Here is a 72,089-nt window from a genome sequence, read left to right on the forward strand (position 1 = left end):
TCCTGAAGATACGCTCCCCACCTACGTACAAGCACACACAAAAAAAGACTCATAAAATATCATTGGATAAAAGGGGTCATCCAAGACCAGACTTCTTCCATACGTACAGTGATATCAGTCACCCTTAGCTTGGAATGTCATGGAATTAGCCAGGGGTGTCCAAATACAGTATAGGGCTACATTCACAAGACATTTTTGCATCTGTTATAATAATTTATATGCCTTGTTGGTTTCTAGTGGGTGTATTTGAGGGCGAGGAGACTGATGTGGGTGGGTAACTCCAGGCTTGAAAGATTGTCATCGAATAGGAGTCGTGAGACGATGGCAGCATTGTTTATTGACATAACTGACTGAAGACCCTGCCCCATGCTGCATCCTATTAGCTGTGACATCAAGGCTTTAGAGTATGCTCAAAAGTTCAAATCTGGTGAACCTTGACAGGCAATGGAGAATAATTTGATAGCAGTGGTAGGAAATGTGTTTTTGACAGATGCCAAAATGCACTTGTGAATGTATAATCTGATTTTTCTGCTTCAAAACATCTAACTGTCCAGTGATGCAGACCTGTTAGTCCGCCCCCTGAGCTCTATGAACTCGTGATCGTCAATGACCTCCTTCAATACTGCTCAATCATCTCATGCAGCACTTGCACAATACCAACACTACCCCCATATCTACATGCTGAGATTTAGAGCAGCAGTAGAAAATGGGCTAGAATTGAGAAGATTCAAGCTTCAAGGTTTCTTTATTGTCATTGCACAGGGTACAATGCAATTGGGTAACAAAATAAGCAACGCTATTCAGTGTTTGTTAGTTCTTTTGACATCCTTGATATAGCAATAAAAACAGCATCAGAGTGTCCAAAGTGACCACCACAAAACCAAATCCGACAATAACACAGGATGTGCAAGTGTTAGTCACCAAGCAAGCAACACATTTTTTAGCCACAATTACCAGAGACAAACCTACTTAGGCCCAAAGTCAGTGAAAGCATTAGAGGTGTTATGGAAAGTGTCTTTTAGAAAATAACTTGTTGTCGGTCTTCACTGTCAGACAGCAAAGAAAAGGGTTGATCAAACAGCCACATTTGAACCCTTTTCTTAACTGTCCAGCTGTGAAGACTGACAACAAGTTGTTTGCTGATTAGCTGGTTAGCGGTGGTTCCGACTCCAGTGAGCAGCGGGTTACTCACAGCTAGAGCAGGCGCAGGGTACGTCAATGGTGAGCTCCATGAGGGGGCTGGATTCAGGCCAGCTGGGTCCAAATCCCCGATGCCTGTGGTTGGGCCAGAACTGTGAGGGCAAGGCCGGCTGCATATCAGCAAGCTTTTCATTCCAAACCCTTCTCTATCTCTTTCCTTTCTTCTCCTCTCTATTATCCACTGTTCCTCATCTCTTTCTTCACAATCTTTTTACTACTTTCCCCCCCAAACGTATCCTTCCTGTTTCTTTCCTCCATCTGCTGCTTCTCTCCATCTCTCAGCTTTCTGATCTTCACAAACACACTCTATCTCTCTCTCTCTCTCTCTCTCGCTCTCTCTCTCAGGAGACAGTAGTCATGTGTCCCTGATTCTTGTGTCCTCATGACACCAATTACATGCTGTATCCTGGAGTCACACAACAGCTGGAGAGATGCCCTGTAAAAAGGCGTTTACATGCAGCTTCTCAGTGATCAGCCTGTCTCAGGAACTACGCAGCGTTTAAGTTTAGATCTCAAATCTAATTTCTTAAATCAATGCATTACATTTCACCTTCATCTCTTAATGTAAAATATAGTCAAAATCTAATGAGTATAAATCTCTGAACTCTTGATTAGTTTCAATCATAATTCCTTAAGAAATGATTGTGTACTATACAAAAAAAACTGATGTAATATGTTAATAAATTTAACCTAGAAGTAGAAATTCAACTGAATTCAAAATTAAAGTAAGTAACTTGGTTGACTTCAGTTAAAAAGTTGCATCATTTACAGTGTATTCTAATAAAAAGTTGTATGCACAAGTTTGTGCACCCCTGGTCAAATGACTTGTTGAATTTCTCAGTTAACACATCCTCTACAGGGAGCCCACGTCCGCACATTTTAATAAAAGATTACTGTTAATTTGCTGAATTTAACATACTGAGGAAACATACAATGTGGCCTGTGCAAATGTGACATGATATTGTTTTTTTACCCAATATGTAGAAGCAAATAAATTTAAATAAAAACTTGTGCACAAAAGTAATTGGCAGAAAACGGCAATGCGTTTAAATGCAATGCACAGTCAAATCAGTGCCCTGTAGAAGACGTGTTCAAACCTTTGCATATGACTGTGTTTCAATTCAGAAGTATTAAAACAAATGTATGGATATATAATATATAATATTTGTAATAAAAACAATACATCAAGCTTTTGGAGGGGAGGTTTTTATGTTTGAAAATAGCTTGAGAGTTTAAAGCTCATGCCAGTATCTGATATGTTATACATTTCTGCATTTACTGCACCAGTTTCTGAGCTGCTCAGTGTTTATAGCGTTTATTTTGGTTGAACTGCAGCTGAAATTCGTGTAATGTGTTTGGTGATGTGACGTGTAGAACTGGGTAGAAAACTCCTGTCCCATAGATTATTGCTGGGAAGGGTGTCAGCTCACATTACGCTGCAGTGCATGCTGGGGATTGTAGTGCAGCTCATTGTGAAATGGGCTAATACTGATCGTAAATCGAAATAATATAGAGGGCCGAACAGGATTGTGCCATGGGCCTTGTGTTTGACACATAGGACCTAAAAATTCTAGAACATAAGCACATCAATGAATATCAGACAGAAAATTAACTGATATAAAAATCACCTGCCTTGCAGATGTTTTCCCCATTTTTTCCATTTCCAGTTTAATTTAAACAATATGTTCACGTAGAGTTCTGTTAACATATTTAATGAGCTCAGTAAACATTTCATCACACCTTGTCTTCTGATGTTACAGAAAGTTTGGTCAAATATGCTTCCTCTTCTCCACTGGAGACCCTGTTCCAAAGTAAAACACTGCAAAAAACTCATGAGCTACCAAAGCGTGACTCATTTCCAGACAGTTTTACAATCTGTTATTTTATCTGTAATGCGTTTCTGGATAGTTTCTCATTTTACAGGCAGATTGTTTTAATTACTTTAGGAAAAATGCTTGAAACAAGCAAAATAACCTACCAATAGAATAAGAGGTGAATAAGAGAATTTCACTGGATAAAACAGCTTAAAACAAGTAAAATGTCTAGAAATTAGTTAATATAGTGTAACATTCTTACAACAAACCTAAATGAGCCACGTTGAATATACTGACTAGATTTAAAATGATTTCACTTGCCAAGACTCCTTTTTTCTCAATGAACTAATCCTAATCAAGCAAAACAAACAAAGGACACGACAGTTATTGGAATATTTAGAAATCCAGACACTTTAATCCACCGTTTATAGCAGAGGGGTAATCACAAGGCTTAAAGGGAACTTAGATCTGTAATCTGGGAAAACTGTGGGAATTAATTTCAACCCCTGTCTGAGCCACAAGGGTTAAATACTTAAATACATGCAATACTACACACTGACGTTTACTCATAGAGGCTTTTCATGGTACACACACACACACACACACACACACACACACACACACACACCTCCTCCACTATCACTACACACTGTGCCTCTTTCTAGCCATATAATTAACACTAATCTTTCACGTCTGGGAAGAAGCAGCAATAAAGTCAGACAGAAAAAGAGAGGGATGAAGGAGGGGTTTACTGTAACAGAACTCCTAACATCAAAGATGAATGCCATGTGCCTGAATGTGCCCTCACACTGTTGGCTGTAGGACCACAGTACAAAAGTCACAGCTCAGGCAGATTGGTCCACTATCATCCTCCAGCAGAACTGCCCCACGTCATGGTCAACACACAGTGAAGTGGCACTCAGGGGTTGCTTATGACAACGATTAGCTGGATTTCTCATTCTCAGTCTTTTCCAAGTAAACATGCTCATTCAGTTTTGAGGCCTGCAACTAATTCTGTAAGGCAAGGCAGGGCAAGTTTATTTATATAGCACCTTTCATACATTGCTGTCATTCAAAGTGCTTTACAAATGATTAAATACAGTCATTTAAAAAAGCAAAAGGAGAACAGAAATTAAAAACATGATCAGAACAATAGATTTAAAAGAGAAAATCATGAAATTAAAAATCAAATTACGATAGTTCAATAATCAAATTAAACATTAAAAGTTAAATTAGGATTTAAAAAGTGCTGTTACAGAGGAAAAGAGGCTAGAAACACTAACTAGCTGAAAGCTGCTCAAACAGGAACATTTTGAGCCTGGATTTTAAGTGTCCAGTGATGGGGCTCTTCTAATGCTCTGTCAACTGGTTCCATTTAGGAGCAGGATAGTAAGTAAACACTGATTCTCCAAGTTTAGTCTTTACCTTTGGAACTAGTTCCTAACGATCGGAGAGTTGCTCAGCTCATGCCACTGCAGCAGATCATATAAATATGCTGCTCCTACACCATTAAGACACTTATAGAGCATTTATAAAGCAGCAAAGTCTATTCTATAACCGACTGGTAGCCAGTGTAAGGATTTGAGAATAGGGGGGTGCCGTGTTCCCGTCTTTTACTCCTAGTGAGGGCAGCTACATTTTGAAGCTGTTTGTCTTTTTGGAGAATCCAGTTCGGAGACCATTACAGTGATCAATCCTGCTAGAAATAAAGGCGTGGAGGAGTTTCTCCACGTCTCTCTGGATCTCAGTCCACTGTGAGACAACTGTCACCTGAGACAACTGCTGTTTTTCTGCTTGTTTTTTTTTTTTTTAAATAGTTTATTTTTGCAAACACTGAGTTTTAAAAAAAAACATTGCACACAGATTTCCATCGTCATTTTTTCAACTGCAGTTGAACTTTGACTCAGAAACTGCAGAAAGAAAAAGGTCTGTAATGCTTGAGTAATGTTACAGATACTTAGTCTTACTCACAGTGAGTTATAAATGCAATAGATAAATATTTAAACTCATGTAAAATAAGCCAAAAAACTAACAAACAAACAAAAAAAAACATCAAACAACTTCATGACACTCATTAACAAATGCAGCCATGGTGTCAATGCAAGACGGGACGAGTCAAAGTACATTACAGCTGACAGGAATTCTGTCTGACATTTTAATTCACCTTAGCACATTGTGAGATCACCTTAAACAAGTAGCTGTGTGGTTCTCAGTCTATTGTGACATCACCTTAGAAAAGTAGCTAATTGGACCTTAGTCCATTGTGACATCACTTTAAACGAGTAGCTGATTGATTCTCAGTCTATTGTGACATCACCTTAGAAAAGTAGCTGATTGGACCTTAGTCCATTGTGAAATGATTTTGGCCAAAAAAACAAAGGTTAAGATAGTGGTTAAATAAATTGAGAGACATCCAATCATCTAATCATCTCATAACCCTAACGTGAAACTTTCTGAAGTACAGAAAGCAGACACACTTTGTGACACTCATTAACAAATGCAGCTTAAGAGCAAATCATACAGTGTCAACGCAAGACAGGACAAGTCAAAGTGCACCACAGCTGACAGGAATTCTGTCTGACATTTGAATTCATGAAAATGATCTTCAGACTGACACCTGGAGAACATGCAGCACACGGCACCACCAGTTTCACCGTGACAACGACATTCTGATTCAGTCCACAACAGTCTCCTCTCAAATAAATAACTGAATAAATAAATAAATGAAATAAACGTCCATGAAAAGCACATTTCAGCAATTACGTTTCAACTATTAGGTATTATCTACAAATTATCAGAACCTTTAAGGGTTACAGAACCTTTACATCAGGGTGCTTGACCACAGTCCTGAAAGGTCAGTGTCCTGCATGGTTTGGAGATCTCAGTGCTCATACACTCTCATTAACCTGCCAATTATCAGACACGTTGGACCAGGTGTGTTTGAGTCAGGACATCACCAAACTCTGCAGGACGTGAACACTCCAGGATCACCGCTGCTTTATATTATTTGAAGGTTCTTGAAAAGGTTCTTCACACTTGCATCTCATTTACGAACATGGTTCTTCAAGGAACAATCCATCAGAGGGTTCTTTAGGGAATGACAAGTGGATATTTTATGGCAGAGGTACCCGGCGCTGGTACCAGTCAGCTAATGCCTTAGACACTTTAGTGTCAACACACCAGACTCTAAAAATATTTAGATGCTCTTAAAAGGCATCAGGTGTGTCAGATCAGGGCTGGAGCTGAACTCCACAGGGCAGAAGATCACCAGGATGGGGCATTTTTTGGTATTCTTTGTCTAAGCATAGGAAAAGGAGAGTCAGCTAGCTAAATGTTTAGGATGCACGACAAAGTGAATATACTAATAAAAGTCTGAACGACAGAGCACTGATTACACAGATTCAGGTCTATGGATCCATCTGATAATCTCTGGGTTCATATGTTCTGCATGCTAGCTACACTTTATAGTAAGAACTGTGGCTAATGGCAGTGCAGCTACTCACAAAAATCGGCAAATAACTGAATAAATTAATAAATAAGTTAATAAATAAATAAATAAATAAATAAATAAATAAAAGTTGCCTTTTAATGACACGTTAATGTGTCAATTGTCAGTTTATTAATGCATTCAACATTCTACAAGTTATGTATTTGAGACTTGAGAATAAGACAGTGAAGACTATTGTAGCAGCATAGACGCATTAAGTTGCGCTTTATAGTGCCCCGGTTTAAAGTGCTAAATACTAGCTAGTGCCTTAGCTGCAAGCTAATGTACTAACCACCATACGATGCACACTACTACACTCGAGTAAACCGGAGTCTCTCTGTGTTCAGTTAAGCACAATTAAACCACTTAAAAGGCAATTCCACCAATTTTTCGACCTCAGCAGATGAGATGTAAACAAAGTCGTTCAGAGTGATTTGCTATAAAATCGCTGACTCTTATCAACTTTGATGTCTTTACAGTGGTGGTGCGAGAAACCAAGAAGTTGCAATATCATAACACAAATATAGCTATTTTACTTACTTTCCCAAACCACTAGTGAACCTACACGTGTTTTCTGAGTTTTAATATGTAATGTTGATGATGGTAAATCTGAAAAATATGTTTTTCATGCAAGTGTAAAATATGCGTTCATTTCTGTTAGAGATGTGTGAGCACACTGGTGAGCAGTACAGCACTATTTTGCTCTGGGCGATGAGCCCAGCGTATTTAAATCATATTGTGGCATATTGTGGTACCAATTGGGAGAGCAGAGAGGAGCATGCAGAGCACTCCCAGCAGGGCATATACCCTCCATGTTAGTGCATCTGAAGAAGAAACGCATCAACGTTTTATCGTTATAAGTTAGCTATGCAAGCGTGCTATAGTTATCTAATGTTAATGTTAAAAACTGTCCTTCTCACCGGACAGTTAGAACATCTGTTTCGAAATGCCTGTTCTAAACCCATTTAGGTTTAGAAGCTCCAAATTTTTACAACGATTTCCTCGCAAAACAATTACAATATATTCTAAAATGGATAAATCCCAACCAGACAGATTACACATGGATCTATATACAACAAACACTGTGCAAAGATATCCAGATAGCAGACCTACCATTTATCACCCAAACACTGAAAAAACAACAAATCCAGTAATCGCAACAACCGACAGCTTGGTGGAAATTTCTCTCTCTGAATATTAACTTCCCCATCTGGAATAACCCTGACCTCCTTATAAATAAAAACAAAACACTGCACTGTACCTTCTGGATTGATAAAGGTATTACACAATCTTCCACAACAATACCCTGGTGTCATTCTCATATCTCAACCAGAACCACGGCACTGGCACCAATCAGTTCCTCAAATTCCACCAGTTAAAATCCTTAATCCATAATAAACGGGACTGAAAATGTAATAGATCTACTAAATTTCTGATTTTTTTTAATATATCCTCTCCAAACAAACTCCTACCAAAAACATACAAACTCATTTCTAAATCAGATGCAAAAATAACCTTGCCAATCACACAATGGAAAGATCGATCCATCACTCCCAGTGCTGATTTCTGGCTTCAGATATGCAGAAATAATATAAATCTGATCTCAGGATCTAATCCACAGCTCATATAATATAAAATCACACATAGAATACATTACACTGGACGAAAGATGTTTAAAATGGGATTTACCAGCACTTACATCTGCTCTCACTGCACACTGAGTACCACAGATAATTATACCCATGCCATGTGGCACTGAACACCTATAAAACATTTCTGGCAAGAAATTATAAATCAATTAGCACTCTGTCTAAATATCACTATTCCCCAATCCCCTGAATTATGCCTGTTAGGAGACATATCAACACTCAATATGATGAAGAAAACTTCCATCGCCCTCCTCACAGCCCTAACCATCGCCAAGAAAACCACCCTCATGAAAACGCCATAACTGTCACCCACTGGAAAAATGTACTACTAGAACATTTATCTATGGAAAAAAATATCTGCTTCCATCAAACACAAAAACGTTCAGCTTGACTCGACCTGGACACCAGTTATTAACCGGGGAAGAAAGAAATGCATGTTCTCTGGAATCGTTAATAGAGTTGGAATGGAGAAGCAAGTAACTATCATTCACAAATGATCCTGTTCACATTACATTTACAGCACTTAGCAGACGCTCTGATCCAGAGCCACTTACAAGAAGTGCTTTGTCGATCTAGAGAAAGTATCTTTGCTGGTTACCAATAGCTTAGAGAGAAAGACAGTCCTGAGCTTAGATACTGCTAGAAACTAAACGTCACTGTAGATACCGAGAGAGAAAGGAACAGAGTTGAACGCAGAACTCTGTGCCATTCAATGCAATACAATAACAATAAGATACAATACAATAAACTACAATACAGAGTGCGGTACAATAAAGTAAGTGCAGCTTATAATTCAGAGCTCATTTAAGTGCTGTGTAAAGAGATGTGTCTTCAGTCTGCGTTTGAAGACAGCAAGAGACTCTGCTGTTCGGACATCCAGTGGGAGTTCATTCCTCCACCTGGGTGCCAGTACGGAGAACATTCCCGATGCTTGTCTTCCACATGCATTGAAGGAGGGCGAGTCAAGCTGAGCTGTACTCGAAGCTCGAAGGGCTGTGGTCCAGTTCGAGATTTCACCATTGCCATCAAGTCGGTAGGAGCTGGTCCATTTTTGTCTTTGTAGGCCAGCATTAGGGTCTTAAATCTGATGCGTGCAGCTACAGGAAGCCAGTGAAGGGAGCGCAGCAGTGGGGTGACGTGGCTGAACTTGGGCAGATTGAAGACGAGTCGTGCTGCCGCACTCGTCTTCATTACAAATGATCATTGTCTTAACTTCGTCTTGAGTTCTCCACTAACGTTAGCCATCACTCACAAACAGTTTCAGGAGGTAGTTGGACTAAGGGTTACTGTTGAAATTAAATGTTTACACAAAATTATTCTAATTTAACTGTTCATAGAGAACAAGTTTGCTGCAAACGTTTGCTGATTTTGTACCCAACTCATGTTTATGGCTGGAGAGAGCATTGCTCACTCACACACACACACACACACACACACACACACACACACACACACACACACACACCTTATAAACCACCTATACTTCTGGGCTGCGGTGGGGGCTGGGGGGGGGTGGAACTGGAGCGTATTCCAGCAGTCATTGGATGGAAGGCAGAATACTCCCTGGACAGGTCACCTGTCCATCGCAGGGCAGGCAGACAGACATATACATTCATTCACACATTCACACTTGTGTGGGCAAATTAGTGTGTCCAATTAGCCCGACTGCATGTGTTCTGCACTGTGGGAGGAAACCCGGAGAACCCGGGTGAAACCCACGCAGACACAGGGAGAACATGCACTCCACACAGAAAGGACCCTGGTCGCCCGGCCGGGGAATTGAACCCAGGCTGCTCATAGATATACATACATAAATGCCATGTAGTCTACAGACAGTAACAACGGCGTCGCCATCTGGGGGCAGTCAACATCGCTGCTGGACTGCATTCAGTATACAGAGCAGCATTTTAGGAAAGGCTCTGTCCAAAATTATACTAGTTCAAGACTACTGCACTCAGAAAGCGGAATAGGATTATATAACAGTGGGAACTCAGAGATCCACGCTCATATTTGTGACCGTGTGCTTGGTGAAGCACAGAGAACCAGTTGATACCGATAGTTTTGTTACATTTTATTGCTGCTACTTTGCACATCATTTTTGACAGGAAAAAGATTTTGTTGTTTTATTTATCTTTTGTATTAGCAGGAAAGGGAAAGTTCATTAAAACTGTGTTGGGTGTTCATCACTGGCTTCATTGTTTGTTAGCACATGCATAAAACAACCTAATGCTTAAAAACGGATCGTTTCACAGGTACTTATTAATCACAGATTTATCAGTCTACTCAGGCTTTAGCAGAGCTCAGTAACACTGAGATTAATAACTGATCACATTGATTTATCAGTCTACTCAGGCTTTAGCAGAGCTCAGTAACACAGATTAATAACTGATCATCACATTGATTTATCAGTCTACTCAGGCTTTAGCAGAGCTCAGTAACACTGAGATTAATAACTGATCATCACATTGATTTATCAGTCTACTCAGGCTTTAGCAGAGCTCAGTAACACTGAGATTAATAACTGATCATCACATTGATTTATCAGTCTACTCAGGCTTTAGCAGAGCTCAGTAACACTGAGATTAATAACTGATCACATTGATTTATCAGTCTACTCAGGCTTTAGCAGAGCTCAGTAACCCTGAGATTCATAACTGATCACATTGATTTATCAGTCTACTCAGGCTTTAGCAGAGCTCAGTAACGCTGAGATTAATAACTGATCACATTGATTTATCAGTCTACTCAGGCTTTAGCAGAGCTCAGTAACACTGAGATTAATAACTGATCATCACATTGATTTATCAGTCTACTCAGGCTTTAGCAGAGCTCAGTAACACTGAGATTCATAACTGATCACATTGATTTATCAGTCTACTCAGGCTTTAGCAGAGCTCAGTAACACTGAGATTAATAACTGATCACATTGATTTATCAGTCTACTCAGGCTTTAGCAGAGCTCAGTAACACTGAGATTCATAACTGATCACATTGATTTATCAGTCTACTCAGGCTTTAGCAGAGCTCAGTAACACTGAGATTAATAACTGATCATCACATTGATTTATCAGTCTACTCAGACTTTAGCAGAGCTCAGTATCACTGAGATTAATAACTGATCATCACATTGATTTATCAGTCTACTCAGACTTTAGCAGAGCTCAGTAACACTGAGATTAATAACTGATCACATTGATTTATCAGTCTACTCAGGCTTTAGCAGAGCTCAGTAACACTGAGATTAATAACTGATCACATTGATTTATCAGTCTACTCAGGCTTTAGCAGAGCTCAGTAACACTGAGATTAATAACTGATCACATTGATTTATCAGTCTACTCAGGCTTTAGCAGAGCTCAGTAACACTGAGATTAATACCTGATCATCACATTGATTTATCAGTCTACTCAGGCTTTAGCAGAGCTCAGTAACGCTGAGATTAATAACTGATCACATTGATTTATCAGTCTACTCAGACTTTAGCAGAGCTCAGTAACACTGAGATTAATAACTGATCATCACATTGATTTATCAGTCTACTCAGGCTTTAGCAGAGCTCAGTAACACTGAGATTAATAACTGATCACATTGATTTATCAGTCTACTCAGGCTTTAGCAGAGCTCAGTAACACTGAGATTAATAACTGATCATCACATTGATTTATCAGTCTACTCAGGCTTTAGCAGAGCTCAGTAACACTGAGATTAATACCTGATCATCACATTGATTTATCAGTCTACTCAGGCTTTAGCAGAGCTCAGTAACGCTGAGATTAATAACTGATCACATTGATTTATCAGTCTACTCAGACTTTAGCAGAGCTCAGTAACACTGAGATTAATAACTGATCATCACATTGATTTATCAGTCTACTCAGGCTTTAGCAGAGCTCAGTAACACTGAGATTAATACCTGATCATCACATTGATTTATCAGTCTACTCAGGCTTTAGCAGAGCTCAGTAACACTGAGATTAATAACTGATCATCACATTGATTTATCAGTCTACTCAGACTTTAGCAGAGCTCAGTAACACTGAGATTAATAACTGATCATCACATTGATTTATCAGTCTACTCAGGCTTTAGCAGAGCTCAGTAACGCTGAGATTAATAACTGATCATCACATTGATTTATCAGTCTACTCAGACTTTAGCAGAGCTCAGTAACGCTGAGATTAATAACTGATCACACTGATTTATCAGTCTACTCAGGCTTTAGCAGAGCTCAGTAACACTGAGATTAATAACTGATCACATTGATTTATCAGTCTACTCAGGCTTTAGCAGAGCTCAGTAACACTGAGATTAATAACTGATCATCACATTGATTTATCAGTCTACTCAGACTTTAGCAGAGCTCAGTAACACTGAGATTAATAACTGATCATCACATTGATTTATCAGTCTACTCAGGCTTTAGCAGAGCTCAGTAACACTGAGATTAATAACTGATCACATTGATTTATCAGTCTACTCAGGCTTTAGCAGAGCTCAGTAACACTGAGATTAATAACTGATCACATTGATTTATCAGTCTACTCAGGCTTTAGCAGAGCTCAGTAACACTGAGATTAATAACTGATCACATTGATTTATCAGTCTACTCAGGCTTTAGCAGAGCTCAGTAACACTGAGATTAATAACTGATCATCACATTGATTTATCAGTCTACTCAGGCTTTAGCAGAGCTCAGTAACACTGAGATTAATAACTGATCATCACATTAACTGACTTATTTTTAAAGACTGGATATATTTTTAATTTACTGGGTGGGTTTTCTGTAAGTGTTCCTCTACAAATGAAAAAGTAGCTGGTTTTTGTGCACTGCTTTAGCAAAACGTAACTTGGACCAAAATATAACCTGGATATGTGTTCCCAGTGCCTGGATTCCGTTAAATCCCAACCCTGTGCTTTTCCATGGAGATTACACAAGATGTGTGGCGCAATTACGCAATTGCCATCATAATCCCATGTATCTGAACACCTGCCTTGAAGTTAGAAAGGCTGTCTGGACACTTTGACACACAAAACAGTGTAGTTTTCAACAAAGAGTGACGCATGAGAGTTTAAGCGTTAGAGTTGAGCTCACCTCCATTCCCCACGCTGACTGACTGACTGACTGACTGACTGGCGGGACCATAAATAAAGAGAAACATGGACTTCGCCTTTCTGACACCACATACTTTCAAAGGACATTACATTAAAGCCACCCGTGTGTGGCCCGACTACAGCTTCCCCGCGCGCAGAATCCCGTCTCAGAAACAAAAACATGACTGAAAACATGAGGCAGCGTTGATATGAGTAGTCTTACGGTTTATTGACGCTCCGGGTCCTCAAACACAGTCAGTCTCCCTCAGAGCCGCCACAGCGTCCCGCCCAGCTTCTCCTTATCGCGGTTAAAGTCATCCTCGGCGGAGAAACGGCGTCTCCGGTTCTCGCGTTAAAACGAGAACAGCATTTAAAGTGGCGTGTTTTACTGACGGGGCTGCTGGAGGGGAACCGACCACTGAGGCTGAACTTCACCCAGAGCTGCTCAGCCGAGGTGGTTTTATTTCCCACCCACACTCGGAACAGCCCATCGCAGCGCAGGGGGCGGGGATTCCGGAATACGGGTGGGAAAAAAAGGTTTATTAAACACACAGGAGACTGGGAATTATCTATGAGGGTGGGCGGTAATTCGATACTACAGTCGATTTTTTCATAGTTGTGAGGTAAAATCTCGGTCTTAACCGATTTTAAAGGGACATTAAGGATGGAGAGGAAGCAGGGCGCGCGGTACCCAACAGAAACTTTATGTACTCATTTTTTTCTTTTCGTTTTCATGCTTTTACTCTTTGCATTTACATGTTAATGCTTTGATGCTATCCATGCTATTGGATATATTTTATATTTCTTTTTGTCTTTTTAGATTGCATTTTTTCTTTTGTAAATCACTTATTATTATCTACATTTTACCATTATCAGCACAGTACATCATCCTCAAACCTTCTCTGCTTTCAGTGTAATTTAATCTAAAGAGATTATTCGAAGCCATTTTGGAGCGTTCCTGTTGGTCCAGTCACTGTGGGGTTTTCATGCAGCTGCTGAGATCAAATGAGGCAGAAAACTAAAAATTGCAAAAACGACGAAGATACTTGTGTTTTTTTGGATAGTGGCGATATAAAACCTCGGACGACACACGTAGGTTCACGGGTGGGTTTGGATAGTAAATAAAAAGGCTATGTTGTGTTGTAGACGTCGGACCTTCTTCACCAACCATTCTTAGGAAGGAATTTCTTCTTAAAGCCCACCTGTGCAGTTTTTTGAAGATTCTGTCCTTCACCAGTGTCTTCTTGTCTACAGAATCTACACCAGGTGTGTCAAACTGGGGTCTTTCCAGGCCAAAGTGCTGCAGAGATCAGTGTTAACCTTCATCGAACGCTCTGAATTCAGTGTGCTGAAACCTGCAGCGCTTTGGCCCGCGAGGACTGAAGCCTGACACCACTTTTGTGGTTTAAGAACACATCATGAATCTGACACTTTATTTTAGGACATTTCCCAAGAAAAAATTTAGGAAGAAGCTTAGGAAGATATTGAAGATATTGGTGAATGAGGCCCATTGTGACCCCTGGTTCCCATCACCACCACTGTAAAGAAATCTGAGTCTAAGTTTCTCTACAGTGAACCGTTTCACACCAAACCACTGAATGAGTTTGGGTACACCTCGACAATCGAACTATACAGAAATGATCATTTTAAAGATCAAATAGTGCAAAACAGCCACAGGTGAGAACCGCCAGCTTCACCTGAGTGACTTTGGGTGTCGCTGTCATGACAACAGACCCTTTGTTTATAACAAAGCTCAGCACGGCCGCTGTTCATGGCTCTCTCTGTTATTTCGGTGGGACTTTGCATAACCTATGTGAGCAATTAATAGCCATTGTACTGTGATATTTTACAGTGTAAACCCAAGCAAGACTTCTACACTTGATACACTGGTACCACACCTACACTTAAAAAAGGATTCTTCAAGGGTTCTTTAGTAAAGGCAATGGTTCTATTTAGAATCATTCCACGCTTTTCTTTGCACAGTGAAACGAAAACATCAACTGATGAGGAATGTATTGTATACGGTTCCACACTCTTAAAAAAAGATGGTTCTTCAAGGGTTTTAGTGAAGAAAATGATTCTATATAGAACTATGAACACTGAATGAACCCTCTGCATGATTAAAGGGTTCTTCGCATCGTGAAAGCGTTCTTCAGATTGATGGAGAACGTGTCGTAGACGGTTCTATATAGAAATAGCACCAGAAAGGGAGCTTCTATGAGTACCAGCTTGACTTCGTAACAATAGAAGAACCCCTTTTTGGTGTCATATAGAACCAATTTCATAAAGGTTCTATATCTACAACACATTCTCCATCAGTCTGAAGAGCCATTTCAGGATGCAACGGACCCTTAAGGCATGCAAATGGCTCTTTGAGTGTTCGTGGTTCTATACATTGCCTCTACTAAAGAACCTTTGAAGGACCAGCTTTTTTGAGAATGCACAAAGTGGCAGATGTTTCTGGTCAAACGGAAAAACAGGCAGCGTAGTTATAAGGTAGATGTACCTAATAAACCGTGTGAGAGACGGACCCTTGGGCGTTGTCATCACGGCTGAAAGGAGAGAGCAGATAAACATGCATGTGGGCACATTCACAGACACATACTGAGCAGGCATTAGCTGCAGGGCTCATCAGCATTGTTTGGGTCTACACAAAAGCCAGTCATACTACTGCATTATTAATAGCCACCTATTAGCCATTCACCATTACCAGACAAAGCTTCACCTCGGAGTCTCACAGCCATTAAACACATGGAGCAGAGGTGCTCTTCCTGCAGCAGCAGCGTGGTCGTTCTCATAGTGTTTGATCTTGTGTATAACCATTGCTTCAAAACATAGCGTTCACTCCCAAGTCAGAATGGCCCACGTGGAAAATAAACAGCAAAAAACAATCCATTTTAAATTCATTGTTTTGCAACGTCACCAAAACCAACACATTTACATACACCTGCTCATTCTTCCATCAGTAGTTAGGCCCCAACCATTAACACTGAAGTTGCAAGAGGTACTTTAGACCAAATCACTTTTTGTGGCACAATGCTGGGCAGCCCATCGAAACAGAGGTCATTTACGTGTATCGGTTTTAAAGTAGCAGTAACAAAACCAGCCTCTTTAATTCTTAGGGAGGTTGTACACCAATTAATAATGGTACATATTTTTTGGTACATAAAAGCCTCATAAATATGATAAGTGAAGCTCATGGGGAACAAAGTACAAGACAAGAAAATGGGCTGTTTTCAGAAGAAACCCTCCAAAATGGAGAAGGAAAAAACCTACTTTATTTTAATGTAAGTCAATGGAACCAGACTTTCTTCCGAGTCGTTTTGGGTCATTCATTTTAAGTCCATTCACCATGAAACTGAAAAACTTCGAAAATGGAGATACAATGTTTTCTTCCGACAGAGACATAAAGGGAGGAGACAGCTGTGTGAAATCAGGTGCCTATATGGCCTCAGGCTGTGTGCAGCCTGTGGCGATGCATGGAAATATTCACTGTGTTTGCATTGTTGCTTTGCATTGTAGATTTAGGCAAGAACGCACACACACACACATGCACAAGTGGGAATGTTGAAAGCCTGGAAATGATTAAAAATATATAATATGCACGCACCTGTCACTTTATTAGAAACATCTATCTTGTACTTACACTAACTGGCCACTTTATCAGAAACACCTTGATTACCTTGTTCTTCCACACACTGGCCACTTTATTAGAAACACCCACCTTGTACTTCTACTCACTGGCCACTTTATTAGAAACACCCACCTTGAGCTTCGGCTCACTGGCCACTTTATTAGAAACACCCACCTTGAGCTTCGGCTCACTGGCCACTTTATTAGAAACACCCACCTTGAGCTTCGGCTCACTGGCCACTTTATTAGAAACACCCACCTTGAGCTTCGGCTCACTGGCCACTTTATTAGAAACACCCACCTTGTACTTCTACTCACTGGCCACTTTATTAGAAACACCCACCTTGACCTTCGGCTCACTGGCCACTTTATTAGAAACACCCACCTTGACCTTCGGCTCACTGGCCACTTTATTAGAAACACCCACCTTGAGCTTCGGCTCACTGGCCACTTTATTAGAAACACCCACCTTGAGCTTCGGCTCACTGGCCACTTTATTAGAAACACCCACCTTGTACTTGGACTCACTGGCCACTTTATTAGAAACACTCACCTTGTAAATTCGCTCACTGGCCACTTTATTAGAAACACTCACCTTGTAAATTCGCTCACTGGCCACTTTATTAGAAACACTCACCTTGTAAATTCGCTCACTGGCCACTTTATTAGAAACACTCACCTTGTAAATTCGCTCACTGGCCACTTTATTAGAAACACCCACCTTGTACTTCTACTCACTGGCCACTTTATTAGAAACACCCACCTTGAGCTTCGGCTCACTGGCCACTTTATTAGAAACACCCACCTTGAGCTTCGGCTCACTGGCCACTTTATTAGAAACACCCACCTTGAGCTTCGGCTCACTGGCCACTTTATTAGAAACACCCACCTTGTACTTCTACTCACTGGCCACTTTATTAGAAACACCCACCTTGACCTTCGGCTCACTGGCCACTTTATTAGAAACACCCACCTTGACCTTCGGCTCACTGGCCACTTTATTAGAAACACCCACCTTGACCTTCGGCTCACTGGCCACTTTATTAGAAACACCCACCTTGAGCTTCGGCTCACTGGCCACTTTATTAGAAACACCCACCTTGAGCTTCGGCTCACTGGCCACTTTATTAGAAACACCCACCTTGTACTTGGACTCACTGGCCACTTTATTAGAAACACTCACCTTGTAAATTCGCTCACTGGCCACTTTATTAGAAACACTCACCTTGTAAATTCGCTCACTGGCCACTTTATTAGAAACACTCACCTTGTAAATTCGCTCACTGGCCACTTTATTAGAAACACCCACCTTGTACTTCTACTCACTGGCCACTTTATTAGAAACACCCACCTTGTACTTCTACTCACTGGCCACTTTATTAGAAACACCCACCTTGTACTTCCGCTCATTGGCCACTTTATTAGAAACACCCACCTTGTACTTCCGCTCATTGGCCACTTTATTAGAAACACCCACCTTGTACTTCCGCTCATTGGCCACTTTATTAGAAACACCCACCTTGTACTTCCGCTCACTGGCCACTTTATTAGAAAAAAGATAAATTAATAACATGTTTATTCAAACATAATGAAACTGAACTTGTCACTGTTAATTACAGTGCCTTCCACAAATATTGGCACCCCTGGTAATCATGAGCAAAATGAGCTGAAAAAATAGTCTCTCTTTTCTCACTCTTTCTTTCTGATCTTTCATTAAAATATTAAAATCTAAGCTTTTTTAAGAATGATTGAAAGAAAAATAAATCTCATTAAAATAACATTTTTAATATGTGCCCCAATTGTTGGTAGCCCTGGAAATTCTTAAGAGTGAAACTGAAGTATGTTCCCCTATATATTACATGTTATTCACTAGTTCACTAGAGCAATTAGGAACACTTCCATGCTTAGCCATGACTTCCTGTTTCACTGGGGAACTCATGTTCTATGAAACACAGGCCAAATTCCCTCAGTCATCCATCACTATAAGAAAGACCAGCAACAATGTGCGACAAAAGGTTGTTGAGCTGCACAAATCATTAAGTGACTATAAGAAAATAGCTAAACAGTTCAAAATGCCCATTTCCGCTATCAGGGCAATGATTAAGAAGCTAAAACAACTGGAGATGTTAAAAATCTGACAGGAACAGGACGTATGTCTATACTGACCCCAAGCATAGTGAGGATGGTTTGAGTGGACAAAGAATCTCCAAGGATCACACATAGGGCATTGCAGATGTTAGTTAGGTCTTGGGGTCAGAACGTCTCCCAAAACACAGACACCACCTATATAACCTCGAGTTGTCTGGGGGTTGCCAGAAGAAAGCCTCTGCTGACAAGGCCCAATGAACTTAGGCACCATGTGTCAAACGCAAGGTCTGCAGACCAGATCAGGCCTGCGGCACAGTCCTATTCAGCCCACTAAATTATTTGGATTTTCTATTAATATTAGCCTGTTTCACAATAAGCTGCACTACAATCCCCAGCATGCACTGCAGCGTAATTTGTGCTGGCACCCCTCCCAACAATAATCTATGGGACAGGAGTTTTCTACCCAGTTCCAACACACTAGCTGTCTTTCAGCTTCAGTTCAACCAACATAAAGACAGTAAACACTATAAACACTCAGCAGCTCAGAAACTGATCCCAGGAATTAGTGAACTTGCAGCAGAAAAGATGTCAGGTGTCCAGATCAAGGACACAGGCAGGTTTAAAAGATTTACAGCTCAACAGTTATTTGTAACTAGCCTAAATATATCAAGAATTCACATGTAACATTCGAGGGTTTGTCTGGCCCATGAATGAGATGTTTTAATATGGTTCTTTTGGTTGGTGAGTTTGAGACCTTTGGCCTGCAGTTTGCCAGATGTTACTGGAACTTTCAGTGGTGCCATGTTTCTCACTGTAAGAGAGCAGTTGGAGAATTAATCACAGCTGATTCACTGAGACATTAAATTCAAATCAGTTAAAATCAGCCCTAAATAAAAATCTGCACCCTGAAATAAAAGGAGACATTTTTACAGCAAAGTGAGCCATGTGACCACACAGTCCCAGCGCCAACATACACTCACACTCTCCAGGCCAATTCTAACGGTGTCACTTGATCTAAACCCAAACACTCATACCATTAACAAGGTGTGAACGCGTGATTGGATTTCCTCTCGCATCACGTAGCCAAACCAGCCAGCAGGCGTGACTTGGTGTTAAATGTTTAAAGAGCGATTAGATCTTTCTGGGAAGAACGGCTGCTGGGAAGAGAACAAATGATTGATCTGTAAACCGCAAACGTTCAACAGAACACACACTTCTGTTAAAACATCCCGAGGCTCACAGCTTTCGTTCTAAAATAAGAAGAACTGAACAAGAACTGAAAAATGACAAAAAGAGAGATACGAGGTTTTGTTTTGACAGCAGTGAAATAAGGTCATACACTTGTAGCCTTTGTTCTCTGCTTAAAGCAACAAGTAGGGATATCAGAACAACATACAGCCAACTGTACTACAGAGTTTTATAATATAAATAAGCTGGGGCATGTTGTCACTTTCACTGCATAATATAAATGTTTTTGTTTTATGCATTTAATTGTAAATAAGCTAAACAATAGGTACACACCCTGTAATCAACCCTGAATGTTTTTCCCATCTGTCACCTTGTATGTTTTGTCGGTCTATGTTGCCTAGTATGTCTATGTGAGTTGCCTTTCTGTTATATTTATGTATATTTTATGTACATTGGATTTGGAGAAACGCACCACTTGTTGTATAGTCCGAATGACAAAGTTCACTTTGACTTTGAAATCCATCCATCCATCCATTTTCTAAGCCACTTCTCCGTCAGGGTCGCGGCGGGGTGCTGGAGCCTATCCCAGCAGTCTTCGGGCGGAAGGCAGGATACACCCTGGACAGGTCGCCAGTCCATCGTAGGGCGGACACACAGACACTCACACCTAGGAGCAATTTAGCACGTCCAATCGGCCTGACTGCATGTCTTTGGACTGTGGGAGGAAACCGGAGAACCCGGAGGAAACCCACGCAGACACAGGGAGAACATGCAAACTCCACACAGAGAGGACCCCGGTCACCCGGCCGGGGAATCGAACCCAGGCCCTCCTTGCTGTGAGGCGACAGTGCTACCCACCACGCCACCGTGCCGCCCGACTTTGAAATCAATGGTATTAATAGGGAGTTGACTCCATTGGGAAAGCTTTTCATTGCTGTGAGGATTTGATTGCATTCAGCCACGAGAGCATTAGTAAGGACAGCTTCTAAAGCTGGATGATTAGTTCTGGAACACACGTCCTGTTCAAACTCATACCGAAGGTATTCGATGGAGCTCCATCACCGTCGTGTGTCAGGATCCAGTCCTCGCAGGCCAAAACAATGAAGACTTCAACACAACGCCTCATTAAACACACCTGGTTCAGCTCATCAGCAAGGCCTTCATGAACTGAATTCAGAGCATTAGATGAGGGTAAACACTGATCTCCGCAGCACTTTAGCCAGGAAGGTCCCTAGTTCGACATGCCTGGTCTAAAGTCAGGGTCAGGGAGTTCCAGTCGTATGAGGCGTTTATGGATTTATGTCTGCTTGATTCTGCGTTGTGCTCCGTCATTACTGTTGCCTGTACTGAGTCAATAAAAACCTCAGCTACTACATTAGTCTTCACTAGTTTAATCACAGATACTCTATACTACTTTGAATAAAGTGATCAGCCTAAACTCACCAGCAATCGCTAAAAGTCATTAATGGAAACACATTGTGGGGGGGAGAACAAATAAAAACATGAATAAAAATAAATACGATAGTAGGTAGAAAAATCCAGATTTAATTGGACAGTATGGTGATATATGAAGTGCATATGATTGAAAACGTAATTAAATTCACTGACACTTAAGACAAAACAGTATCTAGAACAGCGTTCACAAAAAATTACAAGCATTATTATGTTATTGATTACACACACACACACACACTCTCTAGCTGTGGTGCACAATGCTGTCGATGCTCTCCTGAATCTCAGCCATCTTCTTTAGCACCTGATTTACCTTCAGCTCATCAAACTCCAAACATACAAACTCAGAGTCCTGAGAGGGAGGGAGAGAGAGAGAGGGAGGGAGAGGGAGAGAGAGAGAGAGAGAGAGAGAGAGAGAGAGAGAGAGAGAGAGAGAGAGAGAGAGAGAGAGAGAGAGAGAGAGAGAGGGAGAGAGAGAGAGGGAGAGAGAGAGAGAGAGAGAGAGAGAGAGAGAGAGAGAGAGAGAGAGAGAGAGAGAGAGAGAGAGAGAGAGAGAGAGAGAGAGAGAGAGAGAGAGAGAGAGAGAATGTTAATTAATAGAAAACAGTGTCATGAAAAAAAGCATCATGAACAGAGCAGCAACCTCCAGCATAGCTGTGAATAGGGGTCCAACAAACGTTCAATAACAGTCCACTTGAAAATATTTGAAAATGGAACCGCTGTTCGGATAACTGACACCTTTCCTGCTTTTATGAACACGCGTCACTTCTGTGTGGGAAACAAACTTCCATCAAGTGAAATATTAGCTTCTCACAGGTAGCATGCGTCTGCCCACTGTGGATTTGGCAGATTCAGAGACTCTCGCAATCCCAGACGCCTCTTAGGTTTAACTGCAAGTTCAGTCGAAACATGTTCACTACTTCTCCGGAATTCTAACTAGCTCACTTTTAAATGTAATGTTTTTAATCCAGCCTTACTTTGAGTGTATTATACAGACTGGTGAGGTGATTTCGGCCATCAAAATATCTTAACGACAGTTCTATGCAGACTGCCACCCATACATATGAGCGATGATGGGGTATTTCTCCAGATGTTTTTGGTTAAATTGTTCTAATCTGACTGTCAGTTCTCAATTAAACACAAGGCATTCGCAGTTTTCAATAATATTAATTATTGTAGCACTAGTGGTGGTGCTCACCTCAATTAGATAAACTCAAAGCAATTTATATTGACCGCCCCGACTTCATAACTGTGTAAGGCAGTGGGGTCAGCAGCTCAAAAGTTAAGAAGAGCCATTGTGTCCTTTCTACAAAAATCAAACCACATTTTAGGCCCATTTTACCATCTTGGCTACAAATAGGTCTCAGTACGTGCTAATGTACTAGTATAGACTTACTTTGCTCTGCTATAAGCTTTAGCACAGCTATAGCCTCTATTCTCACATCTCCAGCAGGAAACCTTTCCACAAAAGTGGAATAGCTTCTTGTAAAAGGTCTCTCAATGTTTTTTTTTTTCCAGCTGAAGTGGCTTCTCATTCGCCAGCTTGTTGTTTTAATTTTCCGGTTTCACCTGAGGCGCCAGAACGTAACTGCTACATTATTTAAGGTGGAACAGGAAATAGTTTCTCGTCGCAGATTAAACGTATAAGGAAACCAGCTGGAGTGATTATAAATGCAAATAAGTTTGACTGTCTCCAAATGATCAATTTTCATCCTAAATCCCTGTCGTTAGCTACTAGGCTAGGTGAGACTGCTAGGCGTTGCTATGGTGACCAACAGTCTGTGCGCCAACCTTCAGGGTTAAAGGGTGAATTAGCAGATTTAGGCTACATAAACTCCCGTGTTTGAGACCATTTATTGTTGAAACGGTGTTGAACGATCAGCAGAGCTTTATTTCACTGTGAAGGAGGATTATTTTATTTTTACCTACTTAGCTAATTCTGCTGTGGAGCCGCAACAAGACAGTAAAAGAGGGGTGTTTCCGACCCCAGTCTAAGGTTTTACCATTACCGGAAGATTACAAGTCTGAATCCAGGCAATGCCACAGCAAAAAAGCTGTGAAATATCACTACTTTCCCTACGCCACTGGCCTTTACTGATGAAAATGAGGGTCATTAAAATTTAAGAAATTCTAGTATTTATTAGTTGGGCCTCACTTTTAACACATACCCTCAATAATATGCTGTATTTTCATGATGGCTGATGTATTTTACTGCTGTTCAGCCAACTTATATGTATAGTTTTCTTCTTGGTTACATTAGCATGAATATAGTAACGTTTCTGACTGTACTGAGTTTGTGCTTTATCAGAGTTTGATTTGAAGAGCCCCCAACATAGAAAACCAATAAAAACAGGACAGCCAATCAGAACCGATGTCACTTACACGCACCAGTCTTAAAGGCATAATAATATAATTGTTTGATATGACTGTTTTTTTTTTTTTTGTACAAAAACTTAACACAAATATGTTTTTCAGATCTCTGAGAAAAAACACAAAGATGCCGGATACGGCCTGTTAGTAAGTAAGTAATCTGCCCCAAAAATACACCCCCAGTTTAGACGAGGGTGGTTTCATCAGCAGCACTCTCTCATCGCTTCTGCTGCTGTTGGCTGATTACCTTCTTACTAATTCCAGCTGCTTTTAAACTCCCACAAGGAAACACACATACACACACCCCCCACCCACACACACCTCTTCCTGCACTTACAAAAGCTCTAATGAGAGATGACTGTGCCCACCATCACTCACCTTCTGCTTCAGACACACCCTGTACCTTTCATTTAGACTGACGCTCATAATAACAAACACAGAGAGATCACATTAACTGTAGGAGAGAGAGAGAGAGAGACACAGAGAGAGAGAGAGACAGAGAGAGAGACAGAGAGAGAGAGAGAGAGAGAGAGAGAGAGAGAGAGAGAGAGAGAGAGAGAGAGAGAGAGACAGAGAGAGAGAGAGAGAGAGAGAGACAGAGAGAGAGAGAGACACACAGAGAGACACACAGAGAGAGAGACACACAGAGAGACACAGAGAGAGAGAGAGAGAGAGACAGAGAGAGAGAGAGAGAGAGAGAGACACAGAGAGAGAGAGAGAGAGAGAGAGACACAGAGAGAGAGAGAGAGAGAGAGAGAGAGAGAGAGAGAGAGAGAGAGAGAGAGACACAGAGAGAGAGAGAGAGAGAGAGAGAGAGAGAGAGACACAGAGAGAGAGAGAGAGAGAGAGAGAGAGACACAGAGAGAGAGACACAGAGAGAGAGAGAGAGACACAGAGAGAGAGAGAGAGAGAGAGAGAGAGAGAGAGAGAGAGAGAGAGAGAGAGAGAGAGAGAGAGAGAGAGAGAGAGCAGAGAGAGAGAGAGAGAGAGAGAGAGAGAGAGACAGAGAGAGAGAGAGAGACAGAGAGAGAGAGACAGACAGACAGACAGACAGACAGACAGACAGACAGACAGACAGACAGACAGACAGACAGACAGAGAGAGAGAGAGAGAGAGAGAGAGAGACAGAGAGAGAGAGAGAGAGAGAGAGAGAGACAGAGAGAGAGAGAGAGAGACAGAGAGAGAGAGAGAGAGAGAGAGAGAGACAGAGAGAGAGAGAGAGAGAGAGACACAGAGAGAGAGAGAGAGAGAGAGAGAGAGAGAGAGAGAGAGAGAGAGAGAGAGACACACAGAGAGAGAGACACAGAGAGAGAGAGAGACACAGAGAGAGAGAGAGACACAGAGAGAGAGAGAGAGAGAGAGAGAGGAGAGAGAGAGAGAGAGAGAGAGAGAGAGAGAGAGAGAGAGAGAGAGAGAGCAGAGAGAGAGAGAGAGAGAGAGAGAGAGAGAGAGAGAGAGAGAGAGCAGAGAGAGAGAGAGAGAGAGAGAGAGAGAGAGAGAGAGAGAGAGAGAGAGAGAGAGAGAGAGAGACACACAGAGAGAGAGACACAGAGAGAGAGAGAGAGAGAGAGAGAGAGAGAGAGAGAGAGAGACACAGAGAGAGAGAGAGAGAGACTGAAGGGTACTTGTTCCGTTTCATCACAGAGAAGATGGGGGGAAAAACAAAAATCAAAGAAGTGCCACTTGTATGTTTTAACAGGACTGTAAAATGTTACGGTCTGTTCATATTTGTGAGGAAGTACGCATACGACACTGTAACGGTCAGAAACCTGCAGGCCTGAAAGTGAGCACATCGCTGAGGACACGACTGAGAAGACAGGAAGAGTCCATTCAATTCTGAAGCCACTGCAAGAAGACACAGACCTGACTTTGAGGATCAGACTCTGACTCAAACTGATACGGCAGAACTGACGCCATTGGAAAAAATAGCCACACCAACTGCTCAGGAGAAAAAGGTCAAGGGTGGAGACGGGGTAGAATGTGTAGGGGTAGAAACGCTCTGCCGGTTGACCAATCAGCACAGAGTGGGCAAGCTGACCAAGGGCTCAACGGGAGGCAAGGCAGTGGAGCTCTAACAGAGCATTTCTGACAGGGTAAGCAGAGATGTAGAAAATAATGCTTTTGAAGCACTGAAGCATTTAGATCTATTCCAGCAGACCCCACAATAAAAATATGAACACTGAAAATGAGCATAATAGGTCCCCTTTAAACTTTTTGGTAATGTAGGCCACAGAGGTAAAAGGAATATCAAGCTCTATGGAAACGGTCTTGTAGCCTTTCTGTTGATCAGGTTTTGCCATTATCTGCTTTTGAACCTTCTCATACAACTCTGCGACTTCTTGGAATAGAACTGGTCTTGCTTATTCCAGTGAATGAAGACCTGAGGGCGTTTAAACTTCCCTTCAAAAGTTGGGTTTATGGTTCAGATGTCTTGACTAAAAGTTTTCAGTAATACAAAACCTGTATGACATATAAACGTATAAAATTAGTCTTGAGCACAAGTTTCTATAATCACACATTTTTAGTAGGAAACTGTTAAAAAGTCATTTGAGGTGTCTTGAATGATGAATAGAGCTGTGATCATCTAAAATGACTCCATTATGCAATGAGCTTAATTTCTATAATGCTTTAATTTCCAAATCACATCTTGAGGCAGATAACTTGACAAAAACCCTAGAAACAGGAAATTAAAGAATAACCTCTTGCTGCCAAGCATAAAATATTAAATATTAAAGAAACATGTAAAAGTATGTTTGATGTTTAGTTTACCGTATTTAAATGTGTACTGTATAAGTTATTACTGTATAATATATAAAATAAAAAGCATGATATAAAATAATCTGAAAAGGTCTGGGTCTTGTATTGTCTCATCTTGGTTTGAAGGAGATCAGTCAATAACAATCTACATTTCTAATGAGTGGGTGGGAAAAGAGCCTAGATCCTTCTGATAGGAAGGCATTAATCTTGATTTGAAGGCGGATAATGTTGCTAATGCATTTGTGGAGTTTCCTCTAATCAAACCAACACTGACTCCTCCAATACTGCAGAGAAATACACAGGAAATAAGGGTGGGGAATATGGCACACACACTATAATGCCAAAAGTATTCACTCACCCATTCAAATCATTGAATCGACGTGTTTCAATCACTTCCATGGCCACAGGTGTATAAAACCAAGTACCCAGGCCTGCAGACTGCTTCTACAGACATTAGTGAAAGAATGGGTCGCTCTCAGAAGCTCAGTGATTTCCAGCGTGGTACCGTGATCGGGCGCCACCTGTGCAGCAAGTCCAGTCGTGAAATTTCCTCACTACTAAATGTTCCACAGTCAACTGTCAGTGGGATTATAACAAAGTGGAAGCGAATGGGAACGACAGCAACTCAGCCACGTAAAATGACAGAGCGTGGTCAGCGGATGCTGAGGGGCATAGTGCACAGAGGTCACCAACTTCAATCACTACAGACCTCCAAACTTTATGTAGCCTTCAGATCAGCTCAAGAACAGCGTAGAGAGCTTCATGGAATGGGCTTCCAAGGCTGAGCAGCTGCATCCAAGCCTTACATCACCAAGTGCAATGCAAAGTGTTGAATGCAGTGGTGTAAAGCGCCGCCACTGGACTCTAGAGCAGTGGAGACGTGTTCTCTGGAGTGACCAATCATGCTTCTCCATCTGGCAATCCGATGGACGTGTCTGGGTTTGGTGGTTGCCAGGAGACGGTACTTGTCTGACTGCATTGTACCAAGTATAAAGTTTGGTGGAGGGGGGATTATGGTGTGGGGTTGTTTTTCAGGAGTTGGGCTCGGCCCCTTAGTTCCAGTGAAAGGAACTCTCAATGCTTCAGCACCAAGAGATTTTGGACAATTTCATGCTCCTAACTTTGTGGGACAGTTTGGGGACGGCCCCTTCCTGTTCCAAGATGACTGCACACCAGTGCACAAAGCAGGTCCATAAAGACATGGATGAGCGGGTTTGGTGTGGAAGAACTTGACTGGCCTGCACAGAGTCCTGACCTCAACCCGACAGAACACCTTTGGGAAGAATTGGAGTGGAGACTGTGAGCCAGGCCTTCTCGTCCAACAACAGGGTCTGACCTCACAAATGTTCTTCTGGAAGAACGGTCAAAAATTCCCATAAACACACTCCTAACCCTTGTGGAAAGCCTTCCCAGAATAGTTGAAGCTGTTATAGCTGCAAAGGGTGGGCCGACATCATATTAAACCCATGGATTAAGAATGGGATCTCACTCAAGTTCACATACATGTGAAAGCAGACGAGCGAATACTTTTGGCAATATAGTGTATATAACGTCAAGATGTCTGAAGACCACGTCAAGAGACATGATATAAATTACAATTTTTGTTTTGTGCTGAAGCATAAGCTGAAACTAAGAGAACCTTACCAAACCAGATGTCTTTTGCAGTGGTGGTTCTAGGAACCAGGAGTCACGATGACCACAACACAAATATAGCCATTTTATTTACTATCCAAAACCAGCAGTGAACCTACACATCTTCTAGTTTTTTATATGTAATTTTGATGATGGTGAAATTGATGAAGGTGAAAGAGTTTTCTTTGGGGAATATCTTCTTAGAACACCCTGTCCATGTACCTCTCTGCCACAAATGTAACCAAAAATACAGACCAGGACCTCATCATAATATTGTAAAACAATGTTTGTCACCAGTCAGTGTATTTATAACCATTTCATAGAGATACATTTCTGAGATGGAGCTTTTTGAGACATCTGGTTCCTATCAACACCACTGTGAATAATTCTGACTAAGTTTCTCTAGAACAGAGAATTTCATACCTAACCCGGGCCAACTACACTCTACCGGACTCCTGTCACAATAACATACAAACATACCTGTAACCGACTAAAACATGGGGCATTGCATCCTCAAGATGTGGCACAGGCTTCAGACTCGAGCTGAGCCACGAGCTCAAATGTGTAACATCATGAGGTGTGGATGTGGTTTGAAGAGCCATCAGTAATCACTGGTAAGCTTTAGTAAGTCATTACCTTCGCTTCGAGTCACACAGGCCAATGTGTTAATTCATCATGGATGTTTTAAACTGAGCTTAATAAAGGAAATAAAACAAACAAACAAACAAAAAAAAACAAAAAAAAACACATGAATTGCCAAAGGTATCAAATACATCAGGTACAGGTGAAGCGACACTTCTCAACAACTGTAGAGCTACCGATTCTCGGCTATCGCATTCCAAACGCACTGCATGGCTTACCATGCGTTACCACAGAGACTGGGTGGGCAGGTCTTGCTGCAGCACTGTGACTCTCCATTGGTTGAATAGACTGTAGACTGAATTTGAGGTGCGTTCATCGAACACCGTGGTTCACACAGACCCTTTATAATACAGCTATATCTTGTTTCTCTATAAAAACAACCATTTTCCAAATCTGTGCCGGAAACAGCATTCCATTCCAACTCATGGAATAGCTTTCCAGGCCCATTTCCACCATTGTTTACGTTAGGCTACCTGTGGCTGTTGTGATAGCGCATCCTATTTCATTTTGTTTACATTAAGTAGCGCTTCAGGTGATCCTGTGATCTTTAAATTTACAGATTTCAACTGAATTCTTCTTCCAGTATTCATTTCTGTGCTCCTTCAACAGGTGTCGAACGTAGACAAGATGTGCATAGGCAAGTGTTATAGTGTATTGGACGTATAGACAGTTAGTGCATAGTCAGATATTCAAGTGCATCAGGTATATAGACAGAAATGTGCTGGTGAACTGCAGTACAGTACAGTAAATGCAGAAGTACTAGTGGTGTAAACAGTGATCTGTATATAAAGTGTACAGTGCAGGTAGAGAGTAGCAGCATAATGTTCAGGCAACAGCTTAAATAAACAATTACAGTATAAATATATAAATATACTAGAAATAAGGCTCAGTCAGAGATGAAGTGCACAGCATACAGTCCTCTGAGCTGGTGGAGCTCAGTGTGTAGTGTGCTGGGTGGTCAGGCTGACCAGTAACAGACTGTAGTGTTGTTGTTAAGCTCAGGTCGATGCTCCCGGTGTGACCAGTTTGACAGCTCGAGGATAGAAACTGTCCTTGAACCTGACGGTCTTATGAACCTAAGCAGTCTTATTAGCATCCATGGAGGCAATAAGCATGCTTGGTCCAAAATTCTGACTGCTGACTAGTTGCCCAAATCACATTCTGTAAGCATGTTATTAACATTCAGTGCTTTCTGATTAGTCTGCAATCTGTTAGTCAGTAAATTCCACTTCCAGCATCCCAGTTATTAAACAATAAACATATATTATAATGAGCTTATTTGGAAAAGGACACACAGACAAAGAGAGACAATCGCAGATTCATGGTTGTTCTCTTCTGACTACACCTGTGTGAATAAAAGGACAAGTCTGGGCTTGAACTGCTCACCTACACATACATCTCAATGCCTCATACTACAGAAGCAAACAGGCCTGTCCTGCCTTTCCCAGTGCCTGTTATTATCAGATAGAGTTGGTAGTTTGGTGGTGGAAATAAAGCAAAGCACTCAAACAAATACCAGTTTAATAAGCTGGCCCTAAACAAAGGCCCAAGTCCTTCAGGAACACAGATCAGTGTATGACTTGCCAGGTTGTGTGGACCACATCGTCTGGGACTGCTAGCTGTAACGATGTTAAACTGAATGGAACCTTCTCTGGCCCATGTGTTAAACACGTGGCCCGCAGGCCAGATCAGGCCTACCACACTTACCCTCTACAGCCCACAAAAGTATGAATATTGGTCCATTTCACAATGTTCTGTACATCACTCCCCAGCACGCATTGCAACATAATGTGTTCTGACTCTCCTACCCCAGCAGCAGTCTAGGACACAGCATCTCACACACAGTTTCACACCAGTCATATCACCAAAATGCATTCCAGCTGCTGTTCCACCAACAAGAACACTTAATGTTAAGTCAGCAGCTCAGAAATTGAGCCCAACTGTAATGTGTAATGTAATTTGGTGCACGTTAGACTTTTCAGTGTGAAACACACTGAACTAAAGGAAAATAAGGGCGCGGTCACACCCAGGTCATGTACTAAAGGCTGCACCACAGTCTGGGTTATTGAGGTCTTGTAGTTTTTCTTCTGAGATGCTTGCAAAGTTTGCCATGTCAGGGTGAATCCAACAAAGCACAGGATTAAAAAACACTGACACTGTTCATGAGCAGATTTACAGACACAATATAAGCATGACATGAAGGGCAGTTTAGTTATTCAGTCAGTGGCCTAGTTCAAATTTGATTCAGTTCCATTTTGCCACTTTGCCAGCTGTTTATTTTTTCCTTTGGTTTTGTTGTCCCCCGACATGCAGGACAGTGGTGCTCCAGTGGTATTCCACGTTTTCAATTCTTTAAAAAGGCCAATACTACACCAACAATCTCTTCTACCTACAGGCTCATCTAAATGTAAACTGTAATCTGACCTAAACTGGCAGAGACACACCCATCAGCATATCTAGAACATACAGGTGAGGAGCTCAATTCAGTAACAATAGGATATACTATAACTATATATATATATATATATATATAAAACATATATAACTATATGCTCCTACAACCAATCAACATAAGCTACAACTGTTCTACACTTGTTTCAGACACAAGACTAAAATTGTTTGGCTTCAGAACACGTTAAATGAGAATATGTTTAAATTATTATTTAATTCCTAAATGGGGATAGATAGATAGATAGATAGATAGATAGATAGATAGATAGATACACACATAGATATATACACAATTACAAATCTATCTATCTATCTATCACTCATATATATATATATATATATATATATATATATATATATATATATATATATATATATATATATATACACACACACATACATACACACACACACACACACACACACACACACACACACACACACACACACACAAACATTGTGTGCAACATACTTAATACATAATTATTACTATTTAATTCCTAAATGAGAATATTTAAATCATTATTATTATTATTATTATTATTATTGTTATTAAACTAATACACTGATCAAATTTAGAAAAAACTGAATGACTTTGAAGATCAGAGATGTTACACTGTAAAACGTTCAAATCTAACAAACTCCCAGGATCCAGATAATGGCAAAGGAGTTTTCTGGCCATTCACTCTAAAAATAAATGAGCCTCAAAGGGCTACACAGGAAAATATTCTACAAGAACCGCTTTTTTTCTTACAAATGAGATGAGCAACGTGTGAGAGAGTAGGGACCCGTCCTTCCTCTGGCATAAACTGAAACCAGATCTTAGAGCTACTGAATGTGTGACTGTAAAACTGTACTGGCAGCATCCTTCAAATCTCATAACAATAGTTCGATCAGGCCACGTCTCCAGTAGTGCACAGCTGAAACACTGCCATTTTAGTGCCATCCGCGTCGTGAGCCGACAGCTCACAGACTGCAGGAACACCATACCCTGCCCTTTATCTGAAGTCTCCTATTCCACCCAATGTACTTCACAAAACCGTGGCAACATTTGGTAATCCAGCCAGGCAGCTTATCGCTGTTGTCGGAAGAAAACCTTGTATTTCTATTTCTTAACGTTTTTGACAAAATTTGAAAAAGCCTGTTACTTACATTGTGTTCAAATTTCATGATGAAAGGACTAAAAGAAACAACCTACAATGACTTGGAAAAGAGTCTGGTTCCATTGTTTTACATTCAAAGTAAAGTATGTTTTTTCCTTTCCTCTAAAGTCACCATTTTGGAGATCCGAGGTTTTGTTCCGACAACATTATATTCCCCACAAACACAGGCTAACGGTCCAACCCTTCCAACCCTTTTTTGTGTACATGTCACATGGGTGTAGTCCCTGAAACCAACAGCAAATGAAACACTGCTATGTATGCATGTACTTGGGTACCCAGCAGCTTAAGTAAGGGAAAATAACAATATGAACCAGTGAATCTTGCATTTGACTCTCACACCTGAAGCTTAAACAAAAAAAAAAAAGATTTTTCAAAATTGTCACAGCTCTAGTAATAATGAATTCATTAATAGAGACCAATTATTTATGAATTATGAAAGGAGGTCTTGCTAACTGAGCCCCACAAGCTATTATTCAGTGTCATTTAGGGTCAAGTCCTCCTTTAATGTTTACAGTGAGCTTTGCTGGCGTTATCGTATGATAAGAACATGCAGTTCATTGTCCATTGTGAACTGTGCAGGCAGATACGTTTCCGATCACAACAGTGCATCTGGCAGTCCAGCGGTTCTCCACAAACAATGAAGGGGATCTAATAACACAGTCACCGCTTGCTGTTAAAACCTGCATTTGTTTATATGACCTGCTGCATGGACTTCGAGCCCCAGAAGCCATGAAGGGGAAGTAATATGATAGTAAAAATAAGCGCAGAAGTTCAACATGAGGTCCAGCTCTCCAGCTGATAAGTACGTCTTAGCTAAACTGATATGGGCTTTTTGGCTGGATGGGTGTTTAACAACTATGCTAGAACAAGCAAGCCAACTGCCTTCTGCCACAGCAAAAATGGTTTTACCAGCACAAAAAAAAGGTTCCATGATGGACTTTTTTGAAAAAATTCTTTAAAGAACGGGTTCTCTATTGCGGAGATTGTACAAAATAATACAAGTAGACCCAACAACAACAACAACAAGCAGCAATTCAGGGATCAAAGCACCTAAAAAACATAAAATTGGTGTAAATGCTCCAGTAAATTGACTTCATCTTTGGTATGTCCATAGTATGACAGACTTTAAACTGATATCTGCTGGTTTGTAAATAGTTGGGACTGGTTCACACTCAAAATTTGTGAGATTTTGCATAAAATTGAATTTTTCTCAAAATAAAGAAGGAGGCTCTATCTGGATCTTGAGGTGTTCTTTGAAGAGCATAAGATGTGTCGAACAAATAATCTGGTCTCTCTGACTTATGATCCAGGAGATCATTGCTACAGCACCGTTATCAGAGCGATTAGATTGAGCTTGCTTACCTGAGCAGTGGGAGGGACTACTAGCTGTTGACAAAGTTTCATGTCTGTGCAACTTATCGTTTGGTCTGCATGATTGGTTTCAGTAAAGAAGAAGAAGAAGAAGAAGAAGGAGGAGTAAGAGGAGAAGGAAAAGCCTAACAGTTACAACAGGCTCCCAGCACTATGTGCTTGGACCCCTAATAATAACTAGATGTGCATTTCCTGAAGGAACTGTAAGAGTGCTTGAAAAGAGCTACAAGTGTGTGTGTGTTTGTGTGTGTGTAGGTGAACAACACTTCCTTAGGTATGTGTCTGTGTCGTGTGTGTCTGTGTGTGTCTGTGTATGTGTGTGTGAGAGAGAGAGATGTATGTGTTTGAGGGGGGAGGGGGGGAGTCATTAAAATTAACTGTCACTGTTATTAAGCAGCTCTTAGTGGAGAAGCCTTGTTTGAGTCCGATTTGCACCCTCTGAACAAACAGTCATAACTCTGGAAATGTTTACTCTATCAGTTAACCAGATAAATGGTGTGAGATAAGACCCCTGGAGGATTATTTTGGTGTAATGCTGTGTGTATTGAAAAGAAAATATCTGAGTTATGAACGAGTTAAACGCTGAGAAAATCTTGAAATAAGCAGATTCTGATTTTGAGAAATTTACATGGGAGTGAATGGGGCAGTTTTCTGTGCCTAGTGACAAACAAATGCTCATAACTCTAAAGCTAATTGATAAAATGATGAGATATTTTGAGGTTTCAGAAAGAACAAGTTTCTCTATCATTTAAAACTGAAATGGAGTTTCTACGTGAAAGTTTAAGGATTTTAAAGCAGATTCCCTGCGTGATCAGCTGTGTCTGTGAGACAGTGGCCTACTGTGACATCATCGATGTCAGTTAGAATGTGAAGTTCTGAACATTCCACCATTCATTTTTATGGGAGGTTTTTAATTTTTAAACTTAATTTTATTAAAAACTACCAATCCGATCGACTCCAAACATACACAGCACAAGTCACAGCGCCGAGACCTACGAAACGCAGTTTGAACGGAGTCTGTACGTTAAGCGGTTCGGGCTGTATTAATCGCAGAAATGTGTGGAAGAAGAATAAGAAGTATGAGAGATAACAATAGAAATAACAATAGAGATAACAATAGAGATAACAATAGAGCGCTTTTCAAGCACTTTAATAAAAGCTGTAGAAAATTTAAACAGCAAACAATTAAAATGGCAAAAGACACATTTTCTGAACTGCAAAGAATCATTCCACCCAATTCAGTACTTTTTTACCAAGTAGATCATCATAATTAAAATAAACACATCAAATGTATTTAAACCTGACCTTTAGTATAAAAATAAAAATGTTACAACACACACACACACACTAACATTGAGCTTCTGCTACTCATTTGTTTATTTGATAACTGTATCATTAATTCATGATTTAACTACTGTAGGTATTAAATTGAAAATGAAACTATAAATATATAATTCTATCAGTTAACATCAATTAATAGACATTATCATATGACCTGAATATTCAACCTCTTAAAATCTGTATCAGCAACAAAATGTTCATATCAGTTGAGCTATAATAAAAAGATGACAATCTCGTACAGTGTAAGTTTGTTCGAGATGTTTTTGTGCAGTTCAGCTGGTCGTGTATTAAAACAAACGTGCCTAAAAGACACAGAACAATCTATATATTGTATATATAAGACGGATAAATCAAAGAGCCTGAAAAAAGAAAATAAACCGTGCCTACACAAAGAAAGAAGGTGCCTCTGGGAGGGACAGATCCACCACCTTTTAAGCTATACCTCTTACCAGGTGCCCTCAATGATCTAATTAGACTAATCAGGCCTAGCTCCGCCCGTGCACTGGCAAACTAGTACCTGAAGGGAGCACAGGGGGTCGTCACATAAGTCATATTCATAACTTTCACATTTCTTAAGCTACATTCAGAAGGCGGGTGTTATTTTCCACAAATCTGGGCTATAAACTATAAACAGATGGCGTCTTTTCAGTGATCTGCTCTGTAAAATGTATTTTTATAAAATAATACAAAGAGCATCTGAGATTTTTAGCTTTCAGCAGTAAACTGTAAGTATATAGTAATGTGTATGATCATAAAACATTTTCTGTTAATTTTATAAAAAAACAATTATAAATAAACAAAATAGATATTTACATTTATTTCATGTAGTTACTGAATAATTTGCCTTATGATTTGGTCATGTAAATTCAGATGGACAAACCAAAATATACCCTGGAGAATAACGGAAGGCTAGAAATGGTCTAAAATGACTTAACATCCACTGAACATCCTGTAAAATGACATTTTAGAGGTTCTGTTATGACAAGAAATTCTGTTCTCATAAAAAAGGGACGTTCAAATGGCGAAACCTGTTAAAACGCACCAAAACAAATGGATCTCTACAGGACTCCTGTATGGGAGTTACTCTTTTGAGAGTTGTGGCTTGAATGCATTTCCTGCAGCCTGGCACTTTACTGGCTCCTCCTAGAAGTGTTTGTCTAACATTACGGTGGGTGGTACGTGTGTTATCAATCTTACACAACCCCCTGCAGTGAAGCAGAGCCAAACAACTCCTCTGCCATGCCCTGTCCCATCCCTCTTTCACAGCCTCTATAATTTGCTTCATTTACTCTAATCCTACCTCACATCACTCTTTATCTGACAGCAGCATCTTGTTTATCCAATTGAAAATGGCTATGAGCTTCCTTCATTTGTGCATCAGAGTTGCTGGGCACTCTGCTGACTCACACAGTCATTAAAGACCAGACAATAATTCAGTTGCACGATCAGATGCCTGGGTCAAATGCACTTTCCCTCAGACACTCGTTTTGGCAGAATTTAACCACACCAGATCTTCCCGGGAAGAAGAAGTGGATGATATGGCAAAAGCATGACATCATGACAAGATGCACATAATGGTGTTTAGTTTTTATGACGTTTGATCATTTTGAATAGACAAAAAAAGGACCAGTACCACGTCTAAATATGCTCTCTTTGTAATGAAACATGCAGCTGGTCAGTGTTTGTTACGTACCGATGATATAAACGATATTCTCAGAAAGGTCTAATGTGATGTAGGGATGGCCTAAATAACCAGGACACTTGAGTATTCAGAAATGTTGTCTTTTAAAGCCACTAAAATCAATTAGAGCAAATGCCTTCGGACGGATAGAACAGTTACTGAGTATGTATACATGCACTCAATAATCAGATCATAATGGGATTTCTGCCGTTATCCCGTTATTCGAATTGCCATGTAAACGCCACAATCCGATCTACAAATCTAACTAAGAAATGCGTTAAAGAGGCTGGATTTCAGCTCAGTAGCCAGATTTCTCAGTCTGCACATGTGTGCGATCAGACGGTGGATGTCGAGAGATGGGAGCAAAACACTTTGAGCGGCGCTGAAACGAAACACGAAATAAAGGGTTTAAATATTCTTCATCTTCTAGATCAGAGGTCACTATAAGGCAGACCACGGTCCGAGTCTGGACCCAGATGCTGTCCTACGTGTACCTGGACCAATAACCAATAAACTGGAGAATTATTTCATTTCGACCGGGTGGTCCTATTTTAATCAGCCTGACTTTTCTAGCCGTTACAGTACCACTTTAGCGGCCAAGGAGACTCACAGACCAATCGCATGCTTTGTGAATATCACACGTGACGCTACTCAGATCTGTGCATTACGATGAGCACTGAGACTCGAGTGAGTGTCGCCACACAGGGGAGGGATGAGCGAGACACAGCAGTCGGAGAAGAAAGTGAGTCAGAGGGAAGTTGTTTCACATGGCGGGATCTAGAAGAGAAACTGGTAATAAATGTTAGAATATGACTGAATTTTACTTTATTTGATTTGATATTTCAGGTGTTGACTGTAAAAGTTAATATAACTATTAGGCTACTTCAGTAAACAGTATATGGCACATAATGCAAGTTAGACGTTATGATGTTCTGGACCTTTGCTTGAGGAAATTCTCTAACTGGACCTTAGTGAATTTTAATTAAAGACCCCTGTTCTAGATGATGAAGATTCTGTTCTAGAATGAAGTTTTGGGTTTTACGCTACGTTTACGTTACGTCTTCTTCTGTGAGTCTATTCGCTGGTTGCAAAGCAGAAATCTAATTACTGTCTGACTCATGTAGCCCCGGAGTTTAACATGATCTGATTACTCAAGTGCACCTAAACATGCTGATCAGATTACTGACAATCTGATTTTCTGCAGTTATGAGATTATTAATCTCAGGGGGAAACACTCATTGTTACTATAGGGAAAGCGTAAAGCTAACTTAGTTGAATTTATCATAAATCCATGCCAGCCATCCACATCACCTCGCCTCGCCTCAAAGTGTGATAAACTGCTTTGTTTCCCAGACAGCCATTGATGCTGAAGGCTAGAAGGAAATATGTGGGAGTTCTTTAGACAGTAAGAAAAATGCACAAGGCCAAATGAATGATAAGAGGAGTACACCATGGAGGCAAGACGTGTTAGATGAAGAGAAGAGTTTCCTCCACATACTGTTAGTACAGTGCAGGAGCTGCTCTGCTACCATCACTCCAACAAGATCATCACATCACATATTTTAGATGCTGTTCGAAATGCTGCATAAAGTGAGTGCGACCTGGACTGGAATTTGGACACTTCACTTGCAAGCACTTACAGAAGTACGGCAGAATCAGTTTTTAGAACAGGGAACCCTTTCAGGTCAGGTTTTTTGGCGAAAAACAGACGTCAAAACCAAATGTCTTGAAAAAAATTAAGAAAACGTTCACGCCACTTCTTTTTCTCTCCCTTGTGCTCCATACAGACTTTTATCCTTTGGCTTTGATACAGGTCCTCCCCATTCCCAAACCCCAAACATGAAAAACGATGAAAAAATGTAAAGAGATCTCAGATCACTCAAAAAGTGAAACGTCTGCACCGTGATCTGAATGTTAACACTGGGTCTAACTTTTTATGAGTTCTACGAAGGAAAATATCTCACAGTTGAATCCTAAATCTGGTAAGTTACCCACTGTGACTGTCCTCACCTGTCTGTTTCTTCCCAGCTCCAATTCCACCAGGGCTACGGGAGTGCTGGATGTGCTCCCCCTGCTGGATGCTGTCTGCAAGTCCACCCTCCAGTTCACGCTCCGCAGACCCGGTTCCCACCGGCTCTGTGCCAGCAGGCTCTCTCTGATCCGCATTCGGTGAGCCTTCCAGAAGCGCCCCAGAGCCGCCGCCTGCTCAGAGCTCACACCTCCACCACCCTGTTTACACGTCTGAGCTGTCAGGAAGGCCTCCAGCTGTGTCTGATCCATGTCTGCTGTAGCAATGGACTGAGAGAGAGAGAGAGAGAGAGAGAGAGAGAGAGAGAGAGAGAGAGAGAGAGAGAGAGAGAGAGAGAGAGAGAGAGAGAGAGAGAGAGAGAGAGAGAGAGAGAGAGAGAGTTAGCCAAAGAACTAAAAAAAAAAAAAAACACTACACAGACAGATATATAAATATATAAATAAGAAGAAAAACGTCTAGAAGGCTTAAATACTTCATTTATTTGGATAACAACAATATTTTGCAACAACAATAAAAGCCACAATCTGAGCTGTTTCCTCAGGCTTAGGGTTTAAGCTAATAGACTAAACTGCACTGCCAGTGGAGTTTATTTTAGGCCCGTGTGGGTCGGCATCTTGGGCCAAACAAAACAAAATGCTGCCATCAGCTGGTGATGACAAAGATCTACAACGTTGTAACACTGACTGCCTTTTTAAAAACAATAAAGCTGAAGATGAATGATAAAGCTTTCCTAAAGAAAACAAATATCTGTCAGTCGAGTCTGAAATAACAACAATACACAACTTGCGGTTCTAGATTTGTTGATCTGGATGCTCATTATTTGGTTGCAGGTTTTGTGTCACAGAAGGTCGCGGGAAGCTCTTTTCATACTGCAATTTCAACAGTACCGTATTAGCCTCTATAGAGCAGCATAACCTCAAGGCAATGGCATCTATAAAGCATAATAACCCCACTTCAGTGGTCTCTGTAAAGCAGAAGAAGCCCACTGGAGCGGATTTTAGAGTAGAAAAAGCTCAATGTACTGGATTTTATTTTTCACATAGCACAATAAGCCCACTGCGCTGGACTTCACAGAGCACAATAAGCCCACTGCGCTGGACTTTATAGAGCACAATAAGCCCACTGCGCTGGACTTTATAGAGCACAATAAGCCCACTGCGCTGGACTTTATAGAGCACAATAAGCCCACTGCGCTGGACTTTATAGAGCACAATAAGCCCACTGCGCTGGACTTTATAGAGCACAATAAGCCCAATGCACTGGACTTTACAGAGCAGAATAAGCCCACTGTGCTGGACTTTCCATAGAATAATAAACCCACTGCGCTGGACTTTGTAGAGCACAATAAGCCCACTGCGCTGGACTTTCCATAGAATAATAAGCCCACTGCGCTGGACTTTACAGAGCAGAATAAGCCCACTGTGCTGGACTTTCCATAGAATAATAAGCCCACTGCACTGGACTTTACAGAGCAGAATAAACCCACTGCGCTGGACTTTGTAGAGCACAATAAGCCCACTGCGCTGGACTTTCCATAGAATAATAAGCCCACTGCGCTGGACTTTCCATAGAATAATAAGCCCACTGCGCTGGACTTTCCATAGAATAATAAGCCCACTGCGCTGGACTTTGTAGAGCAGAATAAGCCCACTGCGCTGGACTTTCCATAGAATAATAAGCCCACTGTGCTGGACTTTCCATAGAATAATAAGCCCACTGTGCTGGACTTTCCATAGAATAATAAGCCCACTGCGCTGGACTTTGTAGAGCAGAATAAGCCCACTGTGCTGGACTTTGTAGAGCAGAATAAGCCCACTGCGCTGGACTTTGTAGAGCAGAATAAGCCCACTGCGCTGGACTTTGTAGAGCAGAATAAGCCCACTGTGCTGGACTTCACATAGAATAATATGCCCACTGCGCTGGACTTCACATAGAATAATATGCCCACTGTGCTGGACTTCACATAGAATAATATGGCCACTGTGCTGGACTTCACATAGAACAATATGCCCACTGTGCTGGACTTCACATAGAACAATATGCCCACTGCGCTGGACGTTATAGAGCAGAATAAGCCCACTGCACTGGACTTTATAGAGCAGAATAAGCCCACTGCGCTGGACTTTATAGAGCAGAATAAGCCCACTGTGCTGGACTTCACATAGAATAATAAGCTCACTGTGCTGGACTTTATAGAGCACAATAAGCCCACTGTCCACGTTTTCTAATACTTTTGGTCACTGTAAGCCCCCAACAGTTCGCTGCCAGTCCGTAAAACCATTTAACCTACTTTCTCATCACTGCTCAGACAAAACCACAGATAAAGAGACGTGTAGCTACAGCCCACCCACTGCACTGAGCGGGTGGGCAGGACCAGACAACAAACTGCAGTTTAGCATCGACCGCAAAGTGCAAACCAGCACCGTGTAAAGATGTGTAAAGACGTGTAAAGACGTGTAAAGCAGAGGGTCACAGTTTAATGAAACGCGCCTCAGGACGTGCTGAGCCATCAGCCTCAGACTGAGACTAAGCACCTTTAAAACGCCTCTCATCTTTTCGTGCAGCGCGTGGAACTCCTCCTGCGACATGTCGGGATAAATCTCACTCTTCAGAAGATCCTCGGTTATGTCCGAGTTGCCGTAATAAGCTTTCTGAGCGATTCCGTTCAGCAAACCGCTCAGGGCTTTCACACTGTCCGCCTCCGCCATAGTGGATGTGGACGGCCAAGTCACGTGACCGGTGTCATGTGCGGGAGGGAGCGTGCACGTGGGAGACGTGATTAGCCAATGGAAACACGCGCAGGGGCGGTTCTGTCCCAATACCCGTACAGACGTGCAAGGGGACGAGGGCGCAGTGACTGGTAGACAAAAAACACTCGATAAAGATATTACCGGAGCCGGGTTATGAGGAGCCTGGCCACTTCTTACTCCCCCCGTTATATCGAAAACAGGCCTGCTGACCAGCAGAGGGCGCAGGCGAGTCCGCCCGCAATGAATGGGAGAGAATGGAGCTCAACGGCTGAACCGTTTCTAATCACGTTCCCTGAACGTTTCTTTAATATTAGAAAGCAGAAGGACGCGTTTCACTAAAACAGCAAAGAAATCTCACCGCTATGTTTCTACAACAAACGGCAGCAGGAGGCGGGCTTTACTGCTAGAGCGGGATGATTGATGGGCGAGCGGAGCAGCTCATTGGCTGTTCGCGCTCACTGACGTCACGAGGCGCCGTTTTAAACTCCTCCATCTTGAGTTTAAAAGCTCTTAAAATATAACAGCGGTGTTAAAATGCCTTATAATGTTCAGTGATCAGGTGATTACTGCGTTCTTTTACATTAAAAATGTTTAAGCGTTGATAAACTACGATTTTGCTCAAAAGCTCCATATCAACCCATTCAGCGTTGGAGAAAACCAGAGTGGGAATTCTCTCTACAAGCTCTCTGATATTACCCGAGTAAAAGCAGGTGTCCTCTATTTATACATTAACTTAAGCGAAAGTACAGAAGTACTTACTTTTAAATGCGTTATAAAAACTATAAATAGTAACACTACTGGGAAATAGCCCAGTCTGCATGATATATTTGATGCCATTATGACTGTAGCAATGTATACAGTGGGTGTTTAAGTCCACACCCTTATTGACACTGCAGGGTTATTTTGTGATGTAAAGTTAGAAAATGAGGTAAAAACCTACATCCACTGATCACATGGATGAACTCTCGTCGGCTGTCTGCTGGAGGAAGCCTGGCCTCTTCCTATTTCCCCCGTTATATCAAAAACAGGACTGCTGACCAGCAGAGGGCGCCCGCGAGCGAGTCCTCAATGAATGGGAGTGAATGGACTTCAATGGGTAAAAACTAATCCCTAATCACTCGCCCAGAACGTTCCTTTAAGTTTAGAAAGTAGACGGATGTGTTTCACTAAAAAAGCACAGAAAGCTCACCTGTATGTTTCCTTTTTTCTGCAGCAAACGGGTTTCGGGCTGTACAACAGTGTTACTGCTACTGAGTGCTGATTGGTTGGCGAGCGACTACGGTTTTGCTCCGCATTAACCCGTTCATTATAGACATGCTGGACGGGAGCGCCCTCTAGCGACAGGACGGAGTGAGGATCCTCCTCTGTGCACGTTCTCTGCCTCACCTTGTAGTTTCATCCATGCCGCCCTCTAGCGGTCGGACGCGTCCACTGCCGCGCACGTTGATTAATGCGCATGCGCAGCACAGTAATTAGGAATTTCAGGCAGGTGATTTGGAAAGCTGTGTGCGGCGCGAGAGCCTCCAGTTCCTAAAACCAACGCTTCTGGATCCACCGAGAGAGGAAACCGACTGAACTACAATGCAGCCACGCTGTTTGCTGGGTAGATGCTGCGCCCTGCTGATGATCCACATCGCGGCTGTGGTGAAACCTCAAACGGTAATTTACAGCCGCGTTTACACGCAGCCTAATAATCCGAGTAATAGCGAATCGGAATAGAACGCGTCCGTGTAAACACCTCAATCGGAGCAGTCGAGTCCGAATGAGGCCATTCGGAATACAATTTGTGTCCGACTGAGGGAGGTGGGTAATCCTGTAAATAATCCGTTAAATGGAAGAATAACAGCCGTGTAAACGCCTGAATCCGATTACAATCCAGTCGGAACATGTAAGTACGTTCTGCGCATGCGCGTCGCGTCACAGCTCATGAACCGCTCTGGATACAGTTTATACTGTTCAGCACAGCGGAGCTGAAACTGGCCTGCAAAGGAGACGAGGTTCATGCTCTGGTCTTTAAAAGACGGCGGTGGGACGGACGTCCAGCTTCTGTGTCTCAGAGCACGACGTCTTCCCCTCGGCCTTCTTTAATAAGGACATGTGAAGGACGTGTTTCTGAGCCTGACATCAGTTTAAAGTCATTCAAAACACCAGCACTGCTCACTGCTGCTCGTCTCCCTCTGACTGGACTCACGTGATGCTCGCTGTCATGGTAACGTTTACTCTCAGTGGTTCTCCACACATGCACGTCATTTTGGATCAGGTTTCTTCAGTGCGCATATAAACGAAGATTTTCATCAGATTGTTGAGTAGAGTGAGCAAATAAACACCTCTCTAATCGGAATGTATTCATTCGGTTTGGCAAAAATCTGCGTGTAAACACAGCTGCAGTGACTGGGGTCCAGTCTTCATCAGCCTGCTGAGTCTTCCTCTCTCTGTCTGATTGTAGGTCAGTGAAAATGACGCCCACATGGACACCGGTAATGCTTTCAGTTTCATTATCCTACTTAGTCTTTGATTTTAAAGGAGTTTGATTGATATGTAGTGATTTCTGATGCCCGTTTTACTTGGGTATCCAGTGTTTATAGGTGGTGTGCACTTAAAAATTGTGGTTCTTCAAGGGTTTTTAGTAAAGAAAGACGTTCTTTGTAGAACCACGAACACTCAAAGAACCCTTTGTGTGATTAAAGGGGTCTTTGCATGGTGAAAGCGTTCTTCAGATTGATGAAGAATTTGCTGTAGATGGTTCTGTATAGAATTTTTTTTTTTGAAAAAGGGTCTATATAGTACCCAAAAGGGTTCTCCTATTTGTTTGGCATCATAGCAATAGTAGAAGGGATCCTGTTTGGTGCTATATAGAACAATTCTCAAATAGTTTTCCTATAGAACCATCTACAGTGCATTATCCATCAATCTGATGAACCCTTTCACGATGCAAAGAACCTTTTTACGTTAATCTTTCAAAGTGTCCCTCAAGTGGTCGTGGTTCTTTATTTCTTTCCTGGTCCTGGCGATCTACCACCCTGCAGATACAATCCTAACCTAACACACCTGATCCAGTTTATGAAAACCTCTGAGCGTTAGAGGCAGGTGCATTTGATCGGAACTCTGCAGGTTGGTAGACATCCAGGACCAGATTTGAGCACCCCTGGTTTAACCGGTGTTCTTAAATATTAGAGCTATGAAGTGGTAGATTTGATCAATGGTTTGATCGTGTACAGCTTGAAAACAGTCATTTCACAGAAGTAGAATCTATAAACAGCTGCTTGTTAAATAAATCAAGAGAAAATGGTTTGTCGTAGCAGATACTGCATGTTCCAGGTTGGAGACGAGGTGGTATGAAATCATAGTATATAAGTAAATGAAAGTACTGAAGTCTTGTGGAAATATTTTGAAACTATTTTAAACCTGATGTTGTTGGAGCAAAACATTGTATCTTCAAAATGGTAACTTTACAGCAGAAGGAAAAAACCTGCTTTACTTTTAACGTAAGTCAATGGAACCAGAGTTTTTTACAAATGATTTTGCGCCGTTTCTTTTGGTCCATTCATCATGAAATGTTGACACAATGTAAAGGGCAACAGGTATTATTTCAGAAGCTGAAAATGCAACAGCAGCAATATGTTCCTATGGCTTCCCTCTGAAAAAGGATTTAGGGGCCTGGAGGGAACTGCGTTCTTTGCTATGCGGAGCTGCCACCAGGTTCTCCACGGTGACAGTGGGGAGTTCTTCTCCCCGGAATACCTGTGCTCCAACCCTGGCCTCTGGTGCAACTGGACCATCCAGGTAGAGCAGGGTAAACGGGTGCAGCTGAACCTGGAGGACCTGACACCAGAGAACACCTGCCGCCTGAAGATGGACCAGATCCACTTGGATGAGTCTCCTGTGGTGGCTGGAGGGGCCCAGATACTGGAGAAGTGCTGGCAGAAGGTCAGATACACGTCCATCTCCAACACGGTCCATGTGGTGCAGCTCATCGGACCCAACCCGAACCCACCACTCCGGGGGTTTTATGGACAATACCAGGCTTTTGGCCCACCGGAAACTCCTCCTACTTCTATTGTTGGTGGTGAGCATACATGAGTAGATGATGATGAAGATAATAATAATAATAATAATAATAATAATAATAAATTACTTGTATAAATATATATAAATATAATAATACTGGGCACTTTATTAGGAACATACATACCATTTTATCAGCTCCTCTTACTGTATAGCTGCACTTTGTAGTTCTACAGTTACAGACTGTAGTCCATCTGTTTCTCTGATACTTTGTTAGACCTCTTTTACCCTGTTCTTCAGTGGGCAGGACCACCACAGAGCAGGTGTTATTTTTGTGGTAGATCATTCTCAACACTGTAGTATCACTGATGTGGTGGTGGTGTGTTAGTGTGTGTTGTGCTAGTATGAGTGGATCAGACACAGCAGTGCTGCTGGAGTTTTTCAACACCTCAGCGTCGCTGCTGGACTGAGAATAGTCCACCAACCAAACATATGCAGCTAACAGCGTCCTGTGACCACATGAAGGACCAGAGGATGACCAACACAAACTGTGCAGCAGCAGATGAGCTGTCGTCTCTGACTTTACATCTACAAGGTGGACCGACAAGGTAGGAGTGTGTAATAGAGTGGACACAGTGTTTGAAAATTACAACAGCGCTGCTGTGTCTGATCCACTTGTACCAGCACAACACACAATAATGCACCACCACATCAGTGTTATTGCAGTGCTGAGAATGATCCACCACCCAAATAAGTATGTGGTGCACAAATACTATTAAAAATAATGTTACAAACAATGTTATGATCCAAATAAACAGTTGAGAAAGCAGATATTTACGGTGGTATTGTCAGAGTTATTGTGTGTGCTGAAGATCTGTGTAAAAGTGCGCAGCAGCTTTGGGTGGGACTCATTTGTTTAATGGTATTGAAAGATGGTTTTGTCAACCCAGCATACAATTAATAATATTTCACTAAGTTTGATTTTTGTTTTTGCCAGTTTTTCTGTAAGCCTCATTCATGTCTTTAAAGCTTAGAGAGAGTTTAGGACCCAGATTAGGTCTAAATCTGGACTAATAAGGATAGTCTAGTAGTTAATAGTGGATCAGCATTAGCATTCCTTGAATCCGTGTCCAGACCACTAACCCAGTACAATATTCTATCCTTCTTTTGAGTGTCAGACGCAGGATCCATAAAAGAAGATTCACAGGAGGAAGAGCGTGAAGACGTGGACACTATAGATGGAGTGACAGAAGTTCCTGACCAGAAAAGCTTCACCCATGAATTCACTTTGTCAGTGGAGGAAACGGACAGTACCCCTGCAGAACCTGTGGACATCGGCCCTGTGACCAGCTCCTTGACCACTGAGCTTCCGGTTTCAGGATCACTGGAGAGGAATTCTGGAGAGATCCGGAAAACCAGAGGAGGAGCCGAGAACCAGGCCTCAACTGCTGAAGGTACTTTACCGCTCCTGTTCAAAGGCTTGGAAACACTGGTTGTATTAATATTATTTGTGCTTTGTTTGAAATAACATCTTATGTTTAAATATCATAAAGTAGGCCACAAAATACGGTATACTTCAGTTGTTTTATTCAGTATTCCAAGTAGGGCTTAGAGTTAATATCGTAATACTAGAAAAAATGTGTATACATGATGTTTAGTTTTTCTTGTCTGCACAGACAAAAAGCCCATTGGACCACAACTGCTAAAACATGCCATGAAAAACTGTTGGTAGAACGATGTTTTAACAATGTTTCACATACTGCACTGCACCAAATACCAGAAGTGTGGACTTGAGTTATATGACTTGGACTCAAGTCCGACTCCAGTGTCAAACTTTGAATAAATAATCTGGCAATCCAGTAGATTAGATATTGTAATCAATAACCAAATAGGCCAACAGAGAATATTAATTCTCTCAGAAAGGGTTGGCCTTAGTCTGTCTGCGTAGGAGATTCTAGATACGGAAAGCCCCTGGGTTCACAGAGAGGCCTCTGTGTTCTTACTGACCAGTGAAGAGGGGCACGTTGACCTTGAAAGGTAGAGCAGGCTGGTAAAAACCGCTTGAAACCAGTATTTAAAAGAGAGGTCATCAGATTGATGGACAAGGAGATGCACCTTTGGATAGTGTAGTGGGTAACACCTCTGCCTTCTACACTGTTAGCTGGGGTTCAATCCCTGCCTGGGTCAGTACCCTACACTATACCAATAAGAGTCCCTGGGCAAGACTCCTAACACCACCTTCGCCTACTTGTATAAAAATGCTCAAATTGTAAGTCGCTCTGGATAAGAGCGTCAGCCAAATGCCGTAAACGTAAATTAAAACCTATTAGAGAATGTGAGAAGTAAGGTGGGGGCTATCACGTTACCCCAGATAAATGCTGTATGAACTCTTGTTTGGAACACTGTATTTGTGCAGTTGGGGTCTCTCCTGCCACCTGATGCTGAAATAAAGAAGAAGCCCTTTTCCCTCTTCCACAAACTCAGCGTCTGAAGACTTTCCTTTTTAATATCTTTTGAGAACTTGGACTTAAACTGTTATTAGTGAAAGTGTTTAGCCGGAATTAATAGATTTCCTTTTATTCATAATATGCTGGAGGCTTGGGGTTGAAGGGGATAGCCCTTGGTCCCGACACAAGTCACGAATTTGATTACTTAAGACTTGAGAAATTGGAGAAAGACTTGGGACTCGACTTTGACTTCATCCCCAGTGATTCCGATTCTGACTCGGACTTCAGCCTTATGACTCAGAAAGACTCGAGATGCAAAGTGGAAGAAAAACGGAGAGTCTGATGTCGTCAGATGCCTGTCACTGTGTTTATGCTCAGCTTATTTCATTTTGGAAGACGGGCGAAGCGTTTAGGGTCCAAGTTCACCTCCATAAGCTGGAAACAAGTGAAACATCAGCAGCATCAGTGCACGTAGCTCATGAGGAACCCCAGCCATGCTGGAGAAACTCACCAGGCACACTGACCCTTTTCCTCATGCTAACAAAAAAGAAACGCCGCTCTCTCGGTTTGACCGATTTTTAATAGCTTCTGCTTGTAGAGCAAACGCAACATTCACCACGACGCTGAGGATGACCTGTTGTTCTCCAGCTTCGTATGGGAGTTTTCCGTTCCACCTTAAATGGTGCACCAGTGACATTCTGGCGCCTCACTGCTGCTCCATTTAAGGTGGAACGGAAAACTCGAATAAAAGCTGGTGAAGAAAAGTCAGTTTTGTACATTCACCATCATTTTGCTGTCTTTTCTGTGAACTTTGTCCAGCCCAGATGTTTTGGGTTCTGTTGTCTAAATTCAATTCACACTAGAGGCTGTTGTTAGTTGGCTGAGCTGGTCTTTTTTATTTAATCCTGTGTGCCCAATGATCCCAAAACAGTTTATTTATTTGAATTTAAGTTCAATACTTTTTTCAAACAGGACTGTTTTTTTTAGTTGGAAGGGTAAAAATAATATACAGCCACACGCTGCTTACATGCTGTCATTGAAAGGCTTTAGCACTGTTACCATTATTCAGTGTTTTGGCCTTAAATTAGCAAAGAATGTAAAGTGACTTGTTTAGGACTTATTGACTTGGGACCTGACTTGACTCTCGCCTTCACTGACTTGAGACTTGAATCGAGACTTCACTATCCTAACTTGGCACTTGATTAGGGACTTGAGTGTAAAGACTTGAGACTTGCTTGTTACTTGCAACATAGTGGCTTGTTCCCACCTCTGGTAAATACAGTAGAACAAGATCAATTATGCTCTCTTTGCATTACAGTAAACCTAAATATCATGTTGCCCATCCTCAATTCTAAGTATTATAAGAAAACACTTGGTGTTTAAATGGAAAGTTAAAATTTATATGCCTTAAGATTCCATCACTACGTTTGAAGTAAAGGAGTTAAGTCTTTCTTTTGATGGTAAATGTGTTTGTAAATTATTTTAAACTTTTTTACAGTGATGTGTGAGAATAACATTTGTGAATTGTTTTCATACCAGCAGGAATATCAGGTGGTCTACCTGCTGAGGAGTTCAGACCACGCTCGTTGTCTGATGAAATGCCTGGTACACTCTCATCACTTCACGCTTACACTACACACACTACTGCTACTCCCACTGGTACCACACACATTCTGTCCACCAAGGGCGTTGAACCAGTTTTTACCCTGTCGTCTACCACCACGAACAACAATGAGGCTAGGCCGAAATCCACACCCTCTCCTGATGAAACTAAACCAGCTGCGACCGAGATAAAATCCAGTCCAGGGATAAAGGACAGCTATGGCACGACCTTCATGGAGATGCCATTGGTTGACAGTGGTAGAACAGTCCAGGCTGGTACTGTAGAACCTACTGAAGGTTTTGGAGAGAACGAACACCAGAATTCTTCAAGAAAGCCCAAACCTAACCACAGAATGAAAGGTACTGTAATCTTGTTCAAGTCTGTAAGTTTTTCTTGCCTTTCATTATTCCTTCTTATGGCCCACTTTTAACATTTGTGTGCTTTAATGAGCCAAAAATAGTCATAGTTAATGACATTTTTAACCTCTATACATAGGAATTCAGCAGGCCTTTAAAACTGAAGTATGTAAATTGGTTCTATTTTGATTGGCTGCTTATATTGTGCCTCGTTCAAAAAGCATTCCAGGCTGAAACACACTATTTAACTTCAGTGTGAATGGTGAAGTGCTGTAGGCTCAATAGAAGTATACATGTAAATGTGTTGGTTTGGTGACATCACAAAAACACGGGCTTTTTTTGCGGTTTGGTTTTTCCCATATATGGTCATATGAAAAGGTTTGAACACCCCTGTCAGATGAGTTTTTTTTTTTTTTTTTTTTTTTTTTTTTTTTTTTTTTTTTTTTTTTTCTTTCTTTCTTTCTTTTTTTCTAAGGGAAAATAAGGTAACACATCTTCCACAGGTAACACACTTCAGAATGGCTTTTGTCAGCAAATTTTATTGCGCAATTTCTAACTGCTTGCTGGGTTGAACAGTAATTGTGCACTAAAATGTGCAGAACTGTTCTCTGTGGAGGATGTCTTCACTTATTTTCACTTAGTAAATCAACTAAACATGTAATTTGACCAGTAATGCCCAAACCTTTGCATATGACTGTTTGGGTTGTATGGACTGGGCAGTGAATGGTATTTAGATTTTAATAGTGTTTGCATATCATAAACTGTTTTTATAGGATGGGGAGTTTCTGAAGTGCTGGAAATTGTTACATGTTTTGTTTACTTTTGAGCTCATAAACACCTGATTTAACACAGAGAAATCTGTGAACTGTGCTGGGCTCTGGCTTTCTCCTGGTTTTAACAAGCCCAAAATGTGTTAATTGGGGAATTCCAGTTTTTATTTACTGCATAATTAAAACATTAGTATATAAACAGTCATTCAGAGTGGTTTGGTGTGAAATGTTCATGCACTTAGCCTGTTTATCATTGCACAGGGAAATCTCTCTCAGTCTCAACCATTAGAAGCCAAGCTGAACCGCAACACCTTCCAGGGGGTGAGTATTATTATAAATTGAAAAACTGCTGTTCCCAGATTGTTTGTTTATTATTGATGTGACTGACTTCGACCTTCCTATGTCATTGCATTTTCAGAAACAATGCTCCAGGTGTCTGTCTCACGAAACGGGTTCTTGTTAAGCCGGTTAACTTCAAAGCTGCAGTGTCAGTTTTTTGGTGGTAGTACTTACTGAGTAAGCCTGAAATGATCACTTCAAAGTCAGAGGCGTCTGGTTAGATTTCATGAGACTTTCTGAGACTGTGTATGTCTTTTAGGTATTAATGTCACACACTCAGTCAAAAGGAAGGTCAGGTCCAGTGTTTAGGTCTCAACATATGCCTAACACTGAAGAAGCTATGATGAAAATAGTCAAAACTTGGTGAAGGACATGTCTACATGTCTACTGAGTTTGAATACTCTTCATCTGCGCTCCCAATCATCATTCATCTGTTTGGGGAAGGTTGCATGCAATTACACATTTCCACCACAGAGGTCTCCAAAACCCCAAAACCTGCACTGTGTAGCTTTAAACTTGCCTCAGACCCACCCTGGATTTTCGCTACGGTGGGTCATTTCTTTGGCAGGCTACAACACCGTGGCAGTTTGTGCTGCATTCCTACTTGCTAAAGGTTGGTCATTTGTGTGGTCAGTTATGTAAAAGATGGATTTTTTTTTTTGCTGGAGGAAACAATTTTAAATGAATCAAAAGAATATAAATAATATGGCAATAATGCTAAACATTGTCAGTGACGGCACTTTATTTAATCATGCTCTCTTGCGTAGCGGGGTTTCTCTCTGCGATGGTGTTCGGCTCTTTTGTTTTGTCAAAGGTGGCTTGAGTATCTAAGGAGAAACGTATTAACTACTGTAAACATGTTAGCCACAGTTGCATTTGTTAGGTTTCACAAAAGCTTGGTTAGGAGCCAAGTTGATGGTGCTACATCTATTTTCCAATCAGGTCTCTTGCTGGAAGTGACCGTGGAGGTTGGTGTGAACCACACTCATAAAGAGGGCTGGGACCATTTAAAGAATTTCTTCAGGACTGCAGTAGAGACCATGGTAATACTGAGAAATCATCTAGTATCTGTTGTGAACATGACCATTTATGGCCCACAGTGATACCTCAGTTGTCTCAGAAGTTGTAGCTTCCAGTGTAAACACTAGGAAAACCCCCTTCTGATGATGGCTCTTGAAGGTGGAAGGAACCTTTTGAAATATTGTGCCTCTTTCTGGGAGGATTTTTGGGGTGCGCTTTTTATTAGTCGTATGCAAAAGTGTGGGTGCCCCTGGTCAGATGTTGTCAATTTTGAGTACACATCCTCTACAGAGACAATATCAGCACTTAAACACTGCATGCGTGATAAGAGAGCATGTAGTCCTGTTTTATTGGAGTGCAGAACAATATATGAAATGTTAAATGTAAATCGTCGTAGTTTTGGATAGTGTTTCACAATATTGTGTATTGTGAAAACGTCTTGAAATATCGCATTTCATTTTTGCCGTGTTCCCCACCTCCGCGTACAAGCATAAACCTCTTGAGAAAGTCTTCAGAAGCAGAATTTGTGGCTTCTTGAAATGGCTACTTGAAAAAGCCCAATTATCACTGAAATCCGTCGCCATAAAATTCAACCAGATGACGAATTGCCAGCTTACTGTCCAACCAGAATGAATGGGTTAACATAGAGCATTTGAGCAAAATCATAGTTTACAAAATAAACATTTTTAATCTAAAATAATAACTTCCTAAACATGGGATAGCATAAAACATCAAAACAGCACGGTTTTATTTTTGAGAGCCTTTGAACTCCAGTTATTGAAGTTAGCACCTATTGAATGCCCATGATGTCTGTGAGCACGAACAGCCAATGAGCTGCACCGCTTGCCAACCAAACAGCTGTCAGTAGCAGTGATGCTAGCATCGTGCTGCCCAAAACCCGTTTGCTGTAGAAAGAAGGAAGCTTGTATTTAGGGTTTCTTGGGTTTTTTAGTGAAATACATCCCTGCATTCTAAAATTAGAGGAAAATTCTGGCAAGTGATTAGAAACTATTTTAACTTTTCGTTTTTAGCCATTTACCGCCGTTCACCACCATTCATAGAGGACTCCCTCTTTTGCAGCCCTGTTTTTGATATTATGGGGGAAATAGGAAGTGGCCGGGCTCCTCATAAACCGGCTCATAAAAACCCCAGTTGTTATCTGTCGGCATAAAATCCAACCATTACCACTTTAACGTCGCTGGTTGCTGCTAACAGACTTTCTTTAACTGGTTTACACTGAGATTCTCCTTATAACTGCATGTGCTCTGCCCTCGCTAGAGTAGGCTAAGCGGGTGAACAGAAAGCTAACCGACTGACACTCCAGGTCAGATTTCCAGTTCAAGCCTTACAAGAAATTAAATACCACAGCTTAGAAAGTAAAACGCGAGTTACTGCTGTACTTACTGTGAGCTTAAAATCATTATTTGACCCGAGGCTGAGGTGAAAATCCAATGTTTTGCCATGGAAACCTGCTAGCTCAGTGCTAACATGCTATGGTGGGGAAAAACACTAGCAGAGATGAGCATCAACATCTATTCTGTTGTTAAACTGAAGTGAATGAACACATTTTTACATTTAACGTTGCTGTGAAAAGCTTATACTTCATGGTTTTGGCTCTCGGTATAAACTAAATGAAAAAGCTGAAATGAAACGACGTTATTAGCATGTTAGCGTTTTGCGTAGACTATAAATAAGAAAATAAGCATTTCTCTCACACTGGTTCAGGTTTTTGTTGACCGATTGACTGCAAAGATCAGCACACAAGTATCCGAGCAATGTAGATTTACTTTTTCCTCTATTCCCGTATTTCTGTCTTGTTAGGATATTAACATTTTAAGTGTTGTATGTTTACATTTTGCTGGATGTCCTGTCCATAAACTCCTTAAAGCTTCATGAGGTACAGGAATAACGTAGATTGTTTTATAATTCTATAGTATTCCTTTTCATGAGAGCCTAATGCCCAATTACATATTTCAGAGTAAAGTGCTGGTTTAGGATCAGCTTCACTGTTTATGGAATGCTGGTCTTCATTTGTATATAAAGGGCAAAAACCTGAACCTAGATCAGCTTCTCTGAGGCCCTCAATACGTGTGGACTCTCACTAAAAATAATCTGGATTAATATGGATTCATTTTGTCTGCATGTTGGCGTTCCATAAATAATTATTATGCCCGTTTTTTTTCTTTTTATGTTCAGATTCAGAAGGACCTAGAAAACCTCCACCCGAAGAGCATTTCATCCAAAAGATCTAAAAAGTATGTGCTTTGTCTCCTGTAATGATGATCCTTGCTCTGCTTTAATGATGTTATAAGATGTATCGTGTAGATCAAGTGTTAATTATACATGTGGTTGATTTTAGGTGGGGGGGGTGTGGTTCTTTAGATTTACACTGTAGCTATGAGCTACTAACCTAACATAGCTAATGAGTAACAGAGGTTAATGCAGAGATCATGTAGAGAGGAGAATTTCCACTCCCCTGTAATGAGTGAGTCCAAAATGAATAGGTTCAGATGGAGCATTTGAGCAAAATCATAGTTTAGAAAAGCTTAAACATTAATCTAAAATAATAATAACTTCCTGAACACTGGATAGCATAAAACATCAAAACAGCACGGTTTTATTTTTGAGAGCCTTTGAACTGCAGATGGTATGGTTCACTGCAGAGGAACTAGGGAACTAACCAACTGGGATTTCTTTAGGAACCAGGAGGTTGCAATGCCTAAAACATGTGTAATGTTGTGTTAAAGCTTTCCTTGGGGTCTGTTTTGTACCCAAGTTGTTTGATATTATCAGTTTGACTTATTTATGTAGGTTCTGAAACGGTATGACACTGTTTTTCCAAAAAAAAAAAATCTATTCTTGTTTTTTTGCTGCGAGACACCTTTTTTTTTTTTTTTTTTTTTTTTTTTTTTTTTAATAGTTCTACAGTGTCAGGAACCATAAAAACAACTGCATCACTACTTATTTGGCTACATAGGCCTTGTAGCTTTTGAGAACAACTAAAGAAGCAAACGTCAGACATCAAACATGCTCTAGCTAACTAGGGAGGTGAAACACTCATTTAACTGCTTTATCAGTTATCAGTGTGGACCTGCTGATTGTTTTCCGTCAGCTTATGTAATGGATTCATTGATTTTGTCTTCAGGCTGAAAGCGGGAGTGTTGTTGATCGTGTGGGTGCAGTTTGGGGAGTGTGATGAGGAAGGCCTCACCCTCAGGGATGTCCAGTCCACTTTGCAGCAGCTGAAAAGGAAAACCATCCACTCTCATGACCTCAAAAAAAGCCATGGCATCATCATCTCGGTCTCTGTAGAAGGTTTGCAGAATACATACATAACACAAACTGCATGTCGTAACCACTACAGTCCATATGTACATGCTCTATACGAACTTTCTATTAAGGGTCGCCACCCTCAGGCAGCATTAATGGGAAATCGGAACGCAGTTCTGCTCTGTGATGTGTTTGTGAGTGAAACTGAGATGTTGGGCCTTATTCATCAACATTCATTCATATTCATCTTCCTAAATTTTTGTCTTAAATTTGTTCTTGAGAAAAGTCCCAAGAACGAGTCCACGCCTAAATCGTGACTGTCTTAAACCACACTACTGTTCACACCTTTGTGCTTGTGGGTGGGTGGGTGTGTGTGTGTGGGTGTGTGTGTGTGTGGGTGTGTAGAGATTCTGTTCTTATCTATAAACAAATCCCAAATAACTGGTTATTAACGCTGGTGAATGTCAATCTTCGTGATTGGTCAGTGAGGCCCATTGCTTAATGCGAGTAGTAAGAAGGGTTTGGCCAGGACTCGTGTGGTCTGTAACCCAAATAAAGTCATTTTATTTACTGTCTGAAACCACCCGTGAACGTAAACATGTCTCCACGTTTTTTATGTGTTAATGTTGATGGTGAATAAAATAGTGGTAAATCTGAAATGTTTCATGATCCGCTCCACCATGAATAGACTTTAAATACAGTTTAAGAAAACTTTCTCAAAACGGTTCCAAAACATCAGGCAGCATATCGCTGTTGTCAGAACAAAACCTTGTAACATCACAATGTTAACTTTACAGGAGAAGAACCAAAAAAAAAAAACCTTTTTTTTTTTTTTCTTTTGGGCCATTTTCTTTGGTCCATTCATCATGAGCTTCATCCGTAATGTAAAGAATAACAGACGTTTTCAAAATATGTCAAGAACTGAAAAATGATACGAGATTTTGTGAGGGTGCTTTAAACTCTGCAGTCGTCTGGTTCCTATCACACCCAAACTATTTTAGGGGTTGTTGGGTGTTCTGTAAACATACTGATGGGCAGGAGCACCTGTCCCAGGGTGCTTACCTCACCCCACCTGACCCAACTCTTTAGAAGTTCAACACACTTCTTACAGTTCACAGCTTGACCCTTCTTCTCCCACCCCTGTGTGTCCAGACATCGATGAGTGTGAGACTCGGTTGGTCATGTGTGATGTCCACGCGGAGTGCGTAAACGAGTTCGGCTCCTACTCCTGTCACTGTCGCCATGGTTACAGTCTGGGGCTGGGCGGCGCCGTGTGTCTGGAACCCAAAGTTGAAGGTAAGATCTCGAAGTCAGCTTTATTTAAGCTTCTTAAGAATAAATACACGGCAGTTTGTTCATCCAGCAACCGTATCCTGGAAATGTTGGCTGACCTACATTGTTATCCTTAAATAGTAGATATCTATCTATCTATCTATCTATCTATCTATCTATCTATCTATCTATCTAGACTGTAACTGGACTTCATTTCCCTCGCTGCTCTATGTGGTCTGTGTGCTGCTGGCTTTCCTCATTGCTGTGCTGTTGGTGGTGTTGGGTGTACTTCACCGCCGTTACCACAGGGGGGCGTTTCTGCCTCACTGTACCAGCAGCACCAAGAGCTTTTCAGCAACAAACAACAACAATAATTCAGAAGGTGATGTACACAATGCTGCAGACAGATCTTCCTTAAGACCACCGCCTCCTCCTCCACCCCTTCGATTCTCTAGCCAGGCATCTGCTGCCCTGGACCTCCCTCTGCTCAGATTCACTCCTCTAGCGCCCCCTGAAGGATTGCAGGGTAAACTGCAGAGGCAGAAAGACCAGCTTTGACTCCCAAGTGGCTGCCAACCCTTCACCTTGAGACTTTGCCAATAATTTAATTGCACTTATTATTTTGTATTATTTATATTATTATTTTGAGTGTCCCTCACTTCCTCGGTGGTTAGTATATATTCTGTTAAGCTTTATTTTTTTCAAGGTGGTGTTAAGAATGTGAAAGTATAAAAAGATGTGAATATTAGTTTTTATGAAAAACTTTTTTTTTTGTTCTTCAGAAAGCTTACGTTACATTCTCTTTTATGTATAATCTTTTTTTTGGGCATATTGTAACATTTATCTTACCTGAGTTCTGAGCTTTGCCTGTTCTTTGAGTGCTTATATGTATATTAAGACATACATTTTGTTTTTCAAAGTTTCTGTATAATCTATTTGCCGAGATGTAATTAAATTCCTTCAGAGTGGTTTGATGTGACGTGATTCCTTGGAAAAATAATCAGAATCGCTTCAGTATCAGAGGGTCAGAGTGCACGCATGTAGGACGTAATATACTGACTTTTATTACAGTGGTGCTGATGGGAACCAGGGACCCTGATGTCTACAGTGCAAGCATAGCCGTTTCATTTGCTACTCAAAACAACCAGTGAACCTACATGTGTCTAAAGTCTTAATGTGTCCGGCTGGTAATGTTGGTGATCTATGAGGACTGTTTTGCCTTACCGCACCCAGCATGCGCCTCTCTGCTGTGAAATGAATTTTTAAAAAAGTTTTAGGCCAAAGTCTTCTCAAAACCGTCAGAAGCAAAGCCTCAGACATCAGGCATTTTATTAACAACCATTTCATGTAATAACTTTGCCTGAGAGCTTTTAGTGGTGCTAAGTGCTTCAGCTGTCTGGTTCCCATCACCACTGCTGTGAGCAATGCTGAAAGCTTTTCACACCAAACTGAGGTTTAGTTTCTAGTGATTTATGTAGATGTTATGAAAATTGGTGGAATTTCCCCTTTAAAGTGTTGGGGCAAGAGCTCTATTTAAACATATTTTTACATTCTTTATCTTTTAAGCATTAAATAAAAAAAAAACTGCACTAGATCTAAAAAGTCTGTTTCCACTTTAATGTTTGCTTCATTTTTTTTCATTTTTTTTTCTTGTTGATGTCCGTCTTCTGTTTTTTTTCTCTCTCTCTCTCTCTCTCTCTCTCTCTCTCTCTCTCTCTCTCTCTCTCTCTCTCTCTCTCTGACTTTCTGACTATCTTTTTTTTTTTTTTGGTTAAATTATTCTTTCCTTTCAATCGTTGCCTTGTTAAAGAATTTCGGAGTGGTTTGCTATGAAAAGTTTGTTGTAGAGAAACATTCTAAGATTTCTTTGCAGTGGTGGGGATGGAAACCAGGGGTCACCACGTCTACAACACAAATATTGCCATTCTAGTTACCATCCACAACCTGCACATGTCTTCCGAGTGTTTATATGCAATGGAGGTGGTGATGAAAGTAATGGCAAGGCAGAAAAGAATTAGTTTTCTTTGGGGCCCGTTTTGTCTTAGAACGCCCTGCATGTAATCGTCCACCATGAATGGATTAAAATATGTTTTAATCCAAAACCTGATTCCAAAACTATCATAAAGCAAGGTCACCAAGGAACGTGATCATAACCATATCACGTAACGTGTTTCTGTGATGGAGCTTTTGGAGGCATTTAACTCTTCAGACGTCTGGTTCCTATCACCACCACTTTGAACAGTCTTGACTCTGTTTCTCTACAACAGAGCGAACTCACACCAAACCACTCTGAATGAATTTGTGTACACCTTAAACTTTTCATTATGCAGAATTTTTAAAAGAATTTTCCGGATGTCTGGGGCTGTATGATATTTTTGCTAAAGTTTTTGGCCTTGTAGTTTTTAGAAAAGCCATTCATGGTAGAAGGGGACATATGTGTGTAGTGGGCATTGCAACCCCTGGTTACCATCACTATCACCAGACCGAGTCAGCAAGTGTCTCCACAGTTAACCGCTTCACATCAAACAACTCTGACCGACTATGGTTTAGAGCTCCAGGACTATGTGGTGGAAATTTTGAAAATCTCACTGGACTTTCCCTTTATAAGGGTGAAGCAATGGGGTGACATGAACTTTGCCACTAGGTGGCACCTCATAATAGCGAGTGAAGTGTGAATGTGGCTCTGGATATACAGCTGCATTTTCTTGAACACAACCAGGACCTGGTTGTTCAATTTTGCCCAAATTTAGTCTTGATAATCCGTCACGAGTGTGTCAGCCGCGTCATGTAGGCTCTCCACACTGTGCTTTACTCCCTTATTTAACAGGGACCACAGTACTCACTAACCTAGTTTGCAAAATTTGTCTCACTTGAGGGCCACATCCTTGCTTTTTTCTAACCCAGATCTGGCCCACACACTGTAAAGTGAGTCGAACTAAAGGATATGGTCCCAGTCTGGCCCAACCACATTGTTGGTCCACAATATTCAGGCCAGAATGGTCCTACAAATGTAGACACAAGTCAAAATGTTATGAAACTCTCCAGGATCTGGCCCTAATCTGCCCAGTAGTCAACCAACACTCACACAGGGGAGCCAGAATCGGCGCAATGCTGTCTGCTATCTGGGAAGCACTGCAAGTACTCGATGATGTAAATATTACCAGGTTTTTGCAGAGCCCTGCTTGTGATATCCCGTATACATAAAAACAACACATGACTACACTGTGTTAACAAGTGGGAACAAGATCCTAATGCGCCGCGACTTAGTAAGGCTAGGAATGAGATTGTGTCTTATTAAGCTGTGCTCAAGGCTTAATTATCTCATTCTCACGCCTTACTAAGTCATGGCCATGCATTAGGATCTCGTACCCATGCCTTACTAAGTAGTGGCCACGCATTATTTATAAAACGGCTGCTTTCTCAAAAGGTTCTTAAAGGGGAATTCCACCAATTTTTCTCCATAAGTCGGTTTCTCAATAAGTTGTGAATATGTGAACAGGGTCATTCAGAGCGGTTTGGTGTGAGGTGCTCTGCTCTAGAGGAACTTACAAAGTCAGAATTGTTCACAGTGGTGGTGATAGGAACCAGACGTCTGAAGAGTTTAATACCTCTAAAAGCTCCATCACAGAAAGTTGTTACATGAAATTACATGCTGGCCTACTACTGGTACCTAGAATGAATGAACCTACATCAGGGGGGAGAGCCTTCTCATGCAAAGCCCCCCAGCTCTGGAATAATCTTCCTGTTAATGTTCTGGACTCGGACACAGCCTCAGTCTTTAAGTCTAGGCTAAAAACTTACTTGTACAGTGAAGCCTTTGGTGATTAGTCTCCCTGTCAGATCTAGACCTGCTGGAGTCTCTGCTGCTCTGTTATACTGTGATCTGTGGTCAGTCACTCTTTACAGAACTGACTCTGTGTTTTTCTTTCCTTTCTCTGCTGAGCTGATCAGCTGCCCATCCTGTGCGTCTGATGCTGTTGCCTCTTCTGCCTTGATTGGTGCCGCTGCTCACCAGCCTTCTGGACCGGCTTGACCACCACTGAGCTTCTTGCTGTACAGCGCTGTGCAGTCCTCACCCTCAGATCTTCTCTTTTCCCACTTTGTACTGTAGTACTTTATACTAATAATGTATCCGGTGTCGACTGTAGGAGGATAGGTTCCCCTTCTGAGTCTGGGTTCCTCTCAAGGTTTCTTCCTCTTTTAGGGAGTTTTTCCTTGCCACCGTCGCCGCTGGCTTGCTCATGGGGGCTCGGACCCGGATTTTCTTTTCTTTTCTCTCTGTAATACTGATTGTTCTGTAAAGCTGCTTTGTGACAGCATCTTTTGTAAAAAGTGCTATATAAATAAATTTTGCTTGCTTGCTTGCTTATGAATGCACTGAGACATTGTTCTGTAATAGTTTTGAGATAAACTTTTTGACCACTGATTGTTGACCACTGATTGACCATTCTCAATGTTATGTAAGCTATAAACACTCCGGAGACACGTGTAGGTTCACTGCTGGTTTTCAATAGTAAATAAAGTGTTTATGTTTGAGTTGTAGACACTGTGACCCCTGGTTCCCATCACCACCACTGTAAAGAAATCTGATTGACCCACTTATTCCCATTGGCTGCTATAATTTTTTTTTAGAACATTTTCTTTCTGCTCTTTAACTAAAATTGGGCCAGTTTTATTTGGTAATTGAATGTAAGTGACTGAGAAGGTACATTGATTTTTCAAAATTTCAGCATAATTCAATTCTTGAGGTGTAAACAAAGTCATTCAGAGTGGTTTGGTGCGAAATGGTTCATTGCAGAGAAACGTACTGACTTCTTCACAGTGGTGGTGATAGGAACCAGGGGTCATACGGACTACAACACACATACAGCCGTTTTATTTACTATCCAAAACCACCAGTGAACCTGGACAGAGTTTTTATGTACTGTTTATAAATTCTATAAATAGAGAACAGACTATTTTGTCTTAATACATCCTGCATCTCTGGTGACCTTTTAGCTCCAAACTATTGTCTCAGACGCAGGTAGTGAATTCATAGCCATATCATGTAATACGTACGTCTGGTTCCTATCACCACCACTGTGAACAGGCTTCTCTAAAATGAATCATTTCAAATCCAACCACTCTGACTGACTTTGTTTCCATCTTAAACAATTTAATAAATATTTTAATTAGCATGCAGTATTAAAAAAGTTGGTGGAATTGCCCTTTAATCCTCTAACTGGCTGAGACGTATACGTGAGACGTATATTGAAGCTTATTGGTGAACTTGAATGATGAATTCTGTGTAAATTGGCAAGTTTTGCTCCTTTTGAGCTTAAACTGTGTTGTGTTGAGTTTATGTATTCAAGCTGTCTGTGTGTGTGTGTGTGTGTGTGTGTGAGGCTCTCTCGCTCCTCCAGATGTTCTCTCAGCATTCGGCTCCCTCACACACACTGGGTGTCCCATACCCCTCTCCGTCTGTAGGTCTATTCTCAGCCTTTGTAGTTGTCCATGCTGGTCACGTCTCAGCACAGTTTTGGCAAGGACGGTGGGCGGTGGCCGCTGTTAGCCGGGGCAGGGGGCAGTCCGGCCTGCTATACCCCGCTCCGAGTGCGCTACCGGCTGGACCCGCAGGCCAAAAGACACACCTGCCCTGCCTGCCTCCCCTGCTGTACACACTGCACCCGCGGAGCTCACCTGTGGAGGTAAGACTGCACGCATGTATGCGCTATAATCTCTCTCTCCTCCCTATAAAACAGAGCTCTTTGGAATTACCTGCATTCATGAATAAAGTTATCTTAAAACATGATTTGATCTAAGTTACAACCAAGAACAAACACAATCTGTGTTGCTCCTGTCCATCCTGGAACACATCATTCAAACATTCACAGTGCAGGTTGGAAAAGCATGTGAATCCCTTGACTAATGACTTCAACAAAAGCTAATTGAAGTCAAGCAGGCAGAACCTGGATTCCAGTCAGTGAAATGAGATTAGAGGTGTCGCTTAGAGTTGCATTTTGAGTTTGCTGTTCAAAAGAAGCATCTGCTGACATGAAGCATGCCTCGCCAAAGAGATCTCAGAAGACCTGCGATCCATCATTGTTGATTTGCATAAGGCCGGAAAGTAGCCTAAAAAGTTTAGGTATTCATCAACAATTAGACAAATTATCTAGTACTATACCTATGGGCAACCAAATGACCAACACAGAATGCTCAGTAAAGTTAAACTAATCCTAGAGCAACGGCTAAATGCTTGAAGTAATCACTGGAACTGGTAAACATCTCTTATCACGACTCTACCAGACAAAAAACACCAAACAGGCTTGGTTTCAGTGCTCTCCAAAAAAAAATCGATGCAAGCCTGAAGCTGAGGTTGAATTGTGCAGGAGGAACATGCACAGCACTATGTATGGCTTAAAAAGGGCACTGCATACCTACATGAAAACATCATCTGAGTGGTGATGCATGCTAGAGGGAGCATCATGATTTGGCGTTGCTTTGCTGCCTCTGGGCCTGGACTGATTGCCATCATCAGGGCAAAAATGTTCCAGGTTCATCAAGCTATCCTACAGGATCATGTCAGGGTGGCTGTCTGCCGGCTGAAGCTGATTTGTGAAGCAGGACAATGACTCTAAATCTACCACAGAAAGGCCCAGTCAGAGCCCAAACCGTAACCCAACAAAGATGCTGTGGAATGACCTCAAGAGCTGCTCACACCAGACTTCCAAATAACATGGCTCAGCAGAAGCAGCTCTGTAAAGTCCAGTATTCTTCTTGAATGTTTGTGCGGGTTAAGGGGTTGCTAGGGTGTTGATGTGCTGTCCCAGGCGATTATTAAGGTGTTTGTAGGCTGTTGCAATGTTATCCCTTGTGTCCCTAGACTTTTGCTATGATATCCCAGGTAGTTGCTAGGATGCTGCTAGGCCATTACTATAATATCCCTTTTGGTTGCTAAGGTGTTGCTAAAGCATTGGTATGATATCCCAGGTGATTTTAATGTGTTGCTAGGCCATTGCTGTGCTATTCCAGGTGGTTGTCAAGGTTTTACCTGGCCATTGATATGATATCCCAGGTGGTTGCTAAGGTGTTGCTAGGGCATTGCAGTGCTATCCCAGGTGGTTGTCAAGGTTTTACCTGGCCATTGATATGATATCTCAGGTGGTTGCTAAGGTGTTGCTAGGTCATTGCTGTGCTATCCTAGGTGGTTCTCAAGGTTTTACCTGGCCATTGATATGATATCCCAGGTGGTTGCTGAGGGTTGTTTGGCCATTGCTATGTTATCTCAGGCAGTTGCTGAGGTGTTGATAGGCCATTGCTGCGCTATCCTGTTAAGGTGACTGTTAAGGTGTTGGTAGGCTGTAGCTGTGTTATCCCTTGTGGTTGCTGAGATGTTGCTAGGCTTTTGCTATGATATCCCAGGTGGTTGCTAGGGTGCTGCTACGCCATTGCTATGATATTGCTAGTGGCTGCTAGATGTTGCTAGGGATATTGCTAAGATGTTGCTAGGTCATTAGTATGATATCCCAGGTGGTTGCTAGGGTGCTGCTACGCCATTGCTATGATATTGCTAGTGGCTGCTAGATGTTGCTAGGGATATTGCTAAGATGTTGCTAGGTCATTAGTATGATATCCCAGGTGGTTGCTAATTTATATATATATGTGTGTGTGTCCTAGTATGTATGTGGGTCTGTATGTAGTGTCTATAAGGGTCAGTGTGAGAGATGACCTTTGTAACATTATTTGATATTAATTTTTTCATACTTTTTCGTATGAATGAATTAATGCTGTTAAAAAAACTGCGTGCAATCAATCCTAAAACCACAAGTACACTATTCCTGTACAGGCTGTATGATTTTGCAAAGATAGATGGTTATAATTTGAAACTGTGATGTGAAAATGGTAACAAAAAAGCATAGAATATTAAAATGGAGAACAGTAAGTTCACTTTATTAAGACAAATTTACTTCACACTTAAACTCTGTAAACAGCATATATATATATATTGTGGTTCTTTTATATATATATATATATATATATATATATATATATAGATATAGATATATATATATATAACACACACACGCGCACACACACACACTCACACTTGAACTTTGACATTTGGAGCAGCTGTGGTTCGATTAGAGACATATGCTTGCCTTAATCTGCTACACAGTGTTCCCTAAGGCAATGCAGCAACCACCCTTTCTCTCTCTCTCTCTCTCTCTCTCTCTCTCTCTCTCTACACCTATGCCTCCTTCTTTTTCTTGTCCATGCCTATATATGCATATATATATATATATATACGTGTGTGTGCATGTTGTTACAAAGTACTTTATTAAATAGATTGGATTTCTAATAGTAATATGATTACTGAATAATTCATAATAGTTATGGATTAATTAGTAGTGTTTACTGAAGGACTATTTATAAGTTAGTTGCTGAATAATTTATAGTTATTGAACAACAAATGCTAGTGTAATGACTTCTAGATGACACTGAATAATTTATAGTAGATGCGGACTAATGTGTAGTAGTTGCTAAATTCTTAGTACTTACTCAGTTGTTCGTAATAGATATTGAAATCTCATTCTACAGAAATATCCACTTTTTTGTGTCCCTAGCATTTACAGATATACTACACTTAAAAACATGTCAGGGTTACAATTTAATTATATTTTTAAATAAAACAATAGGTTATTTTAACAGTTTCACCTTTTTGAGCCGTCAGTTCAGCAATATTGGTTTTTAAATCAATTATCTAGAATTCCAAGCACCACAGAAGAGCTTGTCCTAATTCAATACTAATTCATACTAAATTGAATACTAATTCAATTTAGTTACAGAATATTTATAGCAGCTATTTAATCATATTAGTTATTTAATCATAATAATTGTGTAATAGTTGTTGCTAGCTGCTGATTTTTAAAAATATAATATGCTGAATAATTTTTAATAGATGCTGAATAATTAATAGCATTTACTATATAATTTCTAAGAGTTTTTGAATAGATAATGGTAGTGAATAATTGAAAGCAGCAAATGAAGAATTGAATTGAATTCAGAACCATCAGCCACCTGTGTTTGCACACTGTAGAATTAGACCTCCGCATTTAACTCATACATGCAGTGAAACACCCACATGCATGAACACTTGGGGGCAGTGAGCACACTTGCCTGGAGCGGTGGGCTGCCCTATCCATGGGGATAGGGGAGCAATTGGGGGTTAGGTGCCTTGCTCAAGGACACTTCAGTCATGGACTGTCAACTGAGGGAATTGAACCGGCAACCTTCAGGTCACAGGACTGGCTCCCTAACCTCCAGCCCACAACTGCTATCAATATTTCATAGTAGTTACTGAATACTTTATAGTAGTTACTGAGTATTTTATAATAGTTACTGAATACTTTATAGTAGTTACTGAGTATTTTATAATAGTTACTGAATACTTTATAGTAGTTACTGAGTATTTTATAGTAGTTACTGAATATTTTATAGTAGTTACTGAATACTTTATAGTAGTTACTGAATATTTTAGAGTAGTTACTGAATATTTTATAGTAGTTACTGAATACTTTATAGTAGTTACTGAATATTTTAGAGTAGTCACTGCGTATTTTGTAGTAGTGTATACCTTATAGTAGTTACTGAATACTTTATAGTAGTTACTGAATACTTTATAGTAGTTACTGAATATTTTAGAGTAGTTACTGCGTATTTTGTAGTAGTGTATACCTTATAGTAGTTACTGAATACTTTATAGTAGTTACTGAATATTTTGAGTAGTTACTGCGTATTTTGTAGTAGTGTATACCTTATAGTAGTTACTGAATACTTTATAGTAGTTACTGAATATTTTAGAGTAGCTACTGAATATTTTATAGTAGTTACTGAATACTTTATAGTAGTTACTGAATATTTTAGAGTAGTTACTGAGTATTTTGTAGTAGTTACTGAATACTTTATAGTAGTTACTGAATATTTTAGAGTAGTTACTGAGTATTTTGTAGTAGTTACTGTATACTTTATAGTAGTTACTGAATATTTTAGAGTAGTTACTGAGTATTTTGTAGTAGTTACTGAATACTTTATAGTAGTTACTGAATATTTTAGAGTAGTTACTGAGTATTTTGTAGTAGTTACTGAATACTTTATAGTAGTTACTGAATATTTTAGAGTAGTTACTGAGTATTTTGTAGTAGTTACTGAATACTTTATAGTAGTTACTGAATATTTTAGAGTAGTTACTGAGTATTTTGTAGTAGTTACTGTATACTTTATAGTAGTTACTGAATACTTTATAGTAGTTACTGAATATTTTATAGTAGTTACTGAGTATTTTATAGTAGTTACTGAATACTTTATAGTAGTTACTGAATACTTTATAGTAGTTACTGAATATTTTATAGTAGTTACTGAATATTTTATAGTAGTCTATAGTATGTCTTAAAAAAAATGAGTCCTCAATGAGTCCCATTAATATATTAGTGTATCACACATGTATGAAAAGTGTTTTGTTGAAGGTTTCCCAGTCCAGCACTCTGAGGGCATAGCTGGAATCACAGCTGTCCTTTGGAGTCTTTGCTGTGACGGCATCTGAGGATAACATAATAACAGCGGATGCTCATTTGATTCTTGTCTTATCCTTTTGTATGATATAGAGTACACACACACACACACACACACACACACACACACACACACACACACACACACACACACACACACACACTTATTGGCTGTCTCTGAGGTAGAAATGGTTTCTTCCCTCCAACCACATCCCACAAAGACAGCATCTGTTACCCCTTCTACACCCCCCCCCAACCCCCCCCCCCCCTCTCTGCAAAACCTGTTGTTGCCCCCCCCCAAATCCCCCACCACTCTTAATCCTCTCTGACTTTATTCATGCTAAGGTCATCTCACATTCTCCCCACAGAGAAAGGAGACAGAGAAAGGGAGAGAGAGAGAAAGAAAGAGAGAGAGAATAGCTGGACTATGTTGCTTATATATATATATATATATATATATATATATATATATATATATATATATATATAGCAGTGTACAGTGACCATTAAGCACACATTATCACATTATTAATTTTTCACACAGAATCTTTTTGAGAAGGGTTACTCTGTTGTTACAAGCCTGACACCAGTTTCAAAAAGGTTCCATATAGAACCGTCTACAACACATTCTCCTTCAATCTGAAGAACCATTGTGCTGTGAGTGGTCATAATGTTTCAGCTCATCGGTGTATGTAGTACACAGTACACTAATAAAGATGCCGAAAGGGTTCTTTGGAGGGATGCCACTGATTCCCTAAGGAGCCTTTCAGTGTTGTAAATGCGTTGCATGAAAATGTAAGTGATAAGTAATGTAATGTAATGTAAAGAACCTCCACACATAAGCTAAAGGTTCTATTAAAAGATTTTTTGGAGTCTAAGCCAGTACCCATTTAGGAGTCTATATACTCTTAATAATAAAACCTCTCTGAGCTAAAAAATTCCAGCAAAACAAGAAAAACGGGGATTTTGCACCATTTCTGTTGGTTAGTTCATCATAAAATGATAAACACACAATCTTCAAATGGTGTACAAAAATAAAAAAATCACAGAAACAAAGTTTTTGAGGGTCTGATCTGATGATATTTTCTAATAAATCTAACATTCTCTGCATTCTAGCTTCCTTCTCTGCAGCATCTATTGTTAATAAAGTGCTAATAAAGCATTTATTACACTGTTACTACTTTGTGTGGCTACAGTCTTTATATCTGGCTGTCAGAGCCTGTTAAAATAGCGAAGGCTTAAAAGAACGTTTAAAATCTGAAATGGAATCGGCCCCGGGCTGCTGGGCCCTGCAGCCCCAGCCTGTGGGGTTTTTGGCTGGATAACTAATCTGAAATATTAGAAGGATAATCCCTGAAGTGCATTTTAACCCTCACTTCTTTCTCCTTTTTTTCTCTTTTGTTGCTGATAGAAAATAGCTGCAGTCTTTCTTATTGTGTGTGTGTGTGTCTGTTAGTGTCCTGTAAAGGCAGTTTATCGCTGCTGTTGAAGAAAACCTTGTATTTTCAGCATAATTTGAAAAAACCTGTTGATCATTACAATTTGTGTAAATTTTATAATAAATGGACTAAAGGAAACAGCCCAAAATGACTTGGAAAGACGTCTGGTTCCACTGACTTACATTAAAAGTAAAGTAGGTTTCTTCCTTCTCCTGTAAAGTTACCATTTTGGAGATACAAGCTTTTCTCCTGAAAACAATCTTATGTATTGATGTATAATGTACTGACTTTCTATACTTTAAATATGTAAGGCTAGGAATGTCCTTATCCTGTTTTTTTCCCCGAGTCTGATCTGCACACTGATTACTGGCCAGTTCTGACCTTTGTGTTTTCATAGCCGCATAGTTTAGAGTTGATGTGCTTGATGTGGACTTATTTGTTCTTTGGGATACTTTAGCATAAAATACTTCCTAACTGACTTATAAGCATTTACATCACTTGTCTGCCATCTCATCGTGTGTTTTCAAATAAAAAAAAATAGTAAAAAGTTCACAAAGCGTTCAAAAAGTTCACTCCTACTGCACTCTTAAGGTTCATGAATAAAGGGCCAGTCCTACTACACGGTCACCAAATGTCACCGCACCACACCATTTTCAGTCTGACATTCATTGAATGACAAAGTTGACGTGACTTTACATTGGCAGTGTTTGATAGACAGTCTAATCCAGAGCAACTTGCAGGATATTGGGACGTTGATCCAACAGGGTTTTTTGTTGTTTTCAGTGGGAAAGGTCTGGTCTGCAAGCAGGCCAGTCTAGCACCCATGCAGCAACACTGTTGTAATGTGCAGAATGTGACTCATGTTGTCATGCAGAAATAAGCATGGACATCTCTGAAAAAGACGTTGTCTAGAAGGCAGAATTTGCTGCTCTAAAGTGTGTATATAGCTTTCAGTGTTAATGGTTCTTTTACAGATGTGAAAGTTACCCATTAATACCCCTGATGCCATGACAGACTCCCGGCTTTTGAACTTTACACTGGTAACAATCTGGATGGTCCACTGCATACAATATTTCCTTAAACTTCCCTATTCTGGATTCATATGTTCATTTTGTTCTGAAACTGTTGGATTATTTGTTGGTTCAATTTGTAAAAGGACCAGGATGCTTTTCCTGGAGGCTTTTTTTCATTCCCAAGCACGATTGCTTCTCTTGTTTGGGATGTTTTTCAGCACTTCACAGTGTTGTTTCGAACTGCACAACATTTTTTGTATGTGCTGCAGGCATCAACATCAGAATAAGTGTTTATTTACAAAAAACAGTGACGCTGTGAATCTGAAACATTACATGTCTTGTCTTTATTCTGTTTTTGTTATAATGTAGTGGATTCACAAATCGTTGCATTTTTTATTTGCATTTGCAAGTGAGTTAAAGAGGAAATCAGTTATTATGATTTCTATTTCATGAATAATTGTTGTGTGGACAATTTTGTTTGGCTATAACAGCATCATTTACAGTGAGAAGTGCTGAATATGGGATGTAAATCAAATGCAATGTGCAATAATTATCAGAACAGTGCAATAATTTTACAGTGTAAAACAATTGAAATGGCAGTTATGACTGCGGACATCTGGGTGTCAAATCCAGGTTTCTTTACAATGCTGGGCGGTCAGTTCTCTGCAGAGATGTGGTCGCAGCCTTCAAATTAGCATGATCAGGCCTTCACCTGACACGATTAAACTGGGGAGGAAATGAGAGAAACGAAACAGGACATGCATTTAATGGTTTTCCACTTCCTCTGACGTACATTTCCAGGTCAACATTGATCAAAAGTGCATGGTGTGTGTGTGTGTGTGAGTGTGTGTGTGTGTGTGTGTGTGTGTGTGTGTGTGTGTGTGTGTTTGTTTCTTGACATAGTCTTTCCTAGGTGAGGGCGATAATTTGCGATAATAGACAGGAAGGAAGAAGAAGTCTAGCCGTTCACTCTCAGCAGCACAAACCACAGTGTTGAGGTAGCATTGGCTAATTTTTAAGGTTGACATTACAGAGTGTAAAAATATACGTTTATTTATTTTTTGTTTCTTGCTTATGTGATTCATGCTATATGTCTCATGTAAGTAGCGTTTCTGTATCACATCAGAATAAGCCTTTTATGTCCTTCAGCTGTCAAAACACTCTGCGCGCTGTTCGGTCTGCTGTATCATTAATTATCGTTGGTGAATGATACGGAGGAAAGTAACGCCATATCGTCCAGCCAGTGCTTTCCCGTATGTGTGTGTGTCGGCGTGTTAGCACACACACGTTAGTGCCCTCTTAACGTGTTAAGTGCTTTGAGAACTTGGCGATTCCCTGGCTGTTAGGTATTAGCCATGTTGACAAAGCCTGGTGTAATCTGCCGCACGGCCGGGATTACAGTGCAGCCGCCGCAGAGGGCTCGAGCGGCCGGCAAAATGGCGGAAAAAAAGGGGGAAAACAAATTGTAGTGTAATCTTCTGAGAAAAAGCCCTCCGGCTGGAGGGGAGTCCCCGGAAGAATCCATTTTGTCCTCCTTCCCCCCACGGGGACCTCTGGCAATCCCATAATCCTCTGTGTTTGATGTCTGCGAGCTAATGGCGCTGATGAGGGCAGTGGAAAGGAGGCTTTTGTGTGGCCGCGTGGTCGCCGGGCTATCGGGGGTTTGAATGACACGGCAAGAAGGGAGAGAGACGGGTAACTTTAGCTTAATCTGGGCTTAGCTGTGCTACACACACACACAAACACACACACACACACGCACACACACACACAGGTGTGTGGCCCTCCAGCTTAGCAGGAGAAGTCGAACCCAAACCTCTGCCTGTAAACCCACCCTGAAAGATCAATACATGACCAGAGGCCTGGAATCACTGCATATGTGTCTGTGTGTCTCTTTACTTGTTTTAGTGCACTTCTGGGACAAAATGTCTGGACTATTTATGAAAAAACAGAAAAGTGCTGGTTTTATGACCTGTTTTGTTGTTGTAATGACTGTAAAATTATACAATTATAAAATTCTTATTTTTATTAATGTTCTTTCATATAGGTCAAATATAGACATTTAACACATAGGTACTGTAGGTATATGTCTTGTTACATTATAACATTATAACAACATGTTACACATTATAGGTTAATTTTTTTTTCCTTCCCCAACATAATATGTGTAGAACATATAGGTATGCATATAGTTTATTGCATATACACATAAATGAAAC

General features: G+C 40.8%; 3 protein-coding genes across 10 annotated transcripts in view; 1 reads left to right on the forward strand and 2 right to left on the reverse strand.

The window, feature by feature from the left end:
- Positions 1-13,665, reverse strand: part of b3gnt2a (UDP-GlcNAc:betaGal beta-1,3-N-acetylglucosaminyltransferase 2a) — an 18,019-nt gene extending 4,354 nt beyond the window's left edge. Inside the window, exons 1-3 of one of the 3 annotated variants that reach the window (XM_017716514.2) lie at positions 13,465-13,665; positions 1,193-1,275; positions 1-21 (exon numbers count right to left, since the gene is read on the reverse strand). The exon at positions 1-21 is cut by the window's left edge and continues 4,354 nt beyond it. In XM_017716514.2, coding sequence (XP_017572003.1) covers positions 1-21; positions 1,193-1,232 — 61 coding nt within the window. In that variant the 5' untranslated portion in view covers positions 1,233-1,275; positions 13,465-13,665. Of the gene's footprint in view, positions 22-1,192; positions 1,817-13,464 lie in introns of those variants that run through there. The other 2 variants (XM_017716515.2, XM_017716513.2) reach the window with 2 other exon arrangements.
- An 8,009-nt stretch (positions 13,666-21,674) lies between these two features.
- On the reverse strand, positions 21,675-43,091 carry commd1 (copper metabolism (Murr1) domain containing 1). 3 transcript variants are annotated; one of them, XM_037543211.1, is made up of 3 exons: positions 42,979-43,091; positions 39,021-39,308; positions 21,675-21,954 (listed from the first exon to the last, which is right to left on the reverse strand). In XM_037543211.1, the coding sequence occupies exons 2-3, from the start codon at positions 39,288-39,290 to the stop codon at positions 21,847-21,849; spliced, it is 378 nt and encodes a 125-aa protein (XP_037399108.1). In that variant the 5' UTR covers positions 39,291-39,308; positions 42,979-43,091; the 3' UTR covers positions 21,675-21,846. The 3 variants fall into 3 exon arrangements, with proteins under 3 accessions (XP_037399108.1, XP_037399107.1, XP_017572000.1); XM_037543210.1 differs by lacking the exon at positions 42,979-43,091 and adding an exon at positions 42,730-42,805; XM_017716511.2 differs by lacking the exon at positions 42,979-43,091 and adding an exon at positions 41,574-41,775.
- A 189-nt stretch (positions 43,092-43,280) lies between these two features.
- On the forward strand, positions 43,281-57,839 carry zgc:66455 (uncharacterized protein LOC393502 homolog). 4 transcript variants are annotated; one of them, XM_017716507.2, is made up of 11 exons: positions 43,281-43,448; positions 44,236-44,266; positions 45,436-45,855; positions 46,967-47,248; positions 49,781-50,203; positions 51,232-51,291; positions 52,252-52,352; positions 54,526-54,584; positions 55,475-55,644; positions 56,752-56,895; positions 57,068-57,839. In XM_017716507.2, exons 1-11 carry the CDS (start codon positions 43,371-43,373, stop codon positions 57,427-57,429), a joined length of 2,130 nt encoding a protein of 709 aa, XP_017571996.2. In that variant the 5' UTR covers positions 43,281-43,370; the 3' UTR covers positions 57,430-57,839. The 4 variants fall into 4 exon arrangements, with proteins under 4 accessions (XP_017571996.2, XP_017571997.2, XP_017571998.2 ...); XM_017716508.2 differs by having other exon boundaries at positions 49,784-50,203; XM_017716509.2 differs by having other exon boundaries at positions 46,973-47,248.
- The last annotated feature ends 14,250 nt before the right edge of the window (positions 57,840-72,089 follow it).

The sequence above is a fragment of the Pygocentrus nattereri genome, chromosome 12, assembly GCF_015220715.1.
Source record: "Pygocentrus nattereri isolate fPygNat1 chromosome 12, fPygNat1.pri, whole genome shotgun sequence".
NCBI classification, from domain to species: Eukaryota; Metazoa; Chordata; class Actinopteri; order Characiformes; family Serrasalmidae; genus Pygocentrus; species Pygocentrus nattereri.

Coding starts and splice junctions, on each gene's coding strand:
- commd1 (XM_017716511.2), bottom strand. CDS start 41,747: ATGGCGGAGGCGGACAGTGTGAAAGCCCTGAGCGGTTTGCTGAACGGA. Junction 39,309..41,573: donor AGATGAGAGGCGTTTTAAAG/GTGCTTAGTCTC, acceptor TCTCTCTCTCAG/TCCATTGCTACAGCAGACAT. Junction 21,955..39,020: donor AGCTGGGAAGAAACAGACAG/GTGAGGACAGTC, acceptor CCTCCCTCTCAG/GACTCTGAGTTTGTATGTTT.
- zgc:66455 (XM_017716507.2), top strand. CDS start 43,371: ATGCAGCCACGCTGTTTGCTGGGTAGATGCTGCGCCCTGCTGATGATC. Junction 44,267..45,435: donor TGACGCCCACATGGACACCG/GTAATGCTTTCA, acceptor CCTCTGAAAAAG/GATTTAGGGGCCTGGAGGGA. Junction 52,353..54,525: donor GGACTGCAGTAGAGACCATG/GTAATACTGAGA, acceptor TTTTATGTTCAG/ATTCAGAAGGACCTAGAAAA.